This window comes from Zingiber officinale, chromosome 10B (assembly GCF_018446385.1).
Source record: "Zingiber officinale cultivar Zhangliang chromosome 10B, Zo_v1.1, whole genome shotgun sequence".
Lineage (NCBI taxonomy): Eukaryota > Viridiplantae > Streptophyta > Magnoliopsida > Zingiberales > Zingiberaceae > Zingiber > Zingiber officinale.
This window is the reverse complement of record NC_056005.1, coordinates 90,719,875-90,791,963: the sequence shown is the minus strand read 5'-3', so window position 1 is coordinate 90,791,963 and position 72,089 is coordinate 90,719,875. Positions and strand designations below refer to the sequence as shown.

The following is a 72,089-nucleotide window of genomic DNA, read 5'->3' as shown; positions in this document are numbered from 1 at the left end:
TCTTTTCTAGTTTGTCAAGTCTTGACCTCAAGTCTTGATTTTCCATCACTAAGTCCTTAGTTTTTGGTTTGCCATTAAATCCATGAGCATTTTTGTTTCTAGGCTTGTAGCTAAAATCCTTGGAGTTCTTGCTTAGACTTTTATCTACATTCCTAGCCCTAGGTTGAGAGGTTTTAGCATGATAAGCTACATGATTTTCCTTAACCTTATCATGCCTCCTATTTTCATGGTAAATAGCATTAAAATGATATAGATTAGAACTATCATGCTTTTTACCATTATTAAAGGGGGTAGGTTCAATGAACGATACCTTCCTTTTTACCTTGGAGGCTCCCCCTTGAATTGTGCTTCCTTCTTGAGCCTTGACCACCTTCTTCCCCTTAGGGCATTGACTTCGGTAATGCCCCTTTTGATTGCAAGAGAAGCACACAATATGCTCCTTGCTCTTCTTTGTTCTGGGAGTGGTCTCCTTGGGCTTCTCCTTGCCCTTTTGTACCACTTGACCCTTGTTCTTGGCCAATTTAGGGCATTTACTTTTGTAATGCCCTTTTTCCCTACATTCAAAGCATATAATATGATTTTTATTAGTAATTGAAATTGTTATACCTTTGCTTGTAGGGGTGACATCTTCTCCTTTTGATCCGGAGGTAGAGGCTTCCTCTTGATCCGAAGATGATACTCCTCCAATAGATTTGACTTGATTCGTGGAGGTGGAAGCTTCTTCATCCTCTTCTTCTCTTGACCCGGATGTGGAGGATTCTTCTTGCTCTTGATCCGGTGTCAATGAAGATTGCTCCCCCTCAATCCTAGAGGTGGAGGCTTCACCTTCATCTTCATCCTCTTGTACATGAAACAAGGAATATACTCCTTCCTTGCTCTTTTGATTGCTCTCCTTTGAGGATGAAGCTTCTTCTTGGACTTCTTTTTCGGAAGTTGAGCATCTCTCAACTTCGGAGTCCTCTTCCTCTTCCTCCAATGAGTCGCCCTCTTTGGATTCCTCTTGATTTGGTATAGTGGAGGGGATCTCATGAATTGATGCCAACTTGCTCCAAAGCTCCTTGGCATCCTTGAATTCTCCAACTTGAGCCAAAATGTGGCTAGGCAATAAGTTGACCAAAAGCTTGGTCACTTTATCATTTGCCTCGCTCCTTTAAATATGCTCTTTACTCCATTTGCTTTTCTTGAGAGACTTGCCCTAGGAGTTTGTTGGAGCTTCGAAGCCTTCCATAAGAGCAAACCATTGCTCTATCTCCATCATCAAGAAATTTTCGATTCTTGATCTCCAAGAATCGAAGCTTGTAGATGTGTACGGTGGAGCCACCCTCGTGTCAAATCCAAGTTCATCTTGGAATTGCATCTTGAAGTTGAGCTTCTTGAATTATTTGATTTTGATGAATTTGCTCCAACTTCTTCACCCTCTAACTTTGCTTGTTTTGTTTGCCCCTTCCGGCGATGATTTCGGTGAAGAGCGGCCTCGCTCTGATACCACTTGTTGAGAGCGAAAAGTAGCTAGAGGGGGGGGGGGGGGGGGAATAGCTCGTCGCGATCTTCGTGATTGACGTTGCTTGTTTCTTCAAAAGATGTGCAGCGGAAAATACAAAGAAACAAACTACAACGCTAACAAATAGATTTTACTTGGTATCCACCTCACAAGAGGTGACTAGTCCAAGGATCCACGCACACACACACACTTCCACTAATAAACACTCCTTTTCGGTAACTACCGAGGGCGGAGAATCCCTACAAGTTCACACTACAAGAAGAAAGGGAAAGGATACACAAATACAAGCAAAAGCTTAGAATGAGTATAAAAACCCTAACCCTAGCTTTCTTCTTCAGCTGTAGATCCGCCTTTTGACTTGGAAAACCTCCAAGAACCTTCAAGAACTGGCGATCTGATCTTTGTGGAGAAGCTGTGGAAGCGCTGAAGTGATCTAAGATGAATCGGTGAAGTTCTTTCGAAGAAGACGCATGCCAACGTCCTTTATCTGCGCCAACGGTCGGATCCCGATTGATTGTATTGCTCCCAATCGATCGGGGAGGCTTTGGATCGATCCACGGATCGATCCAGAGCGCCTCTGTGCTCTGGAAATTCGCCTGGATCGATCGGCTGATCGATCCAGGGCTTATCGCGACATACAGCACCTTCCCAATCGATCCACTGATCGATTGGGACCTCTGGATCGATCGGATGATCAATCTAGAGGCATTCTGTGCGCTCGCGGCTTCCTCCCAATCGATCCACTGATCGATTGGGACGAAGGCTTCTCGCAGGGACACCCCAATCGATCGACCGATCGATTGGGCTCCAGCTAATCGATCAGCTGATCGATTCGGCTTCTGGTTTTACCCAAAACCAAGTCCCAAGCCTCCCAAACAAATATCCGGTCAACCTTGACATGTTGGTCCATCATGCCTAGTATCCGGTCACCCTTGACCTGCTAGGACTCCCTCACCAAGTGTCCGGTCACTCCCTTTGACCCACTTGGACTTTTCTTCATCTTGCCAAGTATCCGGTCACTACCTTGACCTACTTGGATTTTCACCAGATGTTTGGTCAGCCTTGACCCATCTGGATCTCTCCGTGCCAAGTATCCAGTCAATCCTTTGACCTACTTGGACTTTCACCAGATGTCTGGTCAACCTTGACCCATCTGGATTTCCCCGTGCCTGGCTTCACTCACCAGGACTTCCAATCTGCCTAACTTCACTCACTAGGACTTCTCTTCTGCCTGGCTTCACTCACCAGGTCTTTCACCTAGCTTCATTCACTAGGATTTTCACCTGGCTTCACTCACCAGGTCTTTCACCTAGCTTCACTCATTAGGATTTTCACCTGGCTTCACTCACCAGGATTTTCTTCTGCCTGGCTTCACTCACCGGGACTTTCCTTCTGCCTAACATCCCAGTTAGGACTTCCCAGTCAAGTATCTGGTCATCCTTGACCTACTTGACTCTTCTTCAATCAACCTTGTATTGTCAAACATCGAAACCCAAACCAAGACTCAAGCTTGGTCAACTAGGTCAACCTTGACCTGAGGGATGTTGCACCAACAGAGAAGGCGACGACGGATGGTTGTGAGTTACAAGCCTATGACGAGTTGCGCCAGAGAGCTGACAGTGTTGTCACACATGACGTGGTCGTTTGCTCATTGTGAGCGAAGAGGGGAAGAAGGAGCAATGACTTAGAGCAAAAAAAAAAAAAGAAAGAAAGTTTTTTATCGAAAAAATAAAATAATATTTTTTAAAACTCCTCCGTAGCGTAAAGAATGAGGAATAAATTATAAATCCACCACTTTATTTGAGTTTTGTCTATTCCAAATTATTTATGAATGATTTCAAAATTTTTATTCTCAAACTTATTAAGCAAATACCTTGTATTGCTATTATTTTATTTCTTCATTCCCAATTCCAAACTCCTAAATCAAACGACACCTTAACTGTCTATTTAATATTATATTATTTAATTATATTTGATTCTACTAATAAATGATTTCTAGATAATGAAAAATGTCACCACCTCAATAAATGAGGGATATAATTTGGAATATGATTGATTACCTTGAAAGTGTAAGGTTTTATGTTATCTAGGAGTTTTCTCAAAAATAATAATTTTTTTTTCTAAAATGAGTATTTAGAAAGTAAATCAAATAATATTAGGATATATTTTATTTCCTATCACTTTAATTATATGATTATTTATAATAAATAATTAAAATTATATATGATAATTTGAATAGAACACGCCTAAAAATATAAAATAATTAAAACTATCTAGTTTGTTCATCATTTATATATTAAAATATTATATTTCTTCTTTTAAAAGTACATTTCTCTTACTGTTTTTCATAGCTTTCATTCAATTAGAGTTTTGTAAACATTGTAATTAAAAATAGATAGAAAAAAATATTATATTAAATCCTAAATATTTTTTATTTTTAATACTAATAATTTTTTTATCTAATATTAATATTATTATTTTTATATGGTGTGATAAAATGTGATTTGCTTGTGTGGTCTCATCAACTAGTTACTGGATCAATACAAACATGCTAAGTTTAAAATAATATATTAAAATATTATTTTTAGTACCATGAAACTTATATATCATTTAAATTACATTTTTAATTAATTTCAGATGTTTGATGATAGTCTTTAACATATATAATTTTATTATAAATAAATTATATTCCTTAGTAAATTTATTATTAGATATATCACAAATATAAATAATTTTGTAAACTCAATATTAAATAAAATGATAAAATAAAACCAATAATTAAGAGATTTTTAATGAGTTAAAAGTAGAAGAGTCGTATCGCATAATTCAAGACAAATAAATCATAAAATTAACACAGAAAGATAGATTAGTCTCACATAAAATAATTTAAATAAATAAGTTGTAAAATTAACTTTAGAAAGGCGTACAATTCAATGAAATAGTTTTAAAATTTTAATTTTAATAGAAGGGTAGGACAGGTTAAGTGATATTCAATCATATCATTAAACTATTATTAAATAAAAAAATTATGATTATAAAAATCTAAAATAAAATTTTAAAAATTAATGAACCGACCCTTAATTTATAGTTGAACCGTCGATTCATTGAGAGCCCAATAATGTCATAACAAATTTGATAATATTCAAATAATGTTAATTAAGTTTAATTAATCGAGATAATTTTTTAATATAATAATATTTTATATGTAATAATTTTAAATTCAGTTGATTTTTTTCTCTTCATAATAGTAGGTATAGTTTTTATAATCCTGTTGAAATATAGAGATTTTTAGAAGAATTTTTTTTTGGATATTATTATTTTAATTTTTTTTTATGAGAACAGTCCGTTGATTTCTATACAAAAGCATTTTGATGTAATATTGATTATGTATAATAATGCCAATATAATGAAAATAATTTTATTTTACAACTATATGACAATTTAATTTTGAAATAAAATTATCTTAAAATAAAAAATAAGATGCTGAGTGTTTGACGAAAATAAAAATAAGGATTACTTGTTTTAATGGATAATTCACTTATTATCTTACCTAAATCTAACTGCAGCCCATTATCCCAAGTTCAGATCCCCTGATCTATAAAAATAAAAAGAAAATAAAAAAAAAATCAGGAGATGATGGATCATTTATAATTATAGTTAGATCATGATCCAATCGTAATTATTTACGACCATTCCTAGGTTTATCGCCTCCATTTATAATTTGGATCAAGATCGATGGTTGAAGATCACCTGGAGGTCATCTTCGCTCGGTGCTCAACAGTTTGATCATTTATCCATCGTCGACGATCTCCAAATAATCTTCAGTTATCCGTCTCAATTTAAATTATAATGTGAAGATGATAAATTTAAGGAGAAATCGTAACTCAAAATCTGAATATAATTATAAGTAGTAGTTCTCCTAATTTTAGCTTCGGATAGAGGATATTGTCTCCATTATCTCTTGTTTATTTATTTATTTTTCTATAATTAAGAGGGTATTTAAGAATTTGCCATTATCGTAAATTCCGAGTTAAGTCACGAGTTCTGGCTTGTTGTCTATTCCAGTCTTGGCCGTCAAGTAGCGGACGCGTCCGGTGACTGGAGCGAAATCGTCCAAATCGTCGGCGAATCCAAGCGGAAGAATCGTCTCTCCCTTCGACGTCGGTGAATCTCCTCTTCCCATGTCGGATGGCGTGGCGGACAACGTCGGCGCCCTCGTGCGCCGCCTCTCGCGCCTCCTCCATCGCAAAATCGCCGACGTCCTCGTCCTCGCCGTTCACCACAAGGTAAATCGTGTTCTTTGAACCTAACCCTAAAAGCTTCCGACCTCGATCAGTCTCCGATTTGATCTTCTAGAGCGTCGGTTCTCTTGGAGCCGTTGCTGGCTTAGCGATCGCTTGCATTTTCGCGTGGAAGCTCCTGAGGCGGTCGCCTGGACGACGGGTTGGTGGTCGTCGTAAACATAGGGGTTCTCCTTCGACGAGTCAAGCCGTGGCTGGAGATGATTCTCTGCCCTCGGAAGGAGACTTGTCTGTCGGGCCGTTGAAGGGCGCGAATGCGGTTGAAACTGTTGCGTCTTCTGTTGAGGTTGAATTCTCCTTTGGCTTTGGGTTTTGGAATTTTCGATGACGGTCTCTAATTTTTCTTCTTCATTTTGAACTATCGCAGCTGAGTCTCGGACAGATCGTGAGGAAGAGACTTGGTGGCTGCCGAAGGGTATGGAATCAGAACAGATGAAATCGTTCTACATTTTTTTTGTTTACTTCAGAACCTCTTTTCCTTTACGGTTGTGTTCATCCATATGCTTGTTTTTAGTCTACAAGTAATCTAGGCTGTAGTGTGCAAATTGATATACAGTTCAGGTGGATCTAACTTAGGCATCCTGAGGCTTTACATACTGAGTGCTTATAGACCAGACTTTCTGATTATTACCAGTATGCTAGGTGAGTTTCAGAAGATAGGAGCTTCGTTTACTTCAGAATCACTTTTGCTGCTGTGGCGGTTCTCATCTTATGCTCGATTTCTATCCACAAGCAATCTAGGCCGAAATGTGCCAACAAGTACACAATCTAGGTGGTGTAACTTAGGCTCCCCAAGACCCAATATTTTACATACTGAGTGTTGATAGACTGGATTTTATGATTATCACCAATATGAGCAGTGATTTGCAGATGATGCAAAAATTTGGTGCTCCTAAGGTTGTTGCATTTGCTTAGGATCATGTTTGATCATACAATATCCTGTTTGGACTAGTATCCAACAGGTGTGTTCCTTCAGGTTAGCAGGTTTTTAACGTGCTACAATACCATTAACATCGATTGCGCATCTAAGCAATTGGGGATCAACATGAACTTCCTCATCTGGAGAGGTCAGCTGTTGCTTGCGCCTCCTATTTTCTTGATCACTTGGATCCAGGACCAGCGTGTCAAAAACTTTAATTACTCATGTCTTATTCAGCTTATTTAAATAAGTAATCTTATGAGCATTTCCGCCAAGTTAACTTGATTATCTTCTGTTTCTCTTTGATATAGATGTGTGAACATGAACAACTTGTATTACTGATTAAGACATTCCTGGCTTTGCCTATTGACATTTTGGAATGATCCTTTGTCTATAAACTTGATTGTTTTGTTCTCTAATTCCTTTTCTTTGGTCCTCTACAGATCACTTGCCAACTTCTGGGAGTAATCCTTCAGGAGAAGACCCCTGAAGAGCTTCAGGTTAATGATTTGAATGTGCTTTGGTGATCTTCTTTCTGACCTAAATTGATTGAGGAACCCAATGGACACAAATCTTGCAGAAACATGCTACCATTAGGCTCCCTGTGCTTGAAGTGGTCAAGGAAATTTGTAAACATTGTGACCTGTATTTGATGGAAACTGTCCTTGATGATGAGAGTGAGGTAACAGATTGTTTAATCTATTATTTTAGGGGAACGTTAATAAAATGAAACTGAGCTCACAGTTTTTGTTGTATATATTGTTAAATCATATTACTAAATGAATTCTGTGGTTATGGTGATTTTATTTCTTGCTGTTTGACCGGGTGAGATTTCAATTTGATATGATAAAATGCTTCTTTATTTATGATCACATTTTTCCAATAAATATGGTAAACTCTTACATAAGTGTGTCTCTTTTATAGTGTGAATCCTTCATCATATCTTCCTTTTCTCATCAGGACACCTCTTCTAGTTTTTGCAGATTATCTATAATCTGATCTCATTTAAATGACATGCAAAAATATATTTTCATGAGTGCTACAAATGATTGTCAGAAAAATGTGCTTTTACTTTTTTATTTAAATATGTAACTGAGTTGATTTGTTGTTTTGTACAAAATTGCAGTGGGATTGTGCAATACTGCATTTTTTTTCATGGAAATCAATTTCACAGTTTCTGGTTAATTCATGTGCATTTTTTTATCTGTGACTTTCTTATTGCAGGAAAGAGTTCTTTCTGCTCTTGAGAATTCTGGAATTTTCCAATCTGGTGGTTTGATCAAGGAGAAGGTACAACTTATTTTTGTTAATAAGCTGTTTTCATATCCTCTTAGATCCTTGATTTTCCTTTTTTTTTCTTTCCATTATCCACAATGGTAGATAGATTGCAGAAGAACTTGCAGTTGGTAATTGCATGTTTGTGAGTTAGATAAACAAGCGAAACATTTCATGCCATTTGTCATGCGAGACCACTTTCTTTCTTAATCTATCAATTATTTTGAGAGCATTCAGGTTGAACAATGTCAGTTTGTTATTAAACCATCGAAAGGTCGAAGAACATGAACATATCAAATTCTCTCTTCAATACTAGTTCAAGAAAGCACTATAGTTGGATTTCTAATCGGAGGATTGAATATGAGAAGTTATGCTTGTTGGCCAATGTTAGAGGAAGTCGAATTCCTTGTACCTTTAGACTTATCTGATGGAAAGCTAGTTATTTTAATGTTAGTTAGTTCTTATAACAAACAGAATCATGCTTTTGATTATTCAAATTGTTGGAGTTAACTCGTTCCAGGCACATTGAGTACAATGCTCGAATGATAACGGTACTTAAAACAAAGTGCGTGTTTCGGATTTAGCATAAACAACTGTTGGTATTTGAACATTGTGAAATTTTATTGCATTGAGTATTCTCCAGGTACTATTTTGTAGCACTGAAACTGGGCGAATCTCATTTGTGCGCCAACTGGAGGCAGATTGGCATATCGATTCAAACCTCGATATAATATCTCAGCTTTCAGTAAGCTCTTTGCTTTTGTTTTTATATTCTCGTCCATATTGATTTATTTATTTATCAAAAACATGACTGAAATAGTGTATCTGTTACCCACAGCGATTCATCAGATTCCAACTATATATTTCTCAAATGGAGTCAGGACAAATAGCACCGAATGTATTCACTTCTACTAGTTTGGAACAGTTGTTCTCCTGACGTGGGACAATCTGTTTTACACTGTGGAGCTTCTTCCTTTGTTTACATGGTTTTTCTTTATGTTGCTTGATTTGACTATGCGTTTTCCGATGGCCGGATAAGATACGTGTAAGCTTTGGTTTCACCATGTATTTCGGTTTGGTGTTTTCCACACATGTACATGACAACTCTTCTATGATGAAGATTTCTCATTATTTATATCAATAGATGATTTTGACTTTTAGTCACGCTGAGTGCAAGTTCTAATAATGATGAGATTGATAATGAAAATTAAATTTTAGATAAAATATTTTTAATATATTTATTCATTTTTTTTTCATATCATTTTTATTTTTTTTTCTCTCGTCATATTTTTCATTTTCCTCATTTTATTATATATATATTTTTCTCAATTTCTTTTATCATACGTCCTCTATTCTCATTTTTTTTTCATCATATTTTCTTTCTCTTAACTCCCCCAATGATGATCGATCATGGTCGGTCCCAAGTCCGGATAAAGGAGGAGGGTTGCGTTAGGTTGCCAGTCAGCGTCAAACTATGGCAAATATTCAATGAATGAATTCATTAAACTATTGTGCTAATGCTAGGTTGTTCCCCGGAAGGAACGCGTTACAGGGTCCGACTGTAACATCTCGGCAAGGACCGTTACATCTCCAGAACTCGGGTGTAGTGATAAATATGCAAGAGTTCGCGTTACAGTGTCCGACTGTAACGTCTCAGCAAGGACCGCTACATCTCCATGAGAATTTGGGTGTAGTGTTAAATAGGCAAAAGTTCTCACACCATAGGTTAGATAAGAACAAATATGATAGGAAAACTAATAATCTAAGATTTGGAACATGGAATATAGGAACTCTCACTGGTAAATCAATGGAGGTAGTAGATATGATGATTATGAGAAAAATTAGTATTTTGTGTGTACAAGAGACAAAATGGATAGGCGAGAAGGCAAAGATGATAGAGAACTCGGGTTTTAAGTTATGATACACTGGAAAGAGTAAAGCAAGAAATGGAGTGGGTATCATTGTAGATAATTTGTTAAAGGATGAAGTTGTAGGAGTAGTTAGAAAAGGAGATAGAATTATAGCCCTTAAGATAATAGTGACGAAAGAAACTATGAACATAATTAGCATATATGCACCACAAGTAGGATTAGATGAAGCTACCAAATCAAGGTTTTGGGAGGACTTAGATGAAATATTACAAAATATTCCACCAAATGAAATGATTTTAATAGGAGGTGATTTAAATGGGCATGTCGGAGTGAAAAATGAGAAATATGAAAGAGTACATGAGAGTTATGGATTTGGAACGAGGAATGAGGAAGGGAAAACTATATTAGATTTTGCGATAGCATATGACCTTATATTAGCTAATACGTTTTTTTAAAAAAGAGAAGAACACTTAGTCACATTCAAAAGTGATAATAATAAATCGCAAATTGACTTTCTTATGGTTAGGAAGAAGTATAGAAAGATTTGTAAAGATTGCAAAGTCATCCCAGGAGAAAACTTAACTACCCAACATAGGGTAGTAGTGTTGGATATATGCCTCAAACATAGTATCAATAGAAAGAAAATATATACAAGTCCTAGAATTAAGTGGTGGAAGTTAAAGGATGAGAAACAAAATATATTTAAGGAGAAGATAGAAGTACAAGCATTAGGTGAAATATACGATGACTCTAATACAACATGGGATAAGATAGTATCAAAGTTGAAAATAGTAGCTAAGAGTGTACTTGGTGAGTCAAAGGGATATGCACCACTAAGTAAAGAATCTTGGTGGTGGAATGAGAAAGTACAAGAGAAAGTGAAGGAAAAACGAATAGCTTATAAGGAATTATATATTTGTAAGAACGAGGAAAACTTAAAAAAATATACAATAGCCAAGAAAGAAGCTAAGAAAGTAGTGAGTGAAGCAAAAAATGAAACTTTTGAACGGTTATATCAAAAATTAGATACAAAAGAAGGGGAAAAAGATATTTATAGAATAGCTAAAGTGAGAGAAAGGAAAACAAGAGATCTTAGCCAAATAAAATGTATTAAAGATGAATGTAATAGGGTATTAATAAATGATGGAGAAATAAAAGAGCAGTGGAAGAGGTATTTTCATCAACTTTTTAATGAAGGTTTAGGTGACCAACTTAACTTAGGTAATTTAATTAGGTCAAATGAGCATAGAAATTTTAGTTTTTATCGTAGAATTCAAACTTCAGAAGTAAAACAAACTTTAAATGAGATGCACAATGGAAAAGCCGTTGGACCAGATGATATTCCGATAGAGGTATGGAAGTGCTTAGGGAAACAAGGTATTGAATGACTTACAAAATTATTTAACATGATATTGAAAACGAAAAAAAATGCCTGATCAATGGAGGATAAGTACTCTAGTTCCCTTATATAGGAAAAAGGGAGACATACAAAATTGTGCAAACTATAGGGGCATTAAACTAATGAGTCATACTATGAAACTTTGGGAAAAAGTAATAGAAAAAAGATTAAGGAAGGAGACCACAGTGACAGAAAATCAATTTGGGTTCATGCCTGGAAGGTCGACAATAGAAGCTATACATCTCCTTAGACAATTAATTGAAAAATATCGGGAGCAAAAACAAGATCTACACATGGTATTCATTGACTTAGAAAAAGCTTATGATAGAGTCCCGAGAGAAATTATATGGAGAATTTTAGAAAAGAGAGGTGTTAGCGTAACATATATTGAACTAATTAAGGATATGTATGAGGATGTAACGACCAGAATAAAGACTTCAGGCGGAGTAACTGAAGCATTTCCAATAAAGATAGGGTTACATCAGGGATCAACCCTAAGTCCCTATCTTTTTACACTAATTATGGACGAACTCACTGCGCACTTTCAAGACACAATACCGTGGCGCATGTTGTTTGCAGATGATATTATTTTGGTAGATGAGACACGTGAAGGAGTAAATGCTAAGCTAGAATCTTGGAGGGAAACACTAGAAGGGAAAAGTTTTAAGCTTAGTAGATTAAAGACAGAATATATGGAATTTAAATTTAGCAATATTAGAAGTAATGAAACAATTGTTAAGATAGGAGAGGACGAGTTGCCTGGAACCGAGAGATTTAAATATTTAGGATCATTTTTACAAAATGATGGAGGGATTGAGAGAGACGTCTTACATAGAATACAAGCAGGATGGGTGAAATGGAGGGGAGCGTCGGGTGTTTTATGTGACCGTAAAGTACCTCTTAAACTTAAAGGTAAGTTCTATAAAACCGCAGTTAGACCTGCTATGTTATATGGAGCTGAATGTTGGGCTATGACTCGAGCACATGAGCATAAGATGAGAGTTGCAGAGATGAGGATGTTAAGGTGGATGTGTGGACTTACGAAGATGGACAAAATAAGGAATGAGAGCATTAGAGAGAAAGTCGGAGTTGCATCTATTGAGGACAAACTCCGAGAGACACGTTTAAGATGGTACGGACATGTACTTAGACAACTAATAAATGCTCCAGTTAGGCTATGTGAAACTATGATAAACATGCATATCAAACAAGGAAGAGGAAGACCAAAAAAGACTTGGTTAGCAACAATAAAATAAGATAAAATTTATTTAAATATAGATAATAATATAATATGAGATAGAGCTCAATGGCGTAAAAGGATTCATACAGCCGACCCCACCTAGTGGGAAAAAGCTTGGTTGTTGTTGTTGTATATTTTCTCTCTTTTTATTTTTTTTCATCATAGTTTCTCTTTCATCATTCTTTCTCTCTCCTCATCTTTTCTCCTCATGTTCTTTTTCTTCTATCACATTCTCTTTCATTAGTTTTTCTTATAACACTTTTTCTTTCATTATACATTCTCTCTGCTCAATCTCTCTTATCATGCTCTCTCTTTTCATTTTTCTCATCACATGTTCTTTCTCTTCATCCTCTCACATCATACATTCTCTCTCCTCCTCATGCTTTCTCTCTCGTTACTCTCTTTCATTTTTTTCTCATCACACGTTTGCTCTCATCACACTTTCTCTCTCCTTAATTTCTCCATCACACACACTCACTCTCCTCATTTTCTCTCATCAAACTTTCTATCTCTTCATTCTCTCCCATCATACTTTCTCTCTCATCATATTTTTTCTCTTCTTTTTCTCTCTCATTAAGTTCTCTCCCATTACTCTTTATTTCCTCATTTTCTTTTATCGTGTTATTTCTCTCTTCATTCTTTCATATCATATTTTCTCTCTCATCACACTTTCTCTTTATCATTCTTTCTCATCATATTTTTTTTGCACATTAAATTTTTTCTTACATCTAATTTTTTTCTCTTATTTTTCTCTAAGGGTAAAAAAGAAAATTTAGTTCATTCCTATAAAAAATATTCAACTAACTAAATATTATTTTTAAGAATGATACTTATGCTCATATCTATTCTCATTCCACAATATTATATGATGCAGTGATGAGGGGCCCACCCAGTGGAAGGTCATTGTCACGATGGAGGTCAAAGGTCAAAGTCAGGATGATCAACACCCCTATATCACCGGTCGGTCGGGCGGCCCACTCATCTGACCAGGATAAAGAAGGTCTAATTAGATATTATCATAGCTCGACCCTTTACCGAGCTTCTGATGCTCAAGAAAGAAGTATTGACGAGGCGCATGCCGAACAACGAGCCCACTCGAACTTACATCGAGTCTCGGAACGAGCGAAGCGGAGCCACGACCAAGCGGGTTACACTCAAAGCGGAGTTCGGACAGTGGAAGGATAGCCAAGCGACTATCCCGCTCGGCCCAAGGATGATAACGGTCGGACGACTGATGGTTGGCCGAGCGACCCTCGCTTGACCCAGTAACGGACAAAAGGAGGATCTGGTGATATCCTTCTGGGAGCCCATGCCACCGACAGACTGCATGGTCAACGTCATGGTTAGGCAGAGGATCGTACGACAGAAGCTTCCACTATCACGTCAGAGATATGCTTAGATCGTTAAGGTATGGTGTTAGGGACACTTTCTTGACATGTCTTTTCAGGGAAAGCTTTAAGAAGCGTGCACGCTCGCCCCCGGAACTCTATATAAAGGACCCTAAGTTTCAACGGAGGTATGCTAGTTTTGACTGTAGCTACACTGTTACTCTGCTTCTCTTACTCCACTTCTTTGCTTCCATACTGTTGGTAACTGACTTGAACGTCGGAGGGCCATCGCCGGGAACCTCTTCCTAGCTCGGCACTGACGCTTCTATGGTTCTAGGTCCCTCTAGTTCGGAGTTCACATACGGTCAATAGTAGCATCACGTCTTCAATATCCATCGCCTCGACTCTCCGATAGAATCAATATAGTTTTCATTTCTATTTTAATTTTTAGGAAGAACCAAATGTCATCTTAATATTTATATTTATATGTATTGTTGGTCAAAAAGATTATGGGATCAATTTTCAATATGTGAAATGTCACCGATTATTTGATTTCATGCAAAGGATTATTATACGGGACAAAATCTTCATAATTTACTTTCCTTTTAAATCACATAGGATGGCAAAGTTATCACCTTTTTACCGCAATTCCAGTTATTAATTTAGAATGTCATTAGGTTATTAAATAATTTAAATGAGTTGAATTAAAATTTTATTAATACATTTAAAAATGAATCAATTCTTGTGGGTTATGGGTTCAAATAAATTAGCTTATGACGGGCTTGGTTGAACTGGGGTTGAAAAGTATTTCTTTTTTAAATTCATGATAAAAATTAGATTTTTTTTATTTAACTGTGTAATTAATTTTATTAGGGATTTTATTTGAAATGTTTATTTATGAAATGAATTGTACAAATTTTTTAATATTTTATTTATTTATTTAATGGACTAACTTACAACCTTGATAGAAAACATTGAGATCAGATCTTGGTTTTTTTTTTTTTACCAAAAGGATAAATCATATAGAATTACAAGAAAGAATTATAATTAATTATGATCGGACCCTGATCATAATTCCATATGATCCATTAAATATTGACAAAAGTTCCTCGGATGAATTTAATGACTAACTCATGAGATATTATCATAATGAAATTTGGGATTTAAATCTCAATAAATTAAGATAATTGTTAATGTATTTCACCTTTTGCCACAATTTAATATTGACAAAGAAATCTGCCCCGAAAACAATACCATTACTTAGAAAATTATAAAAAATATACATCAAACTTATTTTTATTTTATAAAACCCAAACGAATTATTATCTCTCTTACGTGTCTGCGTCTCCATTTCTTAATCACTAAGAAGCCGCTTCGCAAACCCAACGGCGTCGTCGTCCTCGCGGTTCCATTCCAGCTTTCCCTTCGATCCTTCTCTTCCTCTCTTCTCCGATCCCTTCCCGTCCAAATTCCAATTCGATCGAGTACCAGATCCCGTAGATGGCGGAGGAAACCGCTTCCTCCCCCGTCGGTGATCCGGACGCCGTGCTGACTCCAAAGCGGCAGCAGCGCAGGGGCTTCGTCTCCCGGCTCTTGAGAGGGATCTTTGCAGCTGACGATGACATCCAGAAGAAGTTGGAGCACATCTCGAAGGAGGAGGCATCGATCCACTCCCGGTTAAAGAGAAGGGCGCAATCGTCGCGGAAGATCGCCCGGAATGTTATCTTCCTCTCAGTGATTATCGAGGTGGGGTTTCTGTCTGATCTTCGATTTGTGATTCCTTCAGAAACAGAATTTGATTTTACATCCGTAGATGGGAATCCTTTTCCATGTGGATCGACTTTTCTTGTCACCGAGTCGGATACCGAAATGGAAGATCTAGTGTATTAAAGAGCGTGGAAATGGAATGTTGATTTAACAAATTCGTAAACGTTCACAAATAAGACATCTAAGGAATGCTCGACAACTTTGGCAAGCAATGATTAATGGAAAAAATTTACCTACCCCAAACACTATGTTTTCTGTAACTTTATACGAATTCTTCTTGAGAAGAGAAATCTAGTTGATAATAATACTGCGTTTTTAGAGGAAATATGAGATTTTGATTCTACTTAATGTAGTATTATTAGCGATTTGATCTTTCTTAACCTTCAGTTCCAGACCTATAGTCCTGGATTTCTCATGCTAAATAAATCCTCCTTGAAACCAAATATTCTTATCAATCTTCCTAAGCTTTCAAATATTCTTCAACTTCTGTGCATTTTTGTCAGCCAGAATTTGTTTGCGCCTAATAGTTCACAGCATTGGTTCTTGATGTAGGAAGGTGCCCCTTCTATTGTTCTTCTCAATATATTTCTCAATTGCATATATAGATGTACTGTTTCTCATTCATGTTAGCATGCCGCTGTCCTGTCCTGATTGACAGTAGAAACAGTTCTTCCAAACCAACATCTAGGTTTCCAAATTGACTAATCCACAAGATGACTGAATGAAGTCAGTATGTGGTATTTCATGAGCTGCAAAAGTTCAATTCGTCTGATGTTTTGAATATTAAATTTCTTCCTTTAATTGAATGTATTTAGCAAATTGCCAATGATAGATCATAATATGTTGCTCATGTAACTTGTTAAATCTGTGTCTGCATTTGGTGGTGTTGGCATGAACCATGTTTAACCTACTAAAATTTGATTGAATCTTTCCACTTCCCAGGTTGTAGCTGTGAGCTATGCTATAGCTAGTACAAGATCAAAAGATTTGGATTGGAAAATGAGAGCTACTTGTGTTTTGCCTATGTTTATAATACCTGTCTTATCAACTGTTGTCTACTCCTCACTTCTGCGACTCACAAGATTGCGTAAGTATCTTAAACTCTTCACCAAACATTAGTCTATTTTGCATCTTATCTTTCAATTTCTTTAATTGTTTTTACAGTCTATTCTACAAAACAAATTTTGTTTGCATTGTCTAAACTTGTTGACCTTTTCCACATTTCTTGCTAGTCATAGACATAGTGAGTGTATTAATTGCACAAAGAGAACACAATAATTCCTACTGGTTATCATAAAAAAAAGACTATGAATGTGCTAGTTATTTGAACTATACAAATTTAGCCAGCCACTTAGACCATAAAAAGAGATGGTAGTCAAATTTATTAGGTCTCAAATCTCATCTTAACAGCAACTCATGTTCCCCTAATGTGTCACAGTCCTACTGTTTGCAGCTTCGAAACATTTGAATCTTTTATCTATGTATGATGTAATTGATTATGGAAAGTAAATAAACAAACTACTTTGTGTATTGGAATATGATGTAACATTTTCTTTCCAAGTGACTCAAAATGTCGCATTGTCTATGCAATGTTTTGGAAGACCCTAGTTCAATGGTTATTGATAGTCTTTTTATATAGACATTATCATTTCTAAGAAGATGGCTTGATTGCTTTTGTTAAATGTATTAGAGCAATCAGGTAGAAGTTGTGGTTTAGTCCCATAATGCTAGTTTAGGTTTAGGTTTTTTATGATTGACTCATATATATACATATAATTATCCATTTACAACAATAAAATTAGAATTATTCCTTTCCTGATGCCTAAAATGGTAGAGATTTTAGGTCATGATCTCCCCTCATCCACCTTGTCTTCTCTCTCTCCTCGTTTTTCTTCTTCTTCTCTCATATTCTTGTCACCACGCGTTAATGATGACATCTCAACATGCAACTTCCTTAATGGCTTTTAAAGGGTAAAATATCTTCAATTTTATCTTTTTTGTTACACTGCTCAAGCTCCCAATTCAGTTCTCTCAAATATATATTCATCTTGCTTTTTAAGAGTTCCCAAGTTAGTCCCTCTCATGACACTTTGCAAGCATATCACCTAAAGATGGCGCTTTCACCCCGGGACGGAGCTAGGATCTTGATTCAATGTAGGTAACAATATAATATAATTAATAAAATAAAAAATCTTATAATCATAAAGCATTACAAAATAATTACTTCACAATTGTTCTTTTAGAGTCTTCATACTTTGAAACCTTTCTATAATAGATTCATTATCAATTGTTAAAAATATTTTTGTCTCTACATGGACACTAAGACTACCATTCATTCAATCATCATCCATTCGATTGCACAACCTGTCTTTCACAATTCTCATGGCAGAAAACACTTTCTCTACGGTCGTAGTCGCAATCGGCAGAATGTCAAAAGCTTACAAACCAATAGATGCACTATACTTTTCTTTGACATAACTAATTTCTCAGAAAAATCAAATTCTTCAATTCTATCGTCTTCACTATTTTGTTTTTTTTTGGTTCTAGATCTTTTCTTTTAAAAAATCTATGCATTGTAAATATAGTTATTTCCTAATGAAATAAACAAAAAAATTAACTTTTGATTGACAATAATAATAATAATAAATTGTTTGAAAAAAATTGTCCAAACTTGTCCATGCAAGTAAAACTAACAATCCAAACTTAAACATTGAAAATACTAAAGCACTCTGAGTTCTCTAAAGCATCTCATATTAGAAGATCAATCTAGTGACCAAACTGTCAAATTCCATGCGCATTGACTGCCATGTTCAAATTTCATCATGCCAAGCTCATCACCGAGGAGTCCATGGCAGAACTATGCCATGAACACCACCATTCTTATTCCCCTAGTGAGAACTCTTGAAACCGTAAAGAATCATGGAGTCTCGTTGGTTCTCGACCGCCCCCTTCTGATGCATCTCATGGAAGATCAATCTGATAACCAAGCTTTGGATCTGGCCTACTGAGTCACACCGTCGCCCTTCGCATTGCAAGCTTCATCAGACCAAGCTCTTCAACAAGGAGTTCATCGCAGAATCGTGCAATGTACTTGAGGTCATAAAATCTTCCTATGAGAATGTTGTTTGCCAACGGAAGTGGACTTCCACCGGCCATCATCTTTATCAAGTATCCAATGTCACAGATGAACAGTCGTCTCCGCCGCTGAATAACTTTTCTTGGAGCAGCGTATCGCAGCGAACATAAAACGATGCCGCTACCTTCTAATAAAAGAATGGTCTCCTTCAAGCATTATTGTACAAGAAAGTATTCACCAGCTAGCTAGAGAGATTAAAATTAGATATTTATGTTGGAGCAATCTGGGTACCTAGGTTTTGATGTTTGGGTAAAGGTTTAAGTTAGGTTTATTGTTGTATTTGATATGCATTGTGAGTGTGCAGGATACAGGTACAACATAAGTCCAAGTGTGATCTTGGAAAAGGAGGAAAGTCCAAGGATGAGTCTTGGCGGTGTAAGTCCAAGCATGTAGTCTTACAACGTAAGTCCAAGTATGACTTGGCAATGGACGAAGTTTCGGAGGTGCGACCTCTTGGCAAATGAAGACCCGACAACAATGACAAGGCCGATGGAAGCTCCAGAAGGCAAGACGTGAAAGATGGGGAGGCATCCGAGGGACACAAGGCTGATGGAGGAGGCTAGAAGGCTAGGTCTAGGTTGGTCGGACGAGAACGAGTGCTGAGTGAATGCACTCGGGGTAAAATCCTAGAATTAGGGTAACTGTAGTAGTACTGTAGCAGTATTGTAGTGTTACTGTAGCAGTACTGTAGCAGTCGACTGGTGGTTTCATCAGTCGACTGGGAGCGAACAGAGGGCTGGTATCGAGCCGTTGGGCTACAACGGTCGAATTTCCACGAAGTGCAGTTGACTCCATGTTTTGGCAGTCGACTGGTAGGCGGGGTTTTCCAACCTATGACCTATATAACCAAGCATTGGAAGCTTGGTTAAAGTTGACGAAATTAGTGGTGGTTAACCCTAATTAGAGTCTCCTAGTGCCCAAGTGATCTAGCGTGCTTGTACAAGGTTGTGGCGAGGTTTCTCCACCCACAAGAAGCTACACGAGCTAGCCGGAGGTTTTCCGAGGAGTCATCCACCGACGGATCGGGATCGTCCACCTTACGAACAACCGTGGAGTAAGAGCTTCATCTCCGAACCACGTTACACAACGTGTCATTGGGTTTGCTTCTTGTTTATTGTTTTCTAGGGTTAGTTTTCCTTTTGTTTGTTAGTATTTTTGTTTCCGCTGTGCACTAACAAGCGTAAGAAGCGACGATTTGGGTGAGACGCTATTCACTCCCCCTTTAGCGAACGTCAAGGTCCCAACAATTTATACATCTTTAATATTATTTAGAGTTTAATCATCTGAATCCTAAATTTATTGGGCTTTATCTGATTATAACTCAGCTCAAAAAAACTGAGTTGTGGAAGCTCAGAGCTTGAGTCCAAACTTCTAGTTTTTGAACGTATTGAAATGAATTTTTAATTAATTTTATTTATTTATTTTTTCTGGTTCCAGTGGCAACCGCCCACATTGGGCCCATGTAAGCTCCACCCATGCTTCCGCCTAATGTAGAAGCTGCTTTGCACCACTCTGACTACCTTCTATACCACCCGAATTTCATTCAATGCTTGTTCTACATCTTATCCTAGATTTGCATCAACTATGAGGGCTACTTCCTCGATCTCTATGATTTCTAGCTCAGGCTCCTCTTCCTACAACTTCCAATGGATTTTTATCTCTTCATAGAATCTATAATAAAATCCTCCTTGCCTTCTCCTCTGCTAAGTTTTGTCTTGTTAAAGTTGCATTACGACGGAGGGTCTCATGAAATTGTCTTCCTTACCCTATTCTTCATCTTCTTGTTCAAGTCGTATCTCTTCATGCATCTTTGATCTTTCAGCCAATAAAATTTCAATTTGATTAATCGGTGAGGTTCTTTTTTCCTTTGTGTGAAATAGTTATCCTCTGCTTCATCAATATTTCTGTGTGAGTTTCAATTTGATTTGGCGTTGAATATCTTGTAGCTTCATTAGTAGTATTACTTTTGTAGTTTGGTTGGGCTGTTATTGATAGTTGGACTTAGCTTCATGAACATTTAAATATTAGTCTAGTTTATCACTCTTCAATTTGGTTATCTCATTTTCTTATCGTTTGTCTGACTTTTCTCAAAATGATGTTCTACTACCACCAACTTGGTGGTTGATCTCATGGTATGAGAAGCTTATGATATCATGTCTTATTCAACCCAATTGATGATATAGTTGTTTGATTTTCATGCTCTTCTGTCGTATGACAGAAATGTTGACAAACTGTCCAGTGGACAATAGTATATTTTAATTTTAATCATTGATTATCATCATTGCACTTTCTTTGCAGTTGATAAGAAGGACCAGAAAACCCTTGAAAGGCTTCGTGCTGAGAGAAAAGAAACAATTGACGAGCTCAAGGAGAAAACAAATTATTACAGTACACAACAACTCATTCAGGTCTCATTCTTGTTGTTATATTGCTTCCTGGATCTTGTACTGGTTATGCTTTTACATTTGAAAATTCAGCAATACCTTCTGTCATGTACTTTCTGTATTTCGCCAAAATTTCACTCCTTGTGTTCTATCTCTGTCGGAGAAATTCTAAAGTTTGTTCAAGTGTGATAGAAGTATGACTTCTTTGATTTATTACTGATTGAGGAACATTAAACCAGAGGTATGATCTCGATCCTGCTGCAAAGGCAGCTGCAGCAACTGTTTTGGCATCTAAACTTGGTGCAGATTCCGGCTTAAAACTCCAAGTAGGAGAAGAAATTTCAGATCCATCAGGCAAAAGTCATGATGTTGAACTAGTGCAATCTTCCGGTTTACGTAACAGAAAGCCATCACGTGCAGTAGCTTCCAGTTCTGGGAGCACTACATCTGAGTTAATTGATGACGCCTTTAATGACTTTGCCACTACCAATCAAGGAATTAGCTCTCCGAACCATAGGGTCGTGGAACACTTTAAAGGTTCAGTCTTCAGCGAAGGGAGTTGGCTTTCCCGAATTGCAGCCTTGCTCGTGGGAGAGGATCCAACTCAGTGCTATGCGCTGATTTGTGCCCACTGTCACATGCACAATGGTGAGTGATTAAAGTACTACCTTGTATTGTCCAAATGTAGATGTGATTGTAGCTTTCTTCATCTTCACAAAACTTATGGGTCGAATATGTGCAGGTTTAGCCAAGAAAGAGGATTTTTCCTACATTACCTATTACTGCCCCCACTGCCATGGATTAAATGGACAAAAGCATCAGGAGGAACATGAAATGAGTATTGATTCTGGAAAGGACACGCCTATCTCTTCTCCATACAGCGATAACACCTACCAAAGTGAGAACAACACTAGTTTAACTACTAAGGATGCTGTCAGCAGCAGTTTAGCGATGGTAAAAGAGAGCCCCGAAGATGTTGATGAGGACGTGCGTAACAATGCTACTGGAATTGCAGGTTTGGTAAATGAAAAAATTGATGAAAAAGAATCGGTTAAGACTGCTACTTGAAATTTGTGTTTCTTTGAGAAGATTGCCCGTGCATCGTTTTTTTTTATTAGAATGAATCTTACTTCTTTTGTGTATATTAAAAGCACTTGATAGGTGGCTGTAGGTAATTACGGATTTATTTGTGGCCATTTGGTTCCATCTCAAAGGTAATTACGGACTTATTCGTGAAAATAGATACTATCAATCTTGGTATTTGCTGTATTTGCCTCTGTTTCATCATGAAAACAGTGATAAAGATTTCTTGTTTATCTTCTGAATACATTATTAATTGGATTTGTGGATTTGAATCGCAAATCTGTTGCTAATGATTGATTAATCTATAGAAATTGATTGTTTTTTTAGCAATTTTTTTAAAAAAAATATTTTTATAAAAATACCTAGCTTCCACCTTTCACATCAATTTCATCTCCCTTAGAAATCTTTTATAAGCCTTGTATGCTCATTAGAGCCTTATTTCTTTGCTTTCACAATTTGAAAACACTATCGTGGTAAAAGGTCATATGTTAATCCCAGGTGCCCCATATGATCAATCTCACATTCATTTATAAAGAAGTAAATTATTGATAACTTTACCTTTGAACAGTGACTATTGTACGAGGAAGGATATGAATTTGGTAAGAATTATACTGTCAATAATTGACCTCTAAATCTATTGATGGCCATGTCCCATGTAATGACCATTTGTTGACGAAAACACTCGCCTTATTGCATCAACTACTGAAAACATCCTCCTCGTTTCATAATATTGGAAACCATTCACCTTCCAACTATCCCCTACATTTCAGCTCATCCTAACCACTTCAATCTAATCCCGATCAAACTAAAATCACCTCAGTCAAACACATCTACTACTTTCAAGCCCACTTTAATCAACTCATTTTGACCTTTCAATCGATTTCCCTCAAGTGAGCTACAAGCTAGTTTAAACAATTGACAAACCTTTTTTTTATTGTGTTTTACCTATGGCACTTACCATGAACAAATAGAAACAAGAAACTTAAAAAACCATGAGGTCATTCAATGCTATTAGATCGAAGAAGATTAGAAGAACACTATGGAAGGCAATATAAAACTTTGGTTATTAGGCCTGGTTTGCATCTTCTGAAGCATATTTAGATTAGACTAGTTACTTCAACCTATTTTTCTTTTCAAAGAAATAATCAAACAATATTTTGAAGAAAAACTAGGAAAGATTGCAACCCAAAGAAAAAAAAATATCAACCATTATTTCCTTACATCCAAACACATGACTCCATTGATGCAACAAATACATATAAATTTTTTGGATGAGAAATTTTTGGTCAAAGCTGAATAACCCTGGAGGACACAATTTTGTTGCCTCTGGCTAGGTTCAGTACCTCTCTGGCTCTCCATCAGGTCTTCCCATTGAAAAATTTAAATGTAGAAGACTGAGTGAGACTGCTTTGCACAGCATTTCCTAGAGAATCTTTTACACCGAGCTCATTAGATCATCCTCTCTCGGGAGGTCTGAAGCATGTTGGATCCGGCTTCAAGTAACCGCTTCCAGGTGTGTTGATATTAACCTTTCATAATTGATATGAAAAAGGAATTGGTGTTAGGTGACTAACCAAAATATTGAATGATAAACCATCTATGATGAACTCGCACAAATCAAATGCCAAACAATTTAGTTAGTACAATTAACTTAACTAGATCGCGCATGTATGATAGTATTTTTTATATATATATATATATAATCAATCAGCATTGCACACTTATTATTCAGTGATGTTGCAGTGATGTTTTCTTTGTTTTGCATTTCGCCAAAGAACCAAAAACAACCAAAACTTCTAACAACTTACCCAATTATTGATAATTTATTTCTCCTCGCAGAAGAAATAGTCATTTGGTATTCGTGATAAAAAATGAAATCTAGGGACATTTATCCAAGTTCATATAAACATTTATCTTACCTCCTAGATTAGGCAATTTATCAACAAGTGATTTAACAGTTCTTATTAATTTACTCCCTTCGAGAGTGTGTGAGGCCACCCTAGAGGGGACACAAGGTGACGGCTTCACCTTTTGCCACCAAAGGTGCAATTGAGCTTAATCAATGTAGTATTGCATCAACCAGATTTAACAACAAGAACATCAAAACTTGAAACATCTAAAATTCTACAGTCTCGGTCGCAAGCTTCAACATTATCAGAAAAACCAAGAGTGAAGAAAGAAGATGATAGATGATGTCGACCACAAAGCAACTTCCAACTCATAATCAGTCTTTCTGGTTTATCTAAGTTACCATCGTTGAATCGAGTAATTCAAGTTAAGGAAACAATCAGAGAAACATAACTTACATGCTCATCAAGAGGTGCAAGACTGCTGAGAAGCCTATCATTTACGGTTACCGGCATGGAAGGCATCTGTCTCAATGACCCAGGAAGCTGGTTCATTCCTCTAGAGAGAATAGTTATTCTGGGGAAAGGGTTTCATGTTTCAGAAATTATGATCGAAAGAGAATCAGAGTATAAAGATTGGAGATAAAAGAAAGGAAAAGAACGCATACTACCTATTCTCCAGTGTGGCAATGTTATTTCTCGTGCGATGAAACAAACTTATGTTATCTTGCATCTGCAATATGGAGAAAATATGTTTGATAAATGATAACCAGGAAAGCTAAAAAGGTGAGGCAAAACTGAACAAGGATGATCAAGACAACAACATAACAATGTCAGTCATAGCACATTTCATGTACAGGAGGATCATGGCATGATGGCACAGGGTGTCAATGGCACGACACCTTGTTTTTGTGTTCTCTGACCAGAAAGCATGTGAATAGCTTGCCGCCTGCAAATTAGCTCCATGGATAAACTACACAGGCATGCATGATTTTAATCCTGATCTACTCAGTTATGGTAAATCTTTACTTTTTTCCGCGGTCTACAATTGATACTTTGAAATCAGAATATGGCAAATACATTTGATCTGCCCACAATCATTGTATCTATTCTCTTGTAGGGCGATAAAGTTGCACTTCACCACCCTAACCACATAAAAAAGATTTTCCAAGATATGAAGTCTCTCCACTAAGAGACAAAGGAAAACTAACAGCATAATGTAAGAACAAGATTCTAAAAAATGAAGGAAATTCCCTCAATCTCTCGAGTCTATACATTCAAATTGAAATGATCTTGACAATATTACTGGAATGTGTTAAAGAATGTACACTCATAATTTAGTTTTTACATATAGTTAATATAATCCTATAGCTGACCCCAAATAGTTGGAACAAGTGATAATGACGTTGCAAAAAATGTAGAACAAAATGAATATATCATGAAGAAAAGCGATACATCTCGATACTTCATGCCAAGGATATCAAGATGTTAAAATATTCCTTGAATATGCTCCCAAATTGAACTAACTAGAGAAGATAATAAAAAAAAAAGACAGCCCGGTGCACAAAGCTCCCGCCATGCGGGATCCTGGGGAAGGATTCATTGTACGTAGCCTTACCTGCTTTTTGTAAGAGGCTGTTTCCAGGATTCGAACCTGTGACCTTTTGGTCATATGACAACAACTTTATTGCGCCAAGGCTCCCCTTCTAACTAGAGAAGATAATAAGAAGTTGAATTTACCATGTAGTAGCAATAAGAAAGTTGATTGTGATCATACTCATTAAACATTCTTGCAGTAGCTGGCTTCAGCACACCCATTTGTTCATAGAAAAGGAAGCACCGAGTATGTTAGATATTATAATATATTAGAAACCAGTCTCATAATCCAGATGTCTCAGACAAACATAAGATGCCGACTATAGTTTTTAACAAAATCTCAAATTGGAGCCTCATTGTTTAGTAAAACATTATGATTTCATGGAAAGCCAAGGAAGATCCATATGTCATAAACAACACTAACCACATGAACTTCTTCCCCAATTGAGTGTGTTCCTTCATGTCAAATTGGTAATATATTTGCCAGTAAAAGAAAGAAATGTATCATGAGCATAATGTAGTTTCTTCTTTTGTTTTAGTTAAGGGAAAAAATATGGACTACTACACATTTATAGTCGGTTTTATCAAAGGCTGCTTTTTCTCTTTTGCCTTTTTATGTTTTCCATTCAATGGTTTAGGAAAAGCATTGAGTGTTACAAAATAGTCAATAGAGGGCTTAAACCTACCTAAATAGAAATACTAGATGGAAGATGGGCAAGCAGAGTTTTTTTTTCCCTCTCTTAGTTTCTTTTTGTGCAGCAAAAGTTAACCAAATACGTATTAATCTCTAGTAACACCCGACATGTTATACCTTGTATTTTGGTAAGTTTAAGGTTGGTTTGGACATTCTATTGAAAAATTGAATAGTTTTCGTGAAATCATCCGATCAAGTGAGATAGAGACAATTGAAAAAGTAGTGCACAACAGGGGCACCCTTGTTATGATTCATGATGCTGAATACTCTGACCAAACAATGTCAGGCCAAAGCTAATACAAACTGAAAATCAAAGCACAATTTCAAACTTATGACTAAAGCAGAAAGCAAGAAGACGTACAATAATCATCATGTGAATAAAAAAAACCAATAATAAAAGGAATAAAAGATAACAAACCATTCCTCCCTCAAGATTTCTTGCAATCTCCTTCAGACATTTTTCATTTTTCTCCAGAAGACTCTTCAGTTCTGCATCCAAGGTGAATCATGTAAGCAATTAAGTAGTAAACATTACTGACAATATATGAACTAACATGACAAGAAAAAAGATGAAGTGACATGCTGATTTACACTTTAATTCGCTAACAATTGAAAGATTTAAAATCTATACAAGCACACTTTGGTATAAGTAAGATAGAATCTTTACTATGATATTTCAATCAGAATATTAACAGATCTTCATGAAGACATTTAGGCTCTCTATGGCAAAGAGAAAGATAAACAAATTACAACAACAATAACAACAACCGAGCCTTATCCCACTAGGTGGGGTCGGCTATATGGATCCTTTTACGCCATTGAGCTCTATCTCTAACTATACCATCATCTATATTTAAATAAAGTTTATATTGGTTTATCGTGGCTAACCAAATCTTTTTTGGTCTTCCTCGTCCTCGTTTGATATGCGTGTTTATCATAGTTTTACATCGCCTAACTGGAGCATTTATTGGTCGCCTAAGTATATGCTTATACCATCTTAAACGTATCTCGGAATTTTTCCTCAATAGATGCAACTTCGACTTTTTCTCTAATGCTCTCATTTCTTATTCTGTCCATTCTCGTATGTCCACACATCCACCTTAACATCCTCATCTCTGCAACTTTCATCTTCTGCTCATGTGCTCGAGTCATAGCCCAACATTCAGCTCCATATAACATAGCAGGCAAAACACTCAACGCTCTCCTCCATTTCAATCATCCTGCTTGTATTTTATATAAGACATATCTCTCAATTCTTTCATCATTTTGTAAAAATGATTCTAAATATCTAAAACTCTTGGTTCCGGGCAACTCGTAGTCTCCTATCTTAACAATTGTCTTATTATATTTAATATTACTAAACTTAAATTTCATATATTCTGTCTTAAGCTACTAAGCCTAAAACCTTTCCCTTCTACTATTTCCCGCCAAGTTACTAGTTTAGCATTTATTCCTTCACGTGTTTCATCTACCAAAACAATATCATCTGTAAACAACATGCACCATGGTACTGTGTCTTGAATATGTGTAGAGTTCGTCCATAATTAGTGTAAAAAGATAGGGACTTAAAGTTGAATCTTGATGTAACCCTATCTTTATTGGAAATACTTCAGTTACTCTGCCTGAAGTTTTTTCTCTAGTCGTTACATTCTCATACATATCCTTAATTAGTTCAATAGATGTTACGCTAACACCTCTCTTTTCTAGAATTCTCCATATATGGACTCTATCATAAGTTTTTTCTAAGTCAATGAATACCATGTGTAGCTCTCGTTTTTGCTCCCGATATTTTTCAATTAATTGTCTAAGAAGAGGTATAACTTTTATTATCGACCTTCCAGGCATGAACCCAAATTGATTTTCGGTCACCGTGGTCATCTTCCTTAATCTTTTTCTATTACTTTTTCCCAAAATTTCATGGTATGACTCATTAATTTAATACCTCTATAGTTTGCACAATTTTGTATGTCTCCCTTGTTCTTATATAAAGGAATTAGAGTTCTTATCATCCATTGATCAGACATTTTTTTCGTTTCAATATCATGTTAAATAATTTTGTAAGCCATTCAATACCTTATTTTCCTAGACACTTTCATACCTCTATCAGAATATCATCTGGTCCAACGACTTTTCTATTATGCATCCTATTTAAAGCTTGTTCTACTTCTGAAGTTTGAACTCTATGATAAAAATTTAAATTTCTATGCTTATTTGACCTACTTAAATTATCTAAGTTAAGTTGATCACCTAAACTTTCATTAAAAAGTTAATGAAAATACCTCTCCCATAACTCTTTTATTTCTCCTTCGTTTACTAGTACCCTATTACATTCATCTTTAATATATTTTATTTGGATAAGATCTCTTGTCTTCCTTTCTCTCACTTTAGCTATTATATAAATGTCTCTTTCCCCTTCTTTTGTATCCAATTTTTGATATAGTCGTTCAAAAGTTTCATTCTTTGCTTCATTCACTACTCTCTTAGCTTCTTTATTGGCTATTGTATATTTTTTTAGGTTTTCCTTGTTCTTACAAATATATAATTCCTTATAAGCTATTCGTTTTTCCTTAACTTTCTCTTGTACTTTCTCATTCCACCATCAAGATTCCTTAATGGTGCATGTCCCCTTGACTCACCGAGTACACTCTTAGCTACTATTTTCAACTTTGATACCATTTTATCCCATGTTATATTAGAATCACCGTATATTTCATCTAATGCTTGTACTCCTACCTTCTCCTTGAATATATTTTGTTTCCCATCCTTTAACTTCCACCACTTAATTCTAGGAATCGTATATATTTTCTTTTTATTGATATTATATTTGAAATGTATATCCAACACTACTAACCTATGTTGGGTAGTTAAGCTTTCTCTAGGGATGACCTTGCAATCTCTACAATTCTTTCTATCCTTTTTCCTAACCATAAGAAAGTCAATTTGCGATTTATTATTATCACTTTTGAACATAACCAAGTGTTCTTCTCTTTTCTTAAAAAACGTATTAGCTAATATAAGGTCATATGCTATCGCAAAATCTAATATAGTTTTAACTTTCTCATTTCTTGTTCCAAACCCATAACCCCCATGTACCCTCTCATATTCTTCATTTGTCACTCCAACATACCCATTTAGATCACCTCCTATTAAAATCATTTCATTTGGTGCATGGAATGTTTTATAATATTTCATCCAAGTCGTCCAAAAACTTTGATTTGGTAGCTTCATCTAATCCTACTTGCGGTGCATATACACTAATTATGTTCATAGTTTCTTCGCCACTATTATCTTAAGGGTTATAATTCTATCTCCTTTTCTAACTACTTCTACAACCTCATCTTTTAACGAACTATCTACAACAATACCCACTTTATTTCTTGCTTTACTCTTTCCTGTGTACCATAACTTAAAACCCGAGTTCTCTATCAGTTTTGCCTTTTCGCCTCCCAATTTTGTCTCTTGTACACACAAAATACTAATTCTTTTTCTAATCAGCGTATCTACTACTTCCATTGATTTACCAGTGAGGGTTCCTATATTCCATGTTCTAAATCTTAGATTATTAGTTTTACTATCATATTTGTTCTCATCCAACCTATGGTGTGAGAACTCTTGCCTATTTAACATTACACCTAAGTTCTTATAGAGATGTAGCGATCCTTGTCGATACATTACAATTGGACCCTGCATCACGAACTCTTGCATATTTAGCACTACACCCGAGTTTTGGAGATGTAGCGGTCCTTGCCGAAACGTTATAGTTGAACCCTACAACGTGTTCCTTCCGGGGAACAACCTAACATTAACACAATAATTTAATGGATCAATTCATTGAATATTTGCCATAATTTTAACGCTGACTGACAACCTAACGCATGAGCTGTAAGGATGGAAGTTATGGAGTAAGCCGTCTTTATCAACCAAATGTGGTGAATTGCATTCATACAGATGATACAAGTAACTGAGAAGATATATAAATTGAAAACCAAAAGTAAAATGCAGAAAGCTTCACAATATACCATGGGTAGAAAAAATGGATATATAATAGCTTTTGATGGCAAATACCGGAGAAAGTATGGAACAACCATAAGATGGAAATCATTCATACTTGACACAATGTAATAAGGATGTGTGTATGTGGTTATTTCATGGAGAACACTAGTAAAATTTGCTAGACGAAAGATTCTAATTCATTTTGTTATATATAAAAATGCAAACAAAAAAAATTAATAAAAATGTGCAAACCAACAACTTTTAAGAAATTTTATGCGAACCTTCGGATCGAAGCTGATAATGGATGCTCATATGATGCATTGTTAGTAAATTAGGAGCCATAGAAGTATTTGTGGAAGGAAAACCCATCATCTTTTCCTAACACATTAAGAGAAAAGAATGAAGGCCAAAACATATTCAATTAATAAATAATTTAAAATTTCCTATAGGCATCCAAGCATTAGTTTTTTACATGATATCATGTAGTTCATCAAACAAAATAAATAACTAAGGTGAGCTAACATAAATCACTAATTTTTCAAAAAATATCAACTGATAGATTAGTGTCATATGGTGCACCCCATCGACACATTTTAACACGGCCATATTAGCATAATATTCCAAAATTACTTGAGCTTCCTCTCAAGACAAATATGAACTCCAAAGTCCACACCCACAGGGGTCTCATCTTTAGACAGTTGGTTTACTTGGCTTGAACAAATCATCACATTTTCAACAATATATCTCAATCAAGCGATGCGGTCATTAATTTCACCTTCCCCTTAGGATGATGTATATAAACTCCTTACTGTATCATGCTTACATGAACAGGTGGGTTGTCATGGGCATTTTTGCACATTTCCTTTTTGTTCATAATTTGCCATTTACACTAAAAAGTTATTATTATTGAATATTGATGTGGGTATAATCAACATGCTTGACCATAAGTGGGGATATCCTCCTTCATTTTTGCTAAAAGAAAGATCAATTAAATACAAAAAAAACTTCATTCATAAGATATCAGATAAGGCAAACCATGAGAAAAAGTCTTAGGCATTACCTTCATATCTTTTATCTTTTTTGTTGCATAATATTCTTCTGTTTTTCTCCTTTTTCCATTTTCCTTGTTCTGGAAAAGATTTCAATAACTTTACAATTCATAAAATTAAGCAAAAATAAAAATGATCACACATTTCATGATTTTTCAAAAATATAGCACATCATGAGCTAAATCATGGCATCTATGTACTCAAACTCTTGACTGACTCTTGGGACACTCAATGCCCCAAGTCAAATTCCAAATTCAGCCTTAAAATCTTTTAGAGAATGAATATCAAGCACCTAGATTTATAACCGTGTAGAATAGTCATATCTGAATCAGTACATTTTAGATTCTTACTGCCAGATTGGCATTTTGTAACATACAAAAATAATCTGCTAACCCAATGAATCATTAATCTGCTTGGTTGAATGCAACATGTTTTTTAAAGATTGTTGAAATGGTATTTTCCTTCTAGGAGTTGGGATTCAAACCCAAAGATTTAGGCAACAACTTCCAAAATTACCAACTGAGCAAACTAGCATTTTCTTTATTAGGGTTAAGCATTATTTAGCATAAAATAATTAAATATTGACATGTGAAAATGATAGATACATTAAATATTTAGATTAGCTTCCCCTCACACGAAGAAGCAATTGAATAGGTCAACACAGTTAGAGGTATAGTGAAGTTAGTAAAAGAGGGTAAAACAAAAAAAACGCAACAATTTAATAGATAACATCAGCTCCAGAACCAAAAGTCCTAAGATATCATTCTATAAATTGAACTGTTTAAGAAATATTTAATGTAATCATAGTCATAAGCTTTGAAGCAGCAATCTTTAGTGTTACATGTTTTCATAAATCTTCTTTCTTGGAAGATGAAAAGGCCATAATTAGTCATTGTATTGGAGCCCCATGGTGGGTGTACCATTGGTATCTGGGAATTTAGCTGAAAAACTTCCTCTTTTTCTGGCTGATGTATTTGACAATATAGAAGTCCATAAGATAAGCGTATGCTAGAGGCAAAGTTATAAGTTATGTATATTACAAATGAAGGCGAGATTTGATTTATAGATTGGATCCAATTTCAATTGATTGAAAAATCTATAATAGAAAGTCTTATAGTCACACACTCTCATAACCAAAATCAATTGATTGAAAAATCTATAATAGAAAGTCTTATAGTCACACTCTCATAACCAAAATCAATCTTCATAACAAACTATCTCCTGTGGTTACAATCATATTATCTTGCATTGTCTACATATAATCTTCAAATGGACGCTACAAAGATAAAATAAATATGAAATCAAACATAGTAAATTGTGGATCTTATAGATAGCACTTTAGCCCCGTGCATTACAAAACTTCTGCTTCAAGTAATAAGCAAGAAACTTGCAAATTTTGTAAAGCGTTAATATATATGAATCTCCCAAAGTCTCCCAACTTAATTAGTCTGAACTTGCTCGGTGCCTGGGGCACCCAAAGACCTTCACAGTGTTCCACCTCTGCTTACAAAGCATGGTATCTCTAAAGAAGAGGAAATTTTAACCAAACCTTTTCAACAGCCTAAGCTCGATTGCAAATGTATTTTACTTAAACATAACCTCCCACACCAAAAGAAGCATAGAACATTGGTGGGGGATAGACGTGGTTAGAATTGGTCAACTGTATGAAATATAACAGTAAGATCTTCAGGCGATGAAGTAGAGAACATGATAAGAAGTTTTCTAGTGTTTGTAAAAAGATCCAACTGATGTGTGCATACCTGCACCCTGTAAATACTTGGATGTGTCTACCATTATTTTATGTAGTATATCAGAGTAGGCTACAAGCTTTTGCATCTAAACTTCCAAAACAAAACAAAACAAAAAGTCAAACAAGTACCTGGAATCTATCTACTAGTTTCATTATTTTTTAAGATGAAAAAAAATATATATATATATATATATATATATTAAAAATTGTAATGCAAGATAAGTAGAACATCCAAAGTGAAAGATAATGACACAAAAGTGTCCATCTGCCAATAATAGACACAAAGCTATGGCTGAAGAATATATGACAACTCATAACAACAAGAAAATAACTTACAATCATCCACTGACATCTCAATGCAACATCCCTTATTGTCTTCTGAGGCAGCATAGCAGCTATCTTGGTGAACTTTTGTATCCTTGATTCACTTGCAAAACTGTAGATCACAAACAAATAACTGAAGGACTGGAGGAAGACTTTATGGTAGATTCATAGACAGGTTAATAGGCAAGCATGAAAGGAAAATCCTAAAAGCATGAGAACCAGCTAAGCTGTGAACATTAAAATGTACATAGACAACAAAAGATGCCAATGTGTGAAAGACAGCAGAAAGAAAAAATTGTTGAGGAAGATTTAGATGAAAAATGTTCAAGGAAAAAAACATGAAAAAACTAAATTCATTCCCTTTTCAAGTCTAATCTTCAATATTCAATGACACTTTTTCTTCTATGAACTAAGACGTCATAGCACTCCACCACTATAAAAATCAAAAAGAAAAGAATTTCAATAAAAAGTAATGAAATGTAGATCTCATACATACTTTATTAAGCCTTTGTTCAATGTTTCCACTTCATCTGGAGACCAATATTCAGGTGTACTCGAAACATGCCTGAACCAAGGCATCATTTCCTGTAAAACAGATCCTGCTGAGTATTGAGCTCAAATAGCAGTATCCATATGATTTGACATGCCAAAGCCAGCAGATATAAGAATGCTGACCATGTTAGTGTTTCCAGCCATAGTAGGTACGTCACCAGGAGCCATCCCTGTTGAGCTATCTATTGCACTTGACTGGAAACAGACCATGCGAGGATAATTAAATTGAGAACTCCTACTCTCCTGGTAAAAACCATTGTTAAGATTGGCTTCCATCTTGTACTGCTGCACTTGGATAGCACCTATTTATCATGGACTATCCATAACTGCGACCAATCGTACAAATAGCCAAAATCTTTATTTCTTTTTTTTTATAGCAGAACAAATACCTCAAAGAGATAAGAAAGTCAGCCTTACCTGCAGAAGGACCATGGGCAATGTCGTCAGTAGAATTTAAACAGAATAAATATTTTTATTAATACAACGTCTCTCTTAGATTCTATAACTTGAACTCAATCATCAATGAAGTTAATCCTTGGGCTACTACCTTGGTGCTCAAAGGGATATTAAATAGCTCAAACAGCATCGATAGGCGAGATCAAACTAGTACATGGATAGATTCGATAAAAAAAAATATATAACCAAAAAGCCAATCTTGATTGTCACCAAAGACCTCCGAGACCCGCATTCTTGAATCTTCTCAAACCACTCAAGAAGAAATAAGAATTTTAAACTTAAAATCGAAGCCCAATAAGCACACAAAAGACAAGGAAATCTACAAAAATACTAGAAATACTAAAGATACTAAAAAGTGGAAGCATGAAGCAGTACAAAATGACAGATTTTGGACACTCATCAATCTCCGGCACGCACCAGAGGCTGTTCCTCCTCTCGATTGGCACGGACAGCAAAATTCTAATTAGATTCGAACCTTTACTCCTTTCTCTATGCCGTGCTCCTGCTTTTCCTCCTCTCCAATGGGGAGGCAGAGAAAAAGCCTCTATTTTCCCGAGAGCATAGATCGACAATATCGGAAATTGGAAGTTCGAAAGAAGCAGTACGAATCTGGATGCAAAATTAGATGCCAAGCCTCAAGCTCTCTCTTCCGCCGCCCTTTTGCTTTTCTGCCTCATTCTTCATTCAAATCCTCGCCTCTCCTTTTTACTACTCTTCCTTCTTCCCAAATCTCCGCCTCCTCTTCTCCTCTCCGCGAGATCAGATTTCGAGCAAATGGAGAAGTGCCCATCCCGTTCCGCCTCCACCCTCTTCTTCCTTAGTTAAAGATGCCGTCACCATTCGCCCCTCGACTCCAGGTTTATTACGATCGAATGCCACTTTGGCGGCAAAGTGTCAAGTTCTAACCGAAACAGGTGGCTCGATCTCGTCCCTGCGATTTACCTTTTGGAAGTCGCAACCTTACTTCCAAGACTGCCGATCCAACGGTCCAGATCCACCAAGTTCTTCACTGCGCCCCGTTCTGTTACCTGCCAAATCATTGGCACATGAAGCGGTTACCCACTGAGAAAACGCCGGGCCCCACCGAAGGCTTGTGGTACGTGTGACTGTCTGAACATGTCCGAGTAGTGCAAAGTTGGAAACGGCAAGGCCATCAGGTGGGCACGTGGAACGATACTAGTGGTCGAAAATGGCGGCCAGCAGGTGGGTCTAGAAAATGGAAATAATAAAAAGGACGGTGACCCACTAATCGTACTTGGAAATGATGTCATCGATGGAAAGGGACGGCCACGATTGGTTTGGGTACGCCTGGAGGGCGACGTCCGAGGTACCTCATTTGTTCGAAATGGCAACTCACCGAATCACGTGGCTTGCTGTATCTCCATTTCAATTTCTTTTTTTATTATTCGCTTTTTTTTCACGGCGAAATTATTGAGGTCAAATTGGGCCATGAGTTGGGCTAGATGGATTTGGCTCAGCCCATTAGACAATTCAGTATTGCATTCCTCCATAGGATTGTCAGTTTGGCACACAGTGAACGCGTGCATTCGTTGGTTTCGCACGCCAAATTCTGTGCAACTCCCCGCCTCATCGGCCGCAGCTCGCTCCGCATAAAGTTTTCGTCCGATCCTCTATTTTTGACTTTGCCCTCCTTGTGCTCCAAGAAACAGTCCAACGATCTCTCGCTTCCTTCCGCGACGACGAGACTCCCGACTACCCTCCTCCTCGTCGTGCCCTCTAGGGTTTCTTCTCCTGGCGATGCCGCTGCCTTCGTCCTCTTCCATCTGTCGGTCTTGATCGCGAGGGCGGATGGGTTCCTCCGCCGCTCCCGACCTCGGGCTACTTGAGGATTTCGGGCAGCGGGTAGACCTCACCAGGCGCATTCGCGAGATCCTGATTAACTACCCCGAGGGCACCACCGTGCTCAAGGAGCTCATCCAGAACGCCGACGACGCTGGCGCCACCAAGGTTTGCTTCTGCCTGGACCGCCGCACCCACCGCACCGATTCCCTACTCTCCCCCAAGCTCGCGCAGTGGCAGGGCCCCGCGCTCCTCGCCTACAATGACGCCGTCTTCACCGAGGAGGACTTCGCTTCTATCTCCCGGATTGGAGGCAGCCAGAAGCAATCCCAGGCCTGGAAGACAGGACGCTTTGGGTGATCTATCCACTTCCTCTTCATTCTATTTGTACTGATAGACGGGGCAGTGACATGAATCAGGCAATATTTGCCATTATATTATTACCATGACAATTGCTTCTTGTAGAGATAGAGAGGGTCCTTCAAAGTTTTAAGCCTCACTGAATGCCTGTTATTCACAATAACATCATATCCTAATTTCATGAATATGATTCTATGGCCTTGATGTTTCTACTGTCTCCTTAATATGTTTGATGCATGCATATTGGGGTGGATAAGAAAAGACTTAGACTATTGTAGCAAAAGGTAATTATGCTCACCATAGGTGTCCTCTTGTCCGTAGGTTATGTGAAGGGAGGTAAATCATGGGATAACTTAGTTGCTAGGCGGTGGGAGAAGTTTTTCCCCTTGGGGATTCGCCTGTGGAGAATTGATCACTACCCCATTGTAGCAAATCTACCATCCTTTAGCCAACTGAGTACCGGTGGAGACAAGAAAAGACTCAGACTAGAGGTATATAGTAGTTATTTTATTGTTTGGACTAAGCTAGTAGTAACAATGAAAAGTGTTGGTATGTAACTAAGTTTGACTTCAGGTTGTAAATATATGCAGGTACGGTTATAAGCTTGACTTTACATTGGTGACTTGCGTATCGTGAAATGATGTTTCTATCCCATCAATTTATTTGATAGTATTAGATTAATAATACTGGCAACTATGCTGTCTAGGCCCTTTAAATAGTGTCATTAATATAGAATATGAAACTAACATTCTCTCTTCTTGCATTATCATTATTAGTAATCTATTTATTATCTCTACAAGTATAGTAAATGCGTTTCTCACGCTTCTACTGAACTGCTATCAGCTGAATAATTTCTGCTATTAAAATTCTTCTACTTATTCAATGCTTGGAGGAAAAGTCTTTCATAGATTAGTATGGAAAATATGTTCAAATTGATGGCTATGTTTGGTGTCTAGTAGAATTACAACTAATGAAGATAGCTGTTACCTTTTCTGGCTTGGAACTCTAGCAAATATATATATTCTGATACTTTTCGTTTGTCTGAATTTAGGATTGGTTTTAACTCAGTGTACCATCTGACTGACTTGCCATCTTTTGTAAGTGACAAATATGTTGTTTTATTTGATCCCCAAGGAGAATATCTTCCAAATATCTCAGCTGCAAATCCTGGAAAGCGTCTCGATTATGTCAGTTCTTCAGCCATATCATTGTATGAAGATCAATTTTCACCATTTTGTGCATTTGGATGTGATATGAAAAGGCCTTTTCATGGAACTTTATTTCGCTTACCTTTGAGGAATGCAGTTCAAGCAGCTACTAGTAGGCTTTCTCGGCAGGCATACTTGGAAGATGATATTTCTTTGATGTTTTCGCAACTCTATGAGGAATCTATTTTTTGTCTTATTTTTCTTAAAAACATAGTAACTATTGAAATGTATGATTGGGAATCTGAATTAGTTGAACCAAGAAAGTTACACTCATGCTCTCTCAGTTCTCTGAATGAAACTATAGCTTGGCACCGTAGGGCACTTGCCAGATTTTCTGACTCTGCCAATGTATCTGATATGCAAATAGATTCATTTTCTTTGGATTTTTTGAGTGAGTCATCTTCTGGGGCATATTCAGTAAAAAAGAATGATTCTTTTGTCATAGTACAGGCAATGGCATCACCGTCAAGTAGAATTGGTGCTTTTGCGATTGATGCCGCAAAAGAATATGATCTTCATTTGTTGCCTTGGGCGTCCGTTGCCGCATGTATATCTGATGACTTGCCTGAGGTAATTTTCTTATTTTTGATTGTATTGTATGAGAAAAGGGGCAACATTTTCAGCTGTATTTTTTTGTATTATTCTTATGTCCAGTTTTTTAGCAAACACATATGATATATCATGTAGAGAACTTTTTGGTGGCATTAGTTTAAAGATTTCAGGTCTTGCTATAACATTGATACTTCATTACTCTAGAGCACAGCTATCTCCTTACAGAAAGAATCATTCTGCAATGGAGACTGTACACAAATTTTAAACCTTGTTCTGAACTTTAACATGTTGTTTCCATGTGTTAAACCATAGATCTATAACTTGATTTTTTCCCTAGAAACTTAAGCTTTTGGGCTGAATGGTTGTCCAATCATTTTTAATGATAATATGCTTCTACAAAATTTGGTATTTATAACTGTTCCTTGGAATTTTTATTTGAGATCAGTTAAAAAGTATTCTAACATTACTCTGCATGATTTTCAAAATTGAATATATTTAATATGTCGCAGTTTTTTACATGCAATCCAAGTGATGTAAACTTCTTTTGGAATTGTGATTTGCAGGATAGCGTTCTTAGACGTGGACAAGCATTTTGTTCTCTTCCACTGCCAGTGGCTACTGGATTGTCGTTCCAAGTGAATGGTTTCTTTGAAGTTTCTTCCAATCGACGCAGCATATGGTATGGAACTGACATGGACAGGGCTGGAAAACTTCGCTCTGACTGGAACCAGTTTTTATTAGAAGATGTGGTTGCTCCAGCTTTTAATGAATTAATGCTTTGTTTGCGTAAGCTTGTCGGACCAACAAGATTATACTATTCTTTATGGCCAACTGGTTCATATGAGGAGCCTTGGAACATTTTAATTGAGACTATCTATAGAATTATTCAATCATCTCCTGTGTTTTATTCAGAATTTGTGGGAGGAAGATGGATATCACTGAATGAAGCTTTTGTTCATGATGAGAAATTCTTCAAAAGTAAAGAGCTTGGTGAGGCTCTTGTTTTGTTGGGGATGCCTGTTGTTCATCTTCCTAATGCGCTCATGCAGAAGTTGCACAATGTTTACCAGAACTTTAGTGAACGACTTGTGAATCCTTTATCAGTAAGGCGTTTTCTAAAGGAGTGCATAAGATTGTCTGCATTAAGCAGAACTGCTAAATTAATTTTATTAGATTACTGCATCGATGATTTAGATGATTCTGAGGTTAGTAAATGTGCAAATGGTCTGGCATTGCTCCCGTTGGCAAATGGTGAATTTGGATCTATTTATGAGGCATCTGTTGGATCCTCATATTTTGTCTGCAATGATCTTGAATACAAGCTGCTGAGTTTAATTCCTGATAGGATAGTTGACAGGAGTATTTCTCCTGATTTATTTAGTAGATTGTCTAAGATTGCTAGTGGCTCCAAGGCAAATATTAGATTTCTTGATGGCCAGAGTTTTGTGGAGTTATTTCCAAGGTTATTCCCTGTAGATTGGAAATTTAAAAACAAAGTGTCCTGGGACCCAGAATTGGGTACTGTATTTCCGTCAAAAGATTGGTTTGCACATTTCTGGCAGTATCTGCGTGATCAACCATATAGTTTGACATTATTAAATGAATGGCCCATATTGCCATCAACAACTGGATACGTCTATCGTGCTTCCAAGTTTTCGAAGCTGTTGAATGCAGAGCTGTTATCGGATACAATGAAAGAGATCCTTACTAAGATTGGTTGTAAAATATTGGATAAGCAATATGCCATTGAACATCGGGAATTGCCACTGTATGTTTATGATGGTGATGCTCTTGGTGTTCTGAATTCAATTTTTGAATCACTTTCTTCTAACAACTATCAGCTGCTGCTTCTTTTTCAAACATTTTCTGTTGAAGAAAAGAATGAACTCGCTGAATTTCTTCTAGACCCCAAGTGGTACTATTCGGGATGTTTGTCTAATTCAGACATACAAAGCTGCAAAAAATTACCTATTTTTCGAGTTTACACCGGTGAACAGATTATTACTTCGCAATTTTCTGATTTAGAGAGCTCAAAGAAATTCTTACCACCTGTTGGCATTCCTAATTACTTATTGGGTAATGACTTTATTCTCTGCATCTCTGAACGTGATGAAGATATCCTAATAAGGTTTTTTGGCATTGAGAGGATGAAGAAGACAATATTTTACAAGCAGAATATTTTAGACAGAATCGATGAGTTACAATCTGTTGTTCGTGACACGGTCATGCTGTTAATTCTGCAAGATCTTCCTCAGCTGTGTTCAGAAGATCCATCTTTTAAGGAGTCTTTGAAGACACTTAAATTTGTTGTAACAATTAATGGGAGCTTAAAGAGTCCACGATCCGTTTACGATCCTCGTGTGGATGAATTGTTCGCTCTTCTGGAAGAATCAGACTGCTTTCCTTTTGGTCCATATGGCGAACCTAATGTTCTGGATATGTTGCTTCTTTTGGGCCTTAAGACTTCTGTATCTTCTGATACTATTTTAGAGAGTGCTCATCAAATTGAATCCTTGATGCATCAGGATCAAGTGAAGGCTCATTCGCGGGGTAAAGTGCTTCTTTCATATCTTGAGGTCAATGCAGTTAAATGGTTGCATAATGTATCGTCTGATAATTTTAGAAAGATTAATATGGTGTTCTCAAAGGTTTCTACAGTGCTAAGGCCCCGTGATGTATCTTCAGAAGTTGATCTTGAAAAATTTTGGAATGAGCTTGGAAAGATTTGCTGGTGCCCTGTCCTTGTTACAACACCACATCCAGCGTTACCATGGCCTTCTGTCACATCTATGGTGGCACCTCCAAAGGTTGTCAGATTGCAGGGAGATATGTGGCTAGTATCTGCAAGCACCCGCATATTAGATGGAGAATGTTCCTCTTCCGCCTTGTCCTCCAGTTTAGGTTGGTCTTCTCCGCCAAGTGGAAGTGTAATTGCAGCTCAACTGCTTGAGCTTGGGAAAAATAATGAGATTGTCAAGGACCAGATGCTTCGAAAAGAACTGGCACTGGCGATGCCAAAGATATATTCCTTGTTGACAAATTTGATTGGTTCAGATGAGATTGATATTGTTAAAGCTATTTTAGAGGGCTGTAGATGGATTTGGGTAGGTGATGGGTTTGCAACTGCAGATGAAGTAGTCCTCAATGGAAATCTTCATTTATCTCCTTATATACGCATTATTCCTGTTGATCTAGCAGTATTCAAAGAATTGTTCTTGGAGCTTGGTATCAAGGAATTTTTAAATCCAGTAGATTATGCCAATATTCTCTTTCGAATCGCTTCAAGAAAAAAGCGCCATCCACTTGATGGGCAAGAACTCAGAACAATAATGTTGCTGGTTCAACATTTGGTTGAAGTTCATTCTCAGGATTTACAGGTTCAGATATATTTGCCAGATGTTTCATGTAGACTGCTTCCTTCCACTGATTTGGTATTCAATGATGCTCCATGGCTGCTCGGTTCTGGTGAGAGTCTATATGGGGATACATCTGCTATCACTCTTGATACAAATAGAGAAGTATTCAAATTTGTCCATGGCAACATTTCAAATGATCTTGCAGAAAAGCTTGGGGTTCGCTCTCTTCGTAGATTGCTGCTCGCTGAGAGTTCTGATTCTATGAACTTAAGTTTGTCAGGGGTTGCTGAGGCTTTTGGTCAGCATGAAGCTTTAACAACTAGGCTCAAGCACATTGTTGAAATGTATGCAGATGGACCAGGGATTCTTTTTGAACTTGTCCAAAATGCAGAGGATGCACATGCTTCTGAAGTAGTTTTTCTTTTGGATAAGAGCCAGTACGGAACTTCCTCTGTTCTTTCTCCTGAGATGGCTGAATGGCAGGGCCCTGCACTTTACTGTTTTAACAACTCCATTTTTAGTTCAAAAGATCTTTATGCAATCTCTCGCATTGGTCAAGACAGTAAACTTGAAAAGCCTTTTGCTATTGGACGGTTTGGGCTTGGCTTTAACTGTGTGTATCACTTTACTGATGTCCCTAGTTTTGTTTCTGGAGAGAACATTGTAATGTTTGACCCTCATGCCTGTTACCTACCTGGAATTTCTCCTTCTCATCCAGGTCTCAGGATAAGATTTGCGGGAAGGAGGATATTGGATCAGTTTCCTGATCAGTTCATTCCATTCTTGCAGTTTGGTTGCAATTTGCAGGAACCATTTCCAGGTACCCTTTTTCGGTTTCCTCTAAGGAATGAGTTGGTTGCTTCTAGAAGCCAAATAAAGAAAGAAAAATACACACCTGAGGATGTCGAAAAGCTCTTCTGTTCTTTTTCTGAAGTGGTATCTCAAGCATTAGTCTTTCTTCGAAATGTTGAAAAGATCACCATATTTGTGAAGGATGGAACTGATCAACCAATGCAGTTAGTTTATAGTGTTGCTAAGCACAGAACAAGTGGCCTTGTACGGGAACCACATCCTCATCATTCTATGCTCAGTTTTGTTCATGGACATCTCAAAAGTGGAATGGATATGGATCAATTCTTGAACAAGCTAACTAATGTTGAAGATAAAGACTTGCCTTGGTACTGTCAAAGAGTTGCTATTGTGGAGCAAAATCATATAGGCCAACAATTGCACTTTTGGGTAATAAATGAAAGTATAGGTGGTGGGCTTGCTAAGAAGAAATGTTTATCTTTGGATCGTAGATCACATAAGTTGATCCCTTGGGCTTCTGTTGCTGCCTACTTGTGTTCTGTTGACATAAGAAATGCAGAGGAACTAAATGAGATTTTAAATCAGCCTCTTTCCAGAGTTTCACAAGTTCGGAAAAACTTTGAGGGACAAGCATTCTGCTTCCTGCCTTTGCCAATTAGTACTGGGCTGCCTGTTCATGTTAATGCTTATTTTGAATTATCTTCAAACAGAAGGGATATATGGTTTGGCAATGACATGGCTGGAGGTGGAAAAGCACGTTCTGAGTGGAACATCTGTCTCCTTGAAGATGTTATTGCTCCTACTCTTGGTCGCTTGATCAATGTCCTTGCCCAAGAAATTGGTCTGTGCAATCTATTCTTCTCACATTGGCCCACTGTTACAGGGGTTCAACCATGGGCTTCAATGGTCCGGAAAGTATATTTGTCTATCACTGATCTTGATTTACCGGTTCTCTACACCAAGGCCAGAGGAGGGCAATGGATCTCGACCAAACAAGCTATTTTTCCTGATTTTAATTTCCCAAAGGCTATTGAGCTTTCAGAAGCATTATCTGAAGCTGGTTTGCCTATTATATCCTTGTCCAAGCCAATTGTTGAATTTTTTTTAGATGCATGCCCGTCCTTGCATTTTTTGAATCCCCACTTACTGAGAACCTTACTTATTCGACGAAAGCGAGGTTTTAAAAATAAAGAGACGGTGATAATGACTCTAGAATATTGCTTAAGTGATATTATAGCATCATCATTTTCTGAGAAGTTGCAAGGGTTGCCCTTAATTCCCTTGGCAAATGGATCATTCACAACAATTAGCAGATGCGGGGAAGGTGACAAGATATTTGTTACTAGCCAAAATGAATATGATCTTCTTAAAGAATATATTCCACATATTCTTGTAGATCGTTCCATCCCAGCTGAGGTTTTCAAAAAATTATATGATTTGGGCCTCTCTGGGCAATATAATATGCATGTTTTAACGTGCTTTTCCTTTGCTGAACTATTTCCTAGAATTCTCCCTAATGAATGGCTACAGTCTAAAAAGGTTTCTTGGACTCCTGGATTCCAAGGCCAGCCTAGTTTAGAATGGATAGGATTGTTATGGACTTATTTGAAAGAGTCGTGCTCAGACCTTTCAATATTTGCTAAGTGGCCTATATTGCCAGTTAGTAATGGGTGTCTCTTGCAGCTGGTTGAGAATTCAAATGTCATTAGAGATGAAGGATGGAGTGAGAACATGTATTCGCTGCTGCAAAAATTAGGATGTTTCTTTTTGATATCAGATTTGTCAATTGATCATCCACAGTTAAACAAATATGTTCTAGATGCAACAGCAAATGGTATACTCAATGCTGTAGAGGCTATTGGTTTTCAGCTATGTAATATTGATGATCTATTTAACAATGCCTCAATTGCAGAGAAGCATGAACTTCGAAGTTTCATTTTCCAATCTAAGTGGTTTACTGGTAACCACCTGTCTGATAAGAACCTTGAAACAATAAAGCTTCTTCCAATATTTGAGTGCTACAGGAGTAGAGAACTTGGTAGCTTGGTTAAACCTATTAAATGGTTAAAACCTGAAGGCATACACGAGGATCTGTTGGATGCAAATTTCCTCCAGACTGAATCTGAGAAAGAGAGGAACATTTTAAAAGTCTACCTATCGGTCAGGGAGCCTACAAAGCTCCTGTTTTACAAGGATCATGTACTAAACCGAATTTCTGAGTTCCTTTCTGAGCCCAACATTATTTCTTCAATTCTTCTGAATGTTAAGATCTTAACAGAAGAAGATACAACCATAAAAGACACATTATCTGACATACCATTTGTTTTAGCTGCTGACGGATCCTGGAAACATCCCTCTAGGTATCTCTATTTTTTGGATAATGATGTTTCGATTAAGTATCTTATATTTCATTTGCCATTCTGTTTTCTTGACAAATATTATAACATTCTGACTATGCAATTCATCTTATCTAACTTGTTTTCTCCAGACTTTATGATCCTCGTGTACCTGAGTTGCAGAATATGCTCCACAAAGAAATGTTCTTTCCTTGTGACAAGTTTGTTGAAACTGAAATACTCGACTCTCTTGTATGTCTTGGCCTAAAAAGATCTTTGAGTTTTACAAGTTTAATTGATGGTGCTAGGACAGTGTCAATGTTGCATGATTCAGGGAATAAAGATGCATTTGATTATGGTAGAAGGCTTCTGGTTTTCTTGAATTTTCTTGGGGTTCAGCTCTCACAGACTATCACTGAAAACAGTGTTGGATGTGATTCTTTACTTCTATCCAACAACGACAGTTTAGATTTTGGGAATTCACAAATGGAAATTCCTGCAGATGTCCCCTCTAGATATAATCAAGATTTTCTGAATATTTTTTCTAACTTTGTTCATGACAAATCTGAAGATGAATTTTGGTCAGAGTTGGCTACCATTCCTTGGTGTCCTGTTTATGTTGTGCCACCAGTTAATGGTATTCCATGGTTCATATCAGAGAATTTTGTGGCATCTCCAAATTGTACTAGGACAAAATCTCAGATGTGGGTGGTTTCATCCAAAATGCGAATTCTTGATGGTGATTGTCATTCATTTTACCTTGAGCAAAAGCTTGGCTGGAAGGATAATCCAAGTATAGATGTTGTGTGTTCTCAGTTGATTCAGTTTTCAAGTTCCTATGATAAACTAAAACTTCTGCCAGAGAATGAGCTATCAATTGATGCTGTCTTAGCAAGAGAAATCCCGTCTATGTATTCATATTTACAGGAATTTGTTGGCTCCCATAAATTTGATATTCTTAAAGAATACTTGGATGATGTTCCTTGGGTTTATATAGGCGACAATTTTGTATCTCCCATGGTGCTTGCATTTGACTCTCCTGTGAAGTACCACCCTTATCTTTATGTTGTTCCCTCTGAGTTATCTAAATTTAAATCTTTACTTTCTGGATTAGGTGTCAAGTTAACTTTTGATGCAACTGATTATGTGCATGTACTGCAACGCCTGCAACATGATGTCAAAGAAGAACCATTATCTGCTGAACAGTTAGGGTTTGTTCGTCGTGTTTTGGAAGCTTTTGCTGATTGTTTTACTGAGAAGCATGTACCTGATGTGTTAATAAACTCACTTCTCATTCCTGATTCATTGGGGATACTGATGCCTGCTTTAGCTCTTGTCTACAATGATGCAGCATGGATGAAGAACATTTCCCCTGGTGAGAAGCATCTTGTACATCCAAGTATCAATGATGATCTTGCCAAAATCCTTGGTGTTCAATCACTACGGAACTTGTCATTAGTTGATGAGCAGACAACTAGGGACCTGCCATGCATTGATTATGCTAGCATCTGCGAGCTGCTGGCATTTTATGGTGAAAGTGACTTTGTACTGTATGATCTTTTAGAGTTGGCTGACAAATGCAAAGCAAAGAAATTGCACCTGATATATGACAAACGGGAACATCCTCGACAATCTTTGCTCCAACAGAATTTAGGTAAAAATAGCTTTGGCCACAGTTTTGATCCCATCTTGTTGATGGTTAATGCTGTTTATTTATTAGTGTGAAGATACTGAAGAAGGCAATTTTTTGACTGGCTAGACATGAGTGTTTTCCTAATTGATTTTGATCTTTTGTATTTTAGGCGACTTCCAGGCTGCTTCTTTGACAGTTGTTTTTGAAGGAACAACATTAAGCATGGAAGAAGTATGCAGTCTGCACCTACCTCCACCATGGAAAGTTCAAGGCAGTGCTCTTTACTACGGGCTGGGAATGATTAGTGGATACTTCCTCTGTGACCTCATGACTATTGTTTCTGGAGGTTATTTTTACATTTTTGATCCTCTTGGCTTGGCTCTATCTACACACTCAAATGGTGCCCCTTCTGCAAGATTATTTTCTCTAATAGGTTTGACACTGCCTCTTATGTCTTTGCATGCAATTCAATTGCTTTATCTCACATGTTTGACAAGTCAAACAAATTCACATGAAAAAACACTTTGCCCATGGTTTTTTTTTTTGTAGCACATATGTCTTACTAATTTCTAGAAGGGTCAAAATATTTAATCTTTTGCTTCGTTGTTGATGTTCTTTAGCTTGCTTATGTAGAGTTGTATGCTTCTGATTGTCAGATTCCAAATGGAAAAACAAAGAATGATTCACTTAGATGTTAGATCCTTCTTGACACTTACCTCGGGAAAGAAGTTTGAGTTTCCATATACTTTTGTTTAGATTGGTTGTCTGGTGTTTGCAGATTTTACATTTTGAATATTTAAACTCTAACCTTCTAGCCTTTTGTTAGATGCCCCAGAAGTAGGAAAAAAAATCCAATCTTTGTATCGATACCAAAGTTTACTCTAATTTTTGCATTATTAGAGACAACAATTCAATTATCATGCCATTTGGCTCATCAAGACCAAAATATCTCGATCTATCAACCAGTTAAAGTCTATTGCACGGACATGGATAAATTGCAGTATTATGGCTCATGCCCATCTGCCTTGACTGGTTATTGATTGAAATAGAAAGAGCTTCAAAGGGTACCGATCTAGATAAATTGACTTCAGGCACTATTTATGGAAGAGGTTGAAGGCAAGTTGAGCAGGGATAAAGGGGATTTACAGAGACTTGCAAACTAGATTCCTTGGGTTGGGATGAGTTGGGGATCACTGTTTTAAGGATGACTTACCCATTTAGTGAATTTAGCATTGGACGTTTCCAAAGCGGATTGGGTCATGTGAATTAGAGAATAGACATATGTTTGTTGGCATTTCAACCTTCTTTCAGGATCTATGTGAGAGAGAACCCAATACCTCCTCTTGGTCATGAATAGAACAAATTGGCCTTCTTATATATCTTTGCTTTGGAACAATTAGAATTAGACTTGGTCAACTAGAATATATATTATCCACAAGGAGATCATCCATTTAAGAAGATCCTCATATATATAGGATTTTGAAATGACATTTGAAAACGAAGAAATATGATTTAATAAAATACAATTTGAATATAGGATTTTGAAATGACCTCTGAAAACGAAGAAATATGGTTTAATAAAATACAATTTGAATAACAACAACAACAATAGCTAACCCTTATCCCCTTAGGTGAGGTCGGCTATATGAATTTTTCTATATCATTAGACTCTATCCTCTACTATATCATCATCTATCTTTAAATAAATTCTATCCTATTTTATTATAGCTAACTAAGTCTACTTTGGTCTTCCTTTTCCTCATTTAATGTTTATTTGTCATAATTTCACATTACTTAACTGGAACATTTATTGGTCATCTATGTACATGTCCTTACCATCTTAAACGTGTCTCATGAAGTTTTCTCTTACCGACTTTCTAATAAAATGCAAATTGAAAGGAGAAAAAAATGATGAAATTAGAAGTTCTTATCATGGTTTGAAATCTCGTAAAGTGCCACGTGAAACGGTCAAAATGTATCATTCTGGTAAATCATTAAAATTTGATACCACTCTCCACCAAGGTTCAAATGTCGAGCCATGTCGTAGCTTCTGTCTTTAATTGAAAAAAATGTTATTTCAGTATAATGCTGACATTCTAATGTATAGTGTCGGTAATAGATTGGACTAAAATGATATATTTTGACTATTTCGCTTGACATGGTATAAGATTTAAAATCATGTTCGGCACAAACAATGTCTCCTTCCTGTGTACATCTCCAATCCATTATTGACACCATACATCGAAATATTAATACGATATTGCAATAGTTTCGCTCTAGTCAAATACTAAAATTTAGGCACGGCTTGAGATTTTGAATCTTGGTTATTATAATTATGAGAATGGTATTTTAAGTATATAATTTAACCATTCATAATTAACATAATTTTAGTTGTGGTTTGAAAAAACACAAGTTTAGGTTATGCTAAATGACATTATGAGAGGTTAATATTTAAAGGGATATATACATGCTATGTCAGATTTTGTAATGACAAATATACTATTTGATGATCAAAACGTGAGTATTGGCATGGTACAATAGTGAAATCATATTGTTCCACTCAAGCATAAAAAATTCTATATGGGAAAACACTCTAAATCCTGATTGGAACTCCCTCAACTTTCATTTCTACCATAGAAGTTTCTATCGTATACTTTTTTTTTTAAATGTTTTTTATATTTATTTTTATGTCTTTTCTTCGTTTACCTATCTTTTTTTTAATATTCTACTAGAGGTTTTTTCTGTCAAAAGCTTAACCAAAACAAAATAAGCTAAAATCAATTAAGAGCGTTGTTGCAAAAAGTGGAAAGGGGAACTTCAGAGTTTGAATTCTGAATTCCATTGTATATATAATATCTGTGATATAACTGTAAGGACCCCATGTTAGTTTTGAAGGTAATTCATCCCCCTCTTGCCGGTCGCACGGGACCAACAATAACTTTACGTTTACATTCATAAATTTTTATTGCTTACACTACTATTCTTGTATATATAATATGGTATACATGTTCAATTTATTGGAAATGTTTTCTATTCTTAGATCTATAAGAAATTTAGTAAATTTATACATTGATCTTATAAAGAATATAGTCTCTTTAGTTTATTCTGTTCCATGCACATAATAACAAATAGTGCTTAAAATTTCGTTTTGTCTCGGGTGGAATAGGCGAAACTTATCGTTCCGCCCTCACACCGAAACTGGCACTGGCACTGGCACTCAGTACAGTTGGCCTTAAAGGTGTTGCGCGAGCCCTACGACCACGGAGGAGGCGCCGCACAAGCCCATGGCGGCCATGGAGGACTCATTGCGTGAGCCCTGCGTCATGCCGGGAGGTGTCGCGTGAGCCTCGCGGCGTGGCGGACTTGTCGCACGTGCCCTGCGGTGAGGTGGCGAGGTGAAAAAAATCGGGAGGCGATGGCATAAGTGTGAGGAGGGAGAGGAAAAGTTAGGATTTATTGAATGTTTTAATTAAAATTATTATATTATATATATAATATATAATTTCTAATTAATTATTATCATTTTATATTATATAAATTAATAATTAATTAAATAAACTGTTAATTAATTAATATAATTATAATATATATTCATATTAAAAATATAAAAAATTAAAGTAAAAAATAGATAATTTATATAATATATAGTTATATAATTTTAAAAATAAACTTTAAATTATTTTTATAAATTAAAAACAGATTATAATTTTATAAAAATATTTAAAATAATTTTAAAATTTTATAAATAATTCTAAAAAAATAATTATTAAATGTTTTTGATAAATATATAAATTTTTTTTAATAAATTTGATTTTAGAATTCAATATAAGCTATATATATATTAGAACATTTATAAACTATAATTATATAATTATATATTATATAAATTAATAACTAAATAATTTATCTAATTATTAAATATAAATTATGATCTTTATGTTAATTTATATAATTATTATAGATAATATTTTTTTTGTCTTACAAGTAAGATTTGGAACCATGAATATTAACATATTTAGCTCTCTACTTTTTAGATTCTTGGTTCCTAATCGAAACACATTTTTGTTAATATAAATGTATGATATTTATGTCTAGGAAATACTTTAGATTATCTATTTTTTATTTCAAAAATTTTGAGAAAGGTTTGCTATCAAGTTACGTAAAATTAATACATTAATAGCCGTATATATATATTTGATAAATACACACACACCCAATTAATTAAACAAACAAGCTTGAACATCTCATTAAACTAAACAAACAAACTCGAACACATATGTGTTCAGCTCGTTAATATTCATGAACAATGTTTGTGAATAACATTCGTGAATAATGTTCACGAACCATATTCATTAATAAAACTCTTTTCAATATGCGAATTAAATAATAAAATAAAATAAATAATAAGTTTAAATTATCAAGCTCAATAACCAATCAAACAACTAAAAGTTTCAAACAATCAAACAAGTTTGAATTGAGAGCTCAATAACATATAAACGAACTAAGCTCGAGCCAAGCTCAAACCAAGCTTGAATTGAGAGCTCGATAACATCTAAACGAACCAATCTCAAGCTAAGCTCAAGCTCAAGCTCAAGCTCAAGCTCAAGCTAAGCTTCAAACAAGTTCAAGCTCATAAAAAATAAACCAAGCCAAGTTTGAACAATCATTTCAAAAGCTTGGTTCATTTTAAGTTCGGCTCGGCTTGATTATCTTATCAAAAAAGCTTGAACACTCCAAAACTCGACTCGGCTCGGCTCGTTTACTGCCCTAGACATAATCATCAATTCTTATTTCCCCTTGATGGGTTGGAAATAAAAAAAGAAGTCAACAAAAAATTCATTTCCTTTCCCAAAGAATGATGACTATTCATTTTAATTATCATCTTACATTACTATGCAACCAAAAGGCACAAAGTTTTCCTAAAATTTGTTTTCTTATTTATTTTTTTTATATGAACAGTAGGTAAAATGAACTTCATCCCTTTTCTTTTCTTTTTCCTATTAGCTCTTTCTCACTAAATTGACAGAGTATAATGCACAGTTTATGAAAATTGATACACTCAATGATACCTGTCACAGATCATCACAATGATTATTTTGAGACAATTTTGGAGATTGACTTAAATCTGTTCTAACCACCACAGGCTGGAGTGTATATTTATTATGTCCAGCTTGTTAGCTGCAAACATAAACTGTGCCGAGTGATTCTGTCTAGTATCAACAGTTGATTTTTTCAAAGAAATTATGCATGGCATGCTTATCCTTTTGGGAATAACATCAATATTGAATTAGTATCTACTTTTGATCTATTTAGTAGTCATGAAACACTAGATTACTTACAATATAGATAATACTTTTATTCTTATATTACATAATCATTGGTCCAAAGCCTGTAAATTTGAGACCATAAGACTTGAACTGCATTATCTCATATGATGTATCTAACCTTTATTTTCAAGATTAGCTTAAGCCTTATGTCTAGAAATAAACCTCTTAGCAACAACAGGCCTAGCAGAATTTGCATTAACAAATGCCTTGGTATTTAACTTTTATCCTTATGTAGCAAAAATTTTCCTTTGAGATATTTTAATATATTTTAGAATGCTTGAAGCTGCTACCATGGATTGGAATACCATACTATTTATATAGGATTATGCCGATTATATAGGATTTTGTTGTATGCATGAATAATCGGATTAAACCCCATTTGTATATAATAATCCAAATGCTTACATATTTGAAAAATTAGCATTGTTGGACTAAACGTTTAATATTTTAGTTTGGTGAAATGTCTTTACTTTTTGTAGGGGGATATAAAGACCGTAAAGCTTAATGATATCTGCCTTATCATTTTCAATGATAATTATATCATCAAACACCCAAGGATTTTGAGGTGCATGGTCTGCAATTACATTACTCTGGGATCCAATATAGGTGTAGACCTAAGTATGTGGCATTGTCTTGAATATTGGACAGTGATTGGAATTGTTCCAACCAGTCACTGAATCTGTGTTGAATTTCATACTTAATACCATGGTTTTGTGTGACTATTCTGCTTCCATTAGGTCATGAGCAAAATATTTTTTCACAAGCCTATAGTGTGATCAATCAAATTCTATAGTGCAGAATATTCATTAGTATTTGTAGATTCAGCTTGTATTTTTTATTTTTTTTGCAGGTACTGACTTGACTGAGAGATTTCGTGATCAATTCAGTCCAATGCTTATAAGCAAGGAAACTTCAGTATCATCTTCTAATTCTGTTGTTATACGCATGCCTATATCATCAAAATGTAAGAGTGCAGAAGAATCTGATTGTTTGAAAGTAAAGCATATTTTTGACCAGTTTATGAAACATGCTTCTTCGGCACTTCTATACTTAAAGTCGGTTCTTCAGGTAAGAATGTCTTAAGTAACCAATAATCACATCAACCCCCTCTACATTGTCCCAATTTATATGTGCATTACTTCTTGCTGTGTTAGCTACTTCACTATTTCTTTGCTTGATTTTTCTTTTCAGTATATGGCTGTTAAAATTGACATTTGTATGAGTGACAGATGTTCCAATAATGTAGTCTAGATAATGACTATATTGGATTGATAGGATTGGCTAGAGAGGAATCAGCATGATAAAAGTCAAAGAATTATAAAAAATAAAATAAAATTGCATAATGTGTAAGATAACAAAAGGTTTAAAATTAACGTGTATTATATTTTATTCAAAGTAAAAAATTTCTTTAGAATATCAATTAGTTATCATTCTTTATACATCAATATCTGTAAAGTTCTTGTAAATAGATAATATAATATTCTTAATCAGATAACTAACTTAATTATTTATATTATTTATGTTAATGTGTAAGATAACAAAAATAACGTATCTAAAATTTATATTTTATTAGATATTAATATCAAAGTAAAGAATTTCTTCAGAATATCAATTAATTATCATTGTTTTTAAATCACTATGTTTAAAGTTATTTATGTAAATAAGCAAACGACAATAATAACAACCAAGCCTTATCTTACTAGGTGATGTTGGCTATATGAATCCTTTTACGTCATTGAACTTTATCTCCTATTATATTATGTAAATAAGCAATATAATAAAATTAATCAGCTAAATAACTTAATTATGTATATTATTTATATTAATTGACAAATAATAATAATAATTAATGATAATATTTTTTAATTAATCAAATAACTAATTAATTAATGTTTTTAATTTATAATTATTCCAATTTTGATGATGATATTTCATATAATATTATTATTTTTTTAATACTAATTAGTGTTATTAATCAAATATTTTAGTACCTGTTATGCATCATCCAAGTATCTATCTATTAATAATTAATCTATTGCAGATTAGAATGTACTAATTATTACTAAAATTAGTTACCTATTTACGTAATTCGTTACCTATTAGTAAATAGTTACAGTATGACAAGAGTTGTATTACAAGAATATCATCCTTTTACCTCTCTTGTGCAATGTGTATACACCCTCTGACTACCATGTTGACCTGTCTTGACTAATGATGTGTGGCAGGGGAAGCTTTAACGCTATATCCTAGATTTCCGCTCCACTTATATAGTTTTATTGTGAAAATTTATAGTGAGGCCACTGTATATGTTCAGGGTTACAGCTAAGTCTATAACAATTTCTTTAAAGCTTGCTTAAATTTTTTATTAAAACCTCGTCTTATTATAGATATACTCAAACTAGGACCTCTCACAGTTAAAAAATTGATTGGTCGTTGAAACAGAAAACGTAATGAACTACTCATGTTGTATCACTCTAAAAAAAATGATAATCTTTCTCGGCGTTTTATCCTCGTGAAAATTGGATTGGAGGCAATGTAAATGACTTATTTTCACAATGTAGCTTCATTAGTATTAGGATTAGTTTGCTCAATAGTTGTTTAAGTTAAACAAGCTTACATGTGACAATAAACATAGCATGTATTTGGCTTTTTCTTTTGATCAAGCCATTAGAGTTTGCTCTTTGTACTTTTCTAAGATATTAGATTCCTTCCCAAGAGTATAATAATCTGACGTGAATTATCTGTGGGGAGTTGCCTAATTTTGGTTCGTGTACCTGTAATTTGAAGGCGACCTAAATCATGACATCAGAAACATTTGCATAGGATGGCTTATAGTACCATAGAATCCTCAAAATTGCCTCCTAATAACCTTGACATGCAGACTCTAAAAATTCGCTAAGTACAATTGTGACAAATGAAATGTTAAGTCTAGAAAAAGATAATTCAATTCTCTGACCAATCTGGAATATTTTCCTTGATTAGATATTAACTCCTCTTCCCTGATACATAAGAGTGCCAAATGGTTTAGCACTTAGCATATCAACACCTTCAAGTATATAAACTACATGTACACCTATAACCGAGCAACCTCAATGCCTAGAAAATATATTAGGCTAGCTAAACCTTTAGTTAGGAAGTGTTGGTGGAGATACAATTTAAACCTCGTGATTCCTGTATCATGTTGTGGTAATACCATCTATATAAATAAGGAGAATAACTTAGATTAAGAGGCGATGCCAAAGACTAAATGTATATGAAGTATGTGATCATGCCAAATTGAATAAATGCATAACTGAATTTACCAAATCATACTTTGGAAAGCCACTTCAGCCCATTTAATGACTTTTCAATTACATCTAAGGGCATAGTCCTCCTAAGCAACCAACACAGGAGGTAGATCCATAATGACTCATCAAGATAATCATAAAGGAAAGCGTTTATGATATCTAGCTCATGTAGCAGCCACTTAGATACAACCTCTGAAATGTGTAAAAGACTATCTCAAAGCAATCTTGGTTATCAGGAAGCATCCGTATAGTTAGCATTATATATTCGAGTGTATGCTTTTGCTACCAATTGAATTTTGAGGCTTTTCTTCTTACAAAGGTAGGAAACAACCAGAGAAAGAAAGTGGTCAGAAAACATATCGCAAGAAAAATATTTGGACTGTGTATGAGTATTCAAGACAGATTTTGATCTTAGTGCTAACTGTTTTTAGAAATTTTTAACAAGTGATTAATCAAGGTGTCAAGTGTCCATTGGGAGTGCTGGTGTTGAATTAATTGTTGGTATCCAGCATAGGCTTGAACAGTGCAGAAGTAGTGCCCATTTTGAAAATTCAGGTGCCAATCATTGTGCAATATAAGATGATGGAATAGACTATGTTGTCGGCACAGAAAGCACCTTAGTTATCACCTATGGTGTGATAGTTAAGATGGAGAAAAAGAAGTGGACTTGAAAATGTTGCATTGATTGAAATGAAAGATTGATGTAATTCTAGATAACACTAGTGTCTTCTTTCAACTTAGCATTCTTATAAAAGACACTTAATAGATACATTATTTATCTTTGCTCCGGGGCCATATATATTTACACAAAGTAAGTGCGTCTGTTGGGAATTCAATTAAAGCCCACATTGAAAAGATATGGAAAAAATCATGTGTTTAAAAGGATGTAAGATATTTCCATTAGTGTGAGACCTTTTGGGTAGTGCCTAAGAGTAAAGCCATGAGGGCTTAAGCCAAAGTGGAAAATATTATGCCATTATGGAGATATGTGAATGTCCTTTGGACACAACATATGGTATTAGAGGCATGGTCTAAGACCAAATGCCATGTAGAATGACCGGATTCGGATGCTTGCGGGGAGACCCAGAGTAGGTCAGGATGACCGGATGCTCGCGGAAAAGGCCTGGAGCAGGTCAAGAGTGGTTGGATGCTTGCGGGGAGGCTCGGAGCGGTCAGGATGATTGGATGCTCGCAGGGAGACCCGGAGCAGACCAAAGATGACTAGATGAGCATGTCAGGGTGACCGGATGCTCGCGGGGAGGCTCGGAGCAGGTCAAGGTGATCAGATACTTATGAGGAGGGTCCGGAGCAGGTCAAGAGTGACTGAATTCTCATGGGGAGGCTCGAACCATAAGAGTAATTGTGGTCCTTCGTTTGAGAGGAGGATTGTCGGGATATAATCAAAGTCCCACATTGAAAAGAGATGGAAAAAATCATGGGATTAAAAGGATGTAAGATATCTCCATTGGTGTGAGACCTTTTTGATAGAGCCCAAGAGCAAAACTATGAGGGCTTAGGCCCAAAGTGGACAATATTATGTCATTGTGGAGATATATGAATATCCTTTGGGCACAACAACATCCAAACATTGTAGCCAAAGACTATTGTGGGAAAGAGAATAGAAAATGGAATTTCACACAAAGAACCAAAGTAGATATGTAATTCTAAGATTATGTGCAGCTGCATTTATATCCTTGGAGCAGTTGTCAGTTTCTACCTTTATATAAACATTACTATTAAAATTAATTAGGAAGTTCATATATTTGCAATATTACAATTAGGTCCTCAACAGTGCGTAACTTGCCTTATTACTTACCATTACTTTTAGTTGGCCTAGCAATATGCTGTTGAGGCACTAGATATTTAGTCAAAGATATCTCACTTTTATTTTGAGTTTCTGAATTTTGGATTCCAATCTATCCTATATTTGTTTAATTAGATGGTAGGAAAAAATTGGGAATAAACAATTGGCATTTTGCTTATGTACAGTTGATGCTGATATATTTTCTTCTCTCACCTGTTAATCAACTTAATATTTTCTAAAATATATCTCTTGTTAGTTTCTCATGTTATGGTGCTTGGTTACCCAATTTGTGGGTGAAACCATTACCCAATTATTTGTTTGAGGGGCTGGAATTTAAAATCCTCTGTTCTGCTTAGATATTGTTAAACTGCTGTATTTCTCTCAAGAGTCTCAACAATTGTACTTTTCAACTTTGAAGTCTGATTTCATAGTACCTTTACAATGTATCCACATTTGGCATACAACTTTCCTTCCCTGCTTCAGGTGTCCTTATCAACATGGGAGGAGGGGAGTTTGCGCCCAGCATTGAACTATTCTGTATCTGTGGATCCTTCTCCTACATTTTCGAGGAATCCATTTTCAGAAAAGAAATGGAGAAAGTTTCAGTTAACCAGATTGTTTAGTGGCTCTAGTGCAGTGACAAAGGTAAATGTGATAGATGTTCAGGTGATTAATGGTGATAGTATATCCATCGACAAATGGCTTGTTGTGCTTTGTTTGGGATCTGGACAAACACGAAACATGGCCCTTGATAGGTATGCTTTCAAGACTAAATTAATATTTTCAATTAATCAGGAGTATCATGGATTAACAATTTTATTTATTAGTCAGTACTCAATTATCAATGTAAGGAAATTTGTTAATAAGGGTTGTCAACAAGTTACCAAGTAGCTGAGTTAAACATATTTTTGAGAAACAAATATTAGATAAAGCTTTATTTTTTTATTTTTTTGTTGTTTACTAGTGTGGTTGTAACTGAGAGTTTTAAGCATCTATAATCTTTTTGCAAAAAGATAGAAGGGTTGATAGAGATGTTTTACATAGGATACAGATATGATGGTTGAAATGGAAGAGGACATCAATTATTCTTTGTGATTGTAACATACCTCTAGAGTTTAAAGGAAAGTAAAATAGTTATTAGACTAGTTATGTTATATGGAGTTTAATGTTGGGTTATGAATTGAGCACATGAGCAGAAGATGAGAATCATGGAGATAGTACGGTGAGCTCATAACCCACAGAGTCATCACTATATATTTGGAAGTAGATCATCACGTGGTTTCATAAGAGAACATTTAAATCCCTCATGGTTAGGGATTTGTTCATGATACTAGGATGGACTAGTATATGGGGGTGATGCTTAATTATTACCCTTAGATGAGGATCCTTGAGTTTGAGCAGTAAATTTGGAGATCAAATTTTAATTAGCGGGGGAGAATGCAAGATATTGGAGAAATAACCTTATTGAATTTTTTTGAGAATTTTTAGAATTTTTTCAGAATTTAAACAGAGTCTGTATAACATATTTAAGGGGATGAACCGATTAAGCTTAGAGAATGCATGTTTGGAATAACCATTTAAGAGAGAGTTAATTGAGGAATTAACTTAGGGTTAAATTAATTAAACCTAAGTATACAATAAGGTTACTATGACCTATTCATTGCCGATTCAGGCATACGAGGATGGAGAGGATAAAAAATAAGAATATTAGAGAGAAAGTCGTTTAAGATGGTACAAACATGTATTAGATATCAATAAATGCTCTAGTTAGGCGATGTGAGATTATGAAAAATACCCACATTAATCGAGGAAGGAGACGAAAGAAAACTTAATTAACAATGATAAAATATGATAAATTTATTTAAAATTTAGATGATGATATAAATAGGAGTTTGAGCCCAATGGTGTAAGAGGATGGATATAGCCGACCCCACTTAGTGGAATAAAAGCTTGGTTGTTGTTGTTTACTACCTTGGTTAGCAATGAGATATTTCAAAGCCATACATGACTTGGATAAGGTGCATCTGGTTTGGTTGAGTTGCAACTTATAGTGTCCTTGTTTTTTGAGTTAGACCATGTTAGCTTACTGGTCTGTCATCTCTGAATGATTGAAACTGAAAATTAGACGTGCTGAACTTGCAAAGCTTCAGAACTGAAGTTAGACAAAAAGGTCTCATTGAGTTTGGAGAATTAGGCGGTGCCAAATCTTTACTGTCCCAGGTGTACACTTCTACTTCTCGACCATCCCTCTACCCATCCTTATAGAGAGATTAAGTATATGACAAACTTCTATTGTTGGTTACTTAAAAATTAGTGTACATCAGTTGTCCTCTTTTTGACATATTTATATTATCGAACTAATACTTTTTATATTGTTTTATTTGTTTCTTAAGCATTTCATGATGTTTTACATGTTCGTATCTAGTTTACACAAATTTCACATGTTTTGGAAATTTTGTAGTTTTTGTCTTTTAAAACTCTGATTGCTTTTATAGTTTTCCTTTATTTATTTTAAAAATATTTTCCGTACTTTTAGTAGGTTTAGTATGTTATATGTTGTAGGGTTTGGAACATTCTGTACATCTCATTTGCCACTCTCATATTTCATCCCCTTTGTTTTGAAGCTATTTTGTACTGAGGTTTCTGAAAGTGACATTAATTATGTTTTAAAACTGTATTCAACTTTAATAAAATCTTGTGTGAACCATCAACAATGTGCTCATTTTAGTGGATAAAGGATATTTTAATCATCCAACAATACTAATTGGCAAACATCTACCTACCATTTGTTAGAATCATATTAAAGTTTTCATTCTCTATACATCCTATTTTGGAAAAAAAGAATTTGTTTTTTTCCCTTTGTTGTTGAAGAGAGAGATTGTTTTTCAGGAGGTTTCTTGCTTATGATTTGACACCTGTTGCTGGAGTTGCAGCTCATATATCACATGATGGAATACCTTTAAGTGCCCATACATCTAGCTGCATATTGTCTCCTCTTCCCACATCTGGAACTCTAAGTATGCCAGTCACTCTGCTTGGATGTTTTCTTTTATGTCACGATGGTGGACGGTATCTCTTTAGCCGTTGTCATGAAACAAACATGTCAGAGCGACAACTTAAAGCTAGTAATAGTATAGTTGAAGCTTGGAACAGAGAATTGATGTTGTGTGTTCGAGATGCATATGTTGAATTGGTTTTGGAATTTCAAAGGCTCAGGAAGGAACCCCTAAATTCTACAATTGACCCAAGCATCACAAGTGACTTGTGCTCTATTTTGCAGGTTTATGGTGATACGATTTATAATTTCTGGCCTAGGTCTAAACAACCATTTAATTCTTCTAAGGCACTTGTTGCTGTCAGTGGTAATTCATCTAAGAAAACTGAAGCAGATTGGCAAACTCTAATTGATCAAGTTATAAGGCCTTTTTATGCTCGCCTTGTTGATCTTCCTGTTTGGCAACTTTATGGAGGTAAAACTGTCAAAGTTGATGAGGGCATGTTTCTGTCTCAATCAGGAGGCGGAGATGATAGCAGCTTGCCACCAACCAATGTTTGCAGTTTCATAAAAGAACATTATCCTGTTTTTTCTGTACCCTGGGAACTGGTCAATGAAATTCAGGCTGTTGGAGTTAAGATAAAAGCAATCAAGCCTAAGATGGTTCGTGATCTTCTCAAATCTTCTTCATCTGTTTCACTTAGATCTATCAATACCTATATCGATGTGTTGGAATATTGCCTATCTGACATTCAACTGCAGCCGTCGTTGAATCTATTGATATCTGATGGATCAGCTGAGGGTAACAACTTGCAGATTGAAAATTTCACTCCCCCTAACACATTGGGGCATAGGCACAATCAAGGTGCTCCCCAGACTTCTGGTGGTTCAGGTGGTGATGCACTTGAAATCATGTCATATTTTGGCAAAGCTTTATATGATTTTGGGCGTGGTGTTGTTGAGGATATGGGGAGGGCAGGAAATACATTGGGTAGATCTTCTGCTGTGGGCATTGGTCCATATGCCGATAGGATACTCCCTTCTGCAGTTTATGAACTCAAAGGTACACCTTTTCCAACAGCAACAAATAATCTTGTAAGGCTTGGAGTTAATGAACTTTGGATAGGGAGTCAAGAGCAGCAATTGCTTATGCAACCTTTGGCTTATAGATTTATCCATGCACAATGTTTAGAAAGACATAATTTAACGGATATTCTCTCTGACGAGGATATCCAAAGGTTTCTGAAATTGAGAGGTTTCTCTGCCCACCTACTCTCTAGCAATCTGAGGTTTGTCTTTAATGAGCAATGGGTAAGTCATGCGATGAGCAGTAATAGAACTCCTTGGGTTTCATGGGAGAAGTATACTGAATCACAAGGAGATGGACCCACTCCCAAATGGATCCTACTTTTTTGGAAAACCTTCACGGCCTTAAAAGGAGAACTTTCACTTATATCTGAATGGCCTTTGATTCCTGCAATTCTGAATAAGTCAGTGTTGTATCGTGTTAAAGAAATTCACCTTGTTTTTGCACCACCAGTTGCAGATGTAGATCTTGGAAATAGAGCTTCAAACTCCAATAGTGAAGGGGAGGATTCATTGGCTTTGTCTGTGGCTATTCCACAGCTGGAGCAAAACAAGTATTATTCTGCATTTGAATTGACAAAGTCAAGGTATCCATGGTTGTTTGGTGTACTTAATAAATTCAACATACCCGTATATGATGCCTCCTTCCTTCATTGTAGTGTACCTGATAGTATTTTCCCGGCACCTTCTCAAACTCTTGGCCAAGTAGTTGTTTCAAAGTTGCTTGCTGCTAAAATAGCTGGACATTTTTCCATTCCTGCTGATTTATTCAATGAAGAGCGTGATAGTCTATTTAATATATTTGCTCAGGAGGTTAAATCATCCAGTGTATGCCCTTACAGAAGAGAAGAGATAGATTTGTTGAGAGAACTCCCCATATTTAGAACAGTTCTGGGTACATATACTAGGTTGTACAGCCCTGATCAATGCATCCTTTCTCAATCTGCATTCTTTCACCCACGAGATGAACTCTGTCTTTCTAATACAATGGAGGCAAATGCCTTTTTCCATGCTCTTGGAGTACATGAGCTAAGAAATCAAGATGTCTTAGTGAGATTTGCTTTGCGAGAATTTGAGCAGAAAACATCAGAAGAACAGGAAGATATATTGCTTTACCTTTACACCAACTGGCAAGAACTACAATTGGATGCGACTGTAATCAACTCTTTGAAAGAGACTAACTTTGTACGGAATGCTGATGAAAGTTCTTTAAAGTTATTCAAGCCAAGAGACTTGTTTGATCCTCATGATTGCTTGCTGGCATCAATCTTCTCTGGGGAACACAACCAATTTCCTGGGGAACGGTTCATTACTGATGGTTGGCTACGTATTTTAAAGAAAACTGGGCTTAGAACATCTTCTCAAGTTGATACCATACTGGAATGTGCAAAAAAAATAGAGAAACTAGGAAATGAAAACATTTCTCACAAGGAAGATCAAGATGATTTTGAGGTTGATTTCATAGGTAATACAAATGAAGTTTCCTTGGAAATATGGACCTTAGCTATTTCGTTGGTTAAAACAATATTTGAAAATTTTGCATCCCTCTATGACAACAACTTCTGTGAAAATCTTGGTAAGATTTCATTTGTACCTGCTGAGAAAGGTTTCCCAAGTATCAGTGGTAAGAAGGGTGGAAAGAGAGTACTTACATCATATAGTGAAGCTATCTTGTCAAAAGATTGGCCGTTGTGTTGGACTATTGCACCTATTCTTAGCATGCAAAATGTTATTCCTCCTGAATATTCCTGGGGAGCATTTCGCCTGAGGAGCCCTCCAGTTTTTTCTAAAGTTTTGAAACATTTGCAGGTGGATGAACACATTTAATATATGGAAAATTTCAAATTTATGTTTAAATATTTACAAATTTTAAATTGTGAGAAAATTGGTTTCAGGTTGTTGGAAAAGAGAATGGGGAAGATACCCTTGCTCACTGGCCGACATCAACGAACATTATGACAGTAGAAGATGCCTTTTCAGATATCTTGAAGTACATGGATAAGATATGGGGCACTCTCTCTTCTTCAGGTTTGAACATATAAATATAGTATATATTTGTGTGTAGCTTTGAAATAAATTTATTTGTTACCTTGAGCTTTAAAAACGATCTACTAGCTGATGAGTAGGATTTAAATTTATAGTGTTTCTGTTATTGTTATGTGGATTGTGCTGAAAAGTCCAAGAGATGCTTAAACATCTTTCCTGCATATCTTCTAAATTTAGCGATCTCTTCTGGAAAATCACAAGTTGGATTGTCTGAATGCAGTATAATCCACTTGTAACAATGAAATAGAGTAGTTCACAACAGATCCGTCAATACACTAAATAAACATTTCAGTGATTACATGGGAAATGAATAATTCAGAACATTGAGCTCAGAAGTCTTGAGGTGTACCGGTGGTCTAAGAAGTAATCTTCATTTACAATTGGGAAGATGTGGTTCATACTTAAACTAGTTTGCTGCAAACTTTTTTGTAAGTGAAAATGTCTATATTCAAAAAATATTCCTTTGGTCTTGTAAGTTTCATGATAATACATGCTTTGCCAATCAAAAGGGAAAGAAATCAAAGGAGTGGAAACACACAATCATTAAACATATTATTCTCAAGTATGATAATCTTTGTATATCAACTTTTGATAAGATCATGTTGCAGACATAAAAGCACTTAGAATGATGAGCATGCTCTCTCATGTCTCAAGAAAAGGGACCATGTTGATTATTTGTCAACATGATTATTTTTGCTTGGAGTTGACATAATATTTCCATTTTTTTCCCTATGTAAATGGTTTCTTAAAATATATTGGAAGAATACCAGGATCAATATATTTAGAACCTTAGTGAAACAATATTTTGTCTTTCATTCTTGATTCAATGTGTAAGTTGGTTGAGACTAGCTGTAAGGTTATCATTTGTGGATTTTGTAAGTTCAGAAACTTGTGTTTTAGTTTGATGCTAAATTAGATCGTTCAAATATGGAAGCAAGGTTGTTTTTTACTTCTTTTACACAACTGGAAGCTATCAATTATGAAAATTTAATAAATTGTGATGCAATTGTAGTTATTTTGTCCCTATATTCTTCTGGCAGATATTATGGAATTGCAGAAGGTGGCATTTGTGCCGGTGGCAAATGGAACTCGCTTGGTTACTGCAAAGTCACTTTTTGTACGTCTGGCAACTAACCTTTCACCATTTGCATTTGAACTTCCCAGTCTATATCTACCATATGTGAGGATCCTCAAAGAAATGGGAATGCAGGAGGCTCTTACTCTTTCATTTGCTAGAGAGCTTCTTCTAAACATCCAACAATCCTGTGGATATCAACGCCTTAATCCCAATGAACTCCGTGCAGTAATCACAGTTCTCAATTTTATGTGCCTTGAGGTTTCTAATTCAATGTCGAATGAGCTTGATTGGCTATCCGATGCAATCATCCCAGATGATGGCTGCAGGCTGGTCTTGGCAAGATCCTGTGTGTATGTTGATTTCTATGGATCTCAATTCCTTAGTAATATAGATACTTCCAGGTTAAGATTTGCTCATCCAGAGCTATCAGAGAGTATCGTTATGGCCTTGGGTATCAATAAAATATCTGACGTTGTCATTGAGGTGAGAGAATTGCTTTTGTGCCAGTTTTTATACTTGCTAATAAATTTACAAGTTTGAATTGGAACATTTGATGTGTTCTTTATGCAGGAATTGGATGAACCAGAACTACAGATTATTAGCCAGATTCGGGGTGTGACACTTACGAGGGTGAAGGAGAAACTCTTGAGCAAATCGTTGCAAGAGATAGTGTCTATTTTTATGAGCAACATAGCCCATCACTATCCCACACTTGAAAGCTTAGGCTTTCTCCAAATAAAGCATCTAATGGAACTTATTGCTGAAAAATTGCAATTTGCTGAACAAATTCACACTCGATTTCTTTTACTTCCCAAATGCCTGGATATTACACGCCTAACCAAGCAGTCCTCAATTGCTGAATGGGAAAATAGTATGAAGCATCAAACTCTCTGCTTCATTGACAAATCAATGGATCATATTTTGATTGCAGAACCACCATCCTTTATGACAGTTTACGATGTGATTGCAATAGTCGTAAGCCAGGTTTTTGGGGCACCAGTAACTTTGCCATTTGGGCCACTTTTTGCCTGCCCTGATGATTCAGAGAAAGCAGTTCTGAGGGCACTAAAATTAGGTTCTGAACATGGAATTGCTAGAAAGGAAAGTAAGACCAATACTTTAATGGGAAAAGAATTATTATCTCAGGATGCTCTTCAAGTGCAGTTCCTTCCACTTCGACCATTTTACTCAGGAGAAATAATTGCTTGGAAGAGTGGAAGAGAAGGGGAAAAACTTAGGTATGGTAGGGTTCCAGAAGATGTAAAGCCATCAGCTGGTCAGGCACTATACAGACTTACTGTTGATACTGCCCTCGGAGAGACCCAAGTGCTACTTTCTTCAAATGTCTTCTCTTTTAGAAGTGTTTCTATGTTTGACGCTTGTTCCATGCCATCATCATCTAGTAGGGGTAGTGGAGAGGATACAAGGAAAAATAGAATGCTGCATGGACGTACATCCAAGGATTCTGGGAATGAGAAAAGAAAAATCCAGGTTAGCAGATATTATGTTGATTATCATGCATTATTTTATCTTAACCTAGCAAATAATGCTAAACTTCTTTCTTTATGCTAGAATCCAAAAGAGCTCCAGTACGGCAAAGTATCTGCTAAAGAACTGGTGCAAGCAGTTCATGACATGCTTTCAACTGCTGGAATAAATATGGATGTTGACAAGCAAGCACTTCTCCAAACAACTTTAACTCTGCAAGAACAGCTGAAGGAATCTCAAGTTGCCCTTTTGGTCGAGCAGGTTTGTCACAAACTATTCTTGCATTTTCTTTATACAAACGTGTATTCTAATTTTTAGTGGTAGGTCATTATGATCTTAAAAATGACAACTTTAAAGGATCATTCAAATGTGTATTCTAATTTTACGTGGTAGTTCATTATGATCTTAAAAATGACAGCTTTAAAGGATCATTCAAACGTGTATTCTAATTTTACGTGGTAGTTCATTATGATCTTAAAATGATAGCTTTAAAGGATCATTCTGTGCAATGCAAGTATTTCGGTATCTGGTTGAAACAGTTTTAAGTTTAAATATTGAATCAGGCTAACGCACTCAATGTTTGAACACTTTGGTACATTTGAAAGTAGCCAAGATCAACTTATGAGATTTGTTTGTTTCCACTTAGTTTACCTCCAAAATAATACTCTTATAGCACTTAGAAAGTGATTTGAATTAGAATTTTGAAGAACTCATTACAAAAGTATTATATCCTGATACTAAAACTAGTGTCATGCATCCAATGATAGTATTGGTTCTTGTAGTGTCCAAGTGAGATTAGCCCTGTCATTTTCCAAAACCTAGATTAAATAATGCTCCTAGGGCATGTCGTATGCGAATTAGTTTCTCAACATATCCATAAATATATCTTGATAACAATTGAAGGATGAACTTGCATTGACATAACTGAAATTGGTACAAAGATAGGTACATTATATGAGATACATCTCGGTTAAAACAACCCCAGCATTGCTCCTCTTTGTTGGTGCTCCAGTTGGTGTCATTTTCCCTTCCATCTCCTATCCTTTTACAATGTTTTATCTTCTACCCATGATCCACAAGTGGATTTGAAGGATAAGTGACTAGAATAGAATCTTCATGTTTTGATTGGTAAGTTGGTACCATAACACCTATGTCAGAATAGGCGAAAGTTGCATTTGTCAACGTTATCAGTATCAGCGGGTGGCCATGGTTCATTTTGACATTATTGATAGACACTTCAAAACATGAAAGACTACTGTCAAGAACCCTGTGCTATGAACAAATTGTTGCTATCCATCTCCAAAGTTTTAGTGCTGCTGCATTCTGACCCTTAGGCTGACATGTCCTAACCCAATTAATTAATTTCCCTTCTCACCGTCCTCATACATGAAGCCATGACCTAGCTTCTGTTTACTATAATTGATTTAATAAAATTGTTCTCTTAAATCATTCCTTACCGTATATAAATCTTCACATGATAATTTAACTGATTGAAAATGTGAATAATTAGCTTCACCCCATGCAACTGCAACAAAAGCTTATTTGAAGTTAGAAGGGAATTCTGTAATTTATCCTTGCTAATGGAGTGACAATCCAATCAGCATTTAAAAAATCATTTTTATGTTAAGAGTGGTCATTAACAGCATACATGGATGGAAGTTAGGCTAATGAAAATCTCCAAATACAAGGAAAGTGGATTCTCTGTTGGTCTTTTTGTTCGTTTTGGTTTGACGAGAAATATTATATTCTTACAGTAGATAAAATTATATGTGCCATCTAATTCGCACAAAACCTTTCAGGAAAAGGTCGACACTGCAGTGAGAGAAGCTGATACAGCCAAAGCAGCATGGTCATGCCGGGTGTGTTTGAGCGCGGAGGTGAACATCACTATTGTCCCCTGTGGGCATGTTCTATGTCAAAGATGCTCTGCTGCGGTTTCTCGGTGCCCATTTTGCCGTACCCATGTCTCCAAAACCATGAAGATCTTCAGACCATGACTGGTTCCTGGGGCGTGACACAGAAATTAGCTCATCTTAGTAAACACTGAAGGTTTCAGATGCTATTTATTATTTTTCCCCCAAAGAAAAATGCTTATAGAGCTGTTTGTTGGTAGTAAGCTTGCGGTTGCTTTCCTGGGAGAATCGTCTGCCAGGTGATCGAGTTAAAATCCCATTGTTCTCATAGTAACATTTATTGCCCTGTAATTATCTCCTTAAGCAGCGTGTAAATACATGCTCATTTCTATATGTTTTGTATAGTCAATCATCATAAGCTAGGCATTGATTGTTGGATTATGATGGAAATAAAATTGATAGTTGTCGATGCAGCATTTAGTAAGTTCTCATTTCGATGCAAAAACACCTGGACTGCCACATGGGCTCCCAATATGTATCAGGTATATCTTTTTTTTTTTTTTTTTTTTTTTTTTTTCCCTTTTGGCAATTTAACAAATAGCGCATCTAAATTTGTGAATAACGCATGCTATTTTTGTTTTTGTCAAAAGATGTTTTTTTAAAATGCACTCCCTATTTTATCTTTTTGATAATTTAATTTTTTTTATCATTTTTTTTTTCAATCATTTTTTTCTCTTTCCTTTCTCCTATATATGTAATTTCTTTTATTTTTTCCTTTCTTGTCCTCAGAGCGTATCGCAGGCGGTGGACGGATGATATCTCTGGCATAATGGTCAGGAGTTGACTCTCAGGAACTGATGATTTGAAGTTTATCTCGTTATGCGTCTATGACCTGTGTACCTGCATGAACCTCTTTCCATATCTGTGGGGCCGGTATTAGGGGATCGCTAAGATAGCGGATCTATTTTTTTTTTCCTTTCTTTTGTTTTTTCATAAAAAAAAAAATGTGGAACCGCCACATCAGCGGCTCCCTAGAGCCGGTCCCAGGAATATGGAGGGAGGTAAATGCAGGTACACATGTGGAAAGTGTATAGTGGAGACGTTAACCCCAGGCAGTGACACCCCGGGGATCGACTCCTGGACCTTTCAGCCACAGAACCATGCATGCATAACATATGGATAATATTTTATAAAGTTTAATTGATTTTTTATAATATTTTAAATAAATAATAAATAATATATTTGAACTTTTTGTAATTTCAGAAATTTACAAGAACTTAAATGGATGCAATCGGAATTTTCTAGGTCTATTAGTGTGTTTCGGTTAAAATCTATCATTTCAGTTTATATGAATTTCTAAGGTTGCAAGAAATTCAAATATATTATTCATTATTTATTTCGACTTTTCGAAAGTGTTAAAATGTAATAAGAAAGAATCAATAAAAATCTCCACATTGGATTTGATATGGAAACATGTCAAGCCTAATGTGGGCCTAATATGAAATCATATCAGGCCCAACGTGGGCATGATATGGAATGATGTCAAGTCCATGTTAAGCCTGATATGATTTCATATCAGACCATGTTGAGATTGTTTACGATTCTTTCTTTTTACATGTTAACACTTTTGAGAAACTGAAATAATAATGGATAGCATATTTGAATTCCTTGCATCCCAAAAATCTACAGGAAATGAAATATGTGCGATTTGAAATATCTAAGTCCATTAGTGGATCTTGATTAGGAGTGAGCATTCAGTTAATTTGATATTAATTTTGTATAATTTTTTTATTATTTTAAAAAATAAATTTGGTTAATTTGGTGTTAATTGAAATAACTGATTTGATTAATTCGGTGTTAATCAAAATAATCGATTTGGTTAATTCAATTTTAGTAAAATTTTGATTCGATTCAGTTAGCCAATATTAAATCAGTTTTTGGTTAATTTAGTTAGCCAATATTAAATCGGTTTTTGGTTAATTTAGTTAATTTATGGACCGAATACTCACCCCTTGTTTTGATCGAAATTCACTGATGGATTTAGAGAGTTTCGATTGCATCCATTTTAGTTTATATAGATTTATGTGGATTCAAGAAGTTTAAATATTCTATCCATTGTTTATTTAATTTTTTGAACGTTTAAAATGTAATAAAGAAGAATCATTAAAAATTTTCATATTGGGTCTGATATAGAATCATATCAGGTTCACGTTGGGTCTGATATCATTTCATATCAAGCTCACGTTAGACTTGATATGATTTCATATTAGACCCAATAAGTTAATGAAACATAATATCTTAGCTTAATTATAGTTAGGTATTCTCTTAAAGTATGAATTCCACACTATAAACTTGAATGAAGTCTTTTGTGCTACCATGCATTTACAATTGTTGATACTGCCAAAAATAAAGTTTACACTTGATGACAATGGTATGACATTGGTGGACCATCGACCACTTTTCTTGTTCATGATTAGCGATATCGATTATAAAAATTGAATTAGGAACTCATCAGCATAGAGTCGACCCTGTCAACCATGAATTATTTTTTTTTTCGATGTGTGAATTATTCAGAGGTGGAGGTGAGGAGCCTTGAATAGTTTAAGGAATGTCGTGGATATGAAATGGAATCATATCAAGCTTAATATTAAACCCAATGTAGAGATTTTTATCGATTATTCTTTATTACATTTTAACACCTTCAAAAAATTGAGATAAATAATCGATAATATGATATCTTAGCTCAATCATAATCAGTTATTCTCTTAAGTATGAACTCTACACTATAAATTTGAACGAAGTCTTATATGCTACCATGCATTTACAATTGTTGATACCGTCAAAAACAAACTTTAGTCTTCTTGACAATAATATGACACTAGTGGACCATTGATCATTTTCATCTTCATGATTTGAGAGGTCGATTATAAAAAATTGAATTTGGAACTCATCAGCACTAAGCCAACCTTGCTAACCATGAATTATTTTTTTCGTTGTGTGAATTATTTAGAGGTGGAGGTGAGGAGCCTTGAATAGTTTATGGAATATCATGGATCTGATATGGAATCATATCAGATCCAATATTGAGCTCTGAGGTTTTTATCGATTCTTCTTTATTACATTTTAATACATTCGAAATGTTGAAATAAACAATCGAAAATATATTTGAACTCCTTTTAATCTCAAAAATCTATAAGAATTGAAATGGGTGCAATCTAAGCTCTTTAGATCAATCAGTGGATTTTGCTCAAAATCCATTGATAGATCTAGAAACTTCATATTGCACTCATTTCAATTCCTATGCATTTCTGGGATTGTAAGAAATTCAAATATACTATCTGATCCGGTGGTAAGGACGAGGGACCCTTGTTGGCGGGAGGTCAACGACACGTGGAGATCAATGGTCAAGAGGGTCAACCCCAAGGTCGTGCCGAGCGGACAGAGGTCATGCCGAGCGGACTGGCGGGTCGACCGAGCATCCGGCCGACCGAACATCTGGCCAGGGGTCTCCCAGGCCGGACGAAAGACAGCCCAACCAGGGGTCGGGTTTCCGATGCTCAAGTTAAAAGAGTCTCTGGCTGAGCGGACAGGCCGCTCGGCCGAGCCATAGGACAATAAGGCGCAATCCCATCCGAGCACATGAGCAGGGCTTCCCCGCCCGGTCCGAGGTATGCGCATTCCCGGAGGCCATGAGCGCCGAGCGACCGGTCCGCTCGGCCCGGGAACAGGCAAGAGGCGCAAAGGGACAAAAGGGACAGCTGGTAACATTATCCTCGAGACACCTGCCGCCGACAAACAGCATGGTCGACGACCAGAGCGGACAAAGTATTGTATGGTGGAAGTTTCCACCGTCACATCAGAGATATGCTCGGATGATTGCGGAATGACGTCAGACATGCTTTTCTGACACAACCCTACTGAGGTATGTTTAGAGAAGCGTGCACACATCGAGAAGCGTGCCCGCACCTCTCCGGGGTCCTATATAAGGACCCTCAGACTTCGACGGAGGTATGCGATTCTCATCGCTGTAGCCACAGTAGCGTTACTTTGCTCATCTTCTTCTTCTTCACTGCCCGACTTGAGCGTCGGAGGGTCGTCGCCGGGAAACCCCTCCCGGCTCGGCTTCTTTGCAGGTTCGCCGGAGGTCTACATCATCATCAGAGGATAACGGAGAGCGCCACGTACCCAGAGTCCATCGACTCAGCGCTCGGACATGATCAAATTGGCGCCGTCTGTGGGAACGTTCCTGAATCCGAGCAGAGACGATGGAAGAAGCTGGACGCCAACTCATGGTGACACTCTCTCCCGAAGAACTAGACACACTTATCCAAGCGCGGGCGGCCAAGATAATCGAGCAATAGCAGAAGGCTCAAGCCGATCGGATAGCGCAACAGGCAACGTCGGCGTCAGGCGGCATCAGATGACCGGTCGGAGCAGCTCTCAATATGGGGCCAGAACAAAGGTTCGACCGGCATTCAGGTGGAAGCCCCACCTGCCCCGATATCTTTCCATAGGGCTCTGTTCCAAACGCCCTCGAAGGTTGCGCAAGCCAACCTCGACCGGGGCTCTTCGTCCGATGAGGCGCCCCTCCGCGACGCAAGGAAG

At 36.1% G+C, this 72,089-nt stretch overlaps 4 protein-coding genes across 11 annotated transcripts; 3 read left to right on the top strand and 1 right to left on the bottom strand.

Annotated features, from left to right (window-relative positions):
* Window positions 1-5,527: 5,527 nt before the first annotated feature.
* LOC122030117 (peroxisome biogenesis protein 22-like) lies at window positions 5,528-9,160 on the top strand. Its single transcript, XM_042589272.1, has 8 exons — window positions 5,528-5,787; window positions 5,858-6,088; window positions 6,170-6,217; window positions 7,165-7,221; window positions 7,302-7,403; window positions 7,946-8,011; window positions 8,640-8,741; window positions 8,835-9,160. Exons 1-8 carry the CDS (start codon window positions 5,683-5,685, stop codon window positions 8,931-8,933), a joined length of 810 nt encoding a protein of 269 aa, XP_042445206.1. The 5' UTR covers window positions 5,528-5,682; the 3' UTR covers window positions 8,934-9,160.
* Window positions 9,161-15,171: 6,011 nt separating this feature from the next.
* LOC122029899 (uncharacterized protein At2g24330-like) lies at window positions 15,172-22,437 on the top strand. The gene is made up of 5 exons (XM_042589038.1): window positions 15,172-15,580; window positions 16,544-16,688; window positions 21,036-21,145; window positions 21,361-21,769; window positions 21,864-22,437. Exons 1-5 carry the CDS (start codon window positions 15,335-15,337, stop codon window positions 22,187-22,189), a joined length of 1,236 nt encoding a protein of 411 aa, XP_042444972.1. The 5' UTR covers window positions 15,172-15,334; the 3' UTR covers window positions 22,190-22,437.
* Window positions 22,438-23,316: 879 nt separating this feature from the next.
* On the bottom strand, window positions 23,317-35,290 carry LOC122030135. 8 transcript variants are annotated; one of them, XM_042589292.1, is made up of 11 exons: window positions 34,883-35,290; window positions 34,399-34,426; window positions 34,133-34,311; window positions 33,954-34,042; window positions 33,470-33,569; window positions 31,395-31,463; window positions 30,616-30,712; window positions 26,760-26,830; window positions 24,723-24,784; window positions 24,511-24,628; window positions 23,317-23,733 (listed from the first exon to the last, which is right to left on the bottom strand). In XM_042589292.1, the coding sequence occupies exons 3-11, from the start codon at window positions 34,283-34,285 to the stop codon at window positions 23,659-23,661; spliced, it is 834 nt and encodes a 277-aa protein (XP_042445226.1). In that variant the 5' UTR covers window positions 34,286-34,311; window positions 34,399-34,426; window positions 34,883-35,290; the 3' UTR covers window positions 23,317-23,658. The 8 variants fall into 8 exon arrangements, with proteins under 8 accessions (XP_042445226.1, XP_042445228.1, XP_042445227.1 ...); XM_042589294.1 differs by having other exon boundaries at window positions 34,133-34,294; XM_042589293.1 differs by having other exon boundaries at window positions 34,941-35,290.
* A 711-nt stretch (window positions 35,291-36,001) lies between these two features.
* LOC122030402 (sacsin-like) lies at window positions 36,002-67,968 on the top strand. The gene is made up of 13 exons (XM_042589607.1): window positions 36,002-36,621; window positions 37,677-38,403; window positions 38,949-44,911; window positions 45,040-46,541; window positions 46,690-46,953; window positions 52,698-52,915; window positions 57,422-57,693; window positions 59,828-62,828; window positions 62,915-63,047; window positions 64,106-64,626; window positions 64,714-65,634; window positions 65,716-65,892; window positions 67,431-67,968. The coding sequence occupies exons 1-13, from the start codon at window positions 36,275-36,277 to the stop codon at window positions 67,626-67,628; spliced, it is 14,244 nt and encodes a 4,747-aa protein (XP_042445541.1). The 5' UTR covers window positions 36,002-36,274; the 3' UTR covers window positions 67,629-67,968.
* Window positions 67,969-72,089: the final 4,121 nt, after the last annotated feature.

Excerpts from the sequence above, each read along its gene's own strand:
- LOC122030135 (XM_042589292.1), bottom strand. The coding sequence starts at position 34,285 with ATGGAAGCCAATCTTAACAATGGTTTTTACCAGGAGAGTAGGAGTTCT. Across the intron at positions 26,831-30,615 it reads TTATCAGCTTCGATCCGAAG|AACTGAAGAGTCTTCTGGAG; the intron begins GTTCGCATAAAA and ends CCTTGGATGCAG. Across the intron at positions 24,785-26,759 it reads GAAATCTTGAGGGAGGAATG|ATGCAAGATAACATAAGTTT; the intron begins GTTTGTTATCTT and ends TCCATATTGCAG.
- LOC122030117 (XM_042589272.1), top strand. The coding sequence starts at position 5,683 with ATGTCGGATGGCGTGGCGGACAACGTCGGCGCCCTCGTGCGCCGCCTC. Across the intron at positions 7,404-7,945 it reads TCCTTGATGATGAGAGTGAG|GAAAGAGTTCTTTCTGCTCT; the intron begins GTAACAGATTGT and ends TTCTTATTGCAG. Across the intron at positions 8,012-8,639 it reads GTGGTTTGATCAAGGAGAAG|GTACTATTTTGTAGCACTGA; the intron begins GTACAACTTATT and ends AGTATTCTCCAG.
- LOC122030402 (XM_042589607.1), top strand. The coding sequence starts at position 36,275 with ATGGGTTCCTCCGCCGCTCCCGACCTCGGGCTACTTGAGGATTTCGGG. Across the intron at positions 57,694-59,827 it reads CGAAACATGGCCCTTGATAG|GAGGTTTCTTGCTTATGATT; the intron begins GTATGCTTTCAA and ends ATTGTTTTTCAG. Across the intron at positions 62,829-62,914 it reads AAGTTTTGAAACATTTGCAG|GTTGTTGGAAAAGAGAATGG; the intron begins GTGGATGAACAC and ends AATTGGTTTCAG.
- LOC122029899 (XM_042589038.1), top strand. The coding sequence starts at position 15,335 with ATGGCGGAGGAAACCGCTTCCTCCCCCGTCGGTGATCCGGACGCCGTG. Across the intron at positions 21,146-21,360 it reads GTACACAACAACTCATTCAG|AGGTATGATCTCGATCCTGC; the intron begins GTCTCATTCTTG and ends ACATTAAACCAG. Across the intron at positions 21,770-21,863 it reads CCACTGTCACATGCACAATG|GTTTAGCCAAGAAAGAGGAT; the intron begins GTGAGTGATTAA and ends GAATATGTGCAG.